The sequence below is a fragment of the Xenopus laevis genome, chromosome 5L (genome assembly GCF_017654675.1).
Source record: "Xenopus laevis strain J_2021 chromosome 5L, Xenopus_laevis_v10.1, whole genome shotgun sequence".
Lineage (NCBI taxonomy): Eukaryota > Metazoa > Chordata > Amphibia > Anura > Pipidae > Xenopus > Xenopus laevis.
Window position 1 is genome coordinate 104,673,235 of NC_054379.1, and position 72,089 is coordinate 104,745,323.

Here is a 72,089-nt window from a genome sequence, read left to right on the forward strand (position 1 = left end):
AGACAATCGGAATGGACTTGATTTTGTGTGGCTTAATATATTTAAGTAGATGAATATATTTAAATATAATGGTTTGTAGCCCAAAAGTAACAATAAGAGCACTGGACTCCAACCAGTAGCCCTTAAGCAACATGTTGCTCTCCAACCCCCTGGATGTTGCTCCCAGTGATCTCAAAGCAGGAGCTTATTTTTGTATTCCAGGCTTGGAGGCAATTTTTGGTTGCATAAAAAATATGTGCATTGCCAAACAGGTCCTCCTGTAGGCTGCAAGTCCATATAGGAGCTACCAAATAGCCAATCACAGCCCTTATTTGGCACCTCAGAGACTTTTCCATGCTTCTGTTGCTCCCCAACTCTTTTTACATCTAAATGTTACTCACGGGTAAAAAGGTTTGGGATCCCTGAATAAGATGGTCAACATCTCTACACCACTTCCCTGCTCATTGGCCTTACCTTGGAGACTTTGAATTACATGATGGTTCAAGGTCTTTATCTGGCTGAAGATTTAGTAGTAGTCTTTGCTGCTGCCTCAGTGTTGGAATAAGAAGCAGATGTGTATACATGCAGAAGTAGTTCTTCCCCCAAACAGTGAAGAGTTATTGCCATTTATTATTATATTACTTTCCCTACATTAATGCTTCAATGTTTTCTTATTTTAGGTGGCCTTTTCTGGTTGTTCTATAGCTTAATTGTTCCAACATTAATAATACAATTTAGGTAATTCAATAATCTAGTATGCTATACTGTACTATATAATGCAACAGTTTCATTTTCCCAAATGAATAGTGAGAATTTACAGCAAGGTTGTCCAGACCTATCCTATGTGGGAGTCTTCTTTTAGTGAAGACCCTGGCATAGAAAATGAATTACATTACACAAAGAGAAACCAGATTTTCTGGTGATCTGATCTAATGAAGCTGTTTGTAGACAATTGTAGTCTGTTGGAGACAGCAATTTAGCTTTGGGCCACCTGTGACCTACAATACTTAATTTTTAATACTCCTCATGTCCAGTGTTTAGGTTGAACATACAGAGCAGGCATAAGACAGGCAAGAGTCTGAGCACATCACCCCAAAGTAAGGATGCACTGGGATGAGGGTCTAATAAGGTCTTTGTTCATTAACCACAACCATTCAAGTGTTTCAGTAGAGTTCATGCAAGTATCTGGTGTGAAGATATTGCTTTACATTTTTTCTATTTCCATAGATTTTGTTTGCAGACTAGCACAGATTATCTCATTTGTTTCAACATATGCTTCCAAGTTTAGAAATGTAGTATGCGGTGACTAGATCACAATTCTTTGCCACATCTAATGGAGACTTCCATTTTATGAACATTCTTTGTTGGAGAAAACTGCACATAAGCATCTAATGGCTCACCAATGTGAAGTAGACCAACATTAAACAAGGTAAAGCACATACTGTAGGTCAAAATGATTTGGTACAATTAAAGCAGCACTATCACTTCTATATTTTTTTTATAGATTTCTCATTCTTTTTAGAGTTACATTTACTATTTTATATATTTTTAACCCAACCCATAAATTATACATATATTTGTCAACAGACTCTGCAGAGAACAGTGCTAGAAATCATTAGAAAATGCCCTTCCTGTAAAGTCTCTTATCTACTCTCAGCATTCTATTCATTCAACAATAACTTGGAGCAGAATGTCTGCATAGTCTTATTAGGGTTGCAGCGCCTGTGGCAAGAGATGGGGGATAAGAGACATAGAGGCAAATTTACTTACCTGCGAAAATCTGCCAGCGCTGGCTTCGTAAATTCACCTGGACAATGCTAATTCACGAAAATTCAAAGTTGCGCACAGGGTACCGAACGCTTGCGAAGTTGCGTTACCAAAAATATGATTAGCAGTTCGAAGTTAAGATAGTGTTGGCTAATTAGCATTTAAAGTGCAGCTAAAGTACAATGGATTTATATGCTGCAGCAAATACATTACACTACACAAGGCCAGGGAACCTTAATAAAATTATATAGAGGTGTTATAATGCCCAACACATGAGCCCAGTGTATAGTTTAGGTGCCATATGTTATCAAATGTAGGGGGGGAGGAGGATACCCCAAAAAAAATTTCCATCTTTTTCAGCCTATCACCCTGTAAAAAGTAAAAGACACCAGCGTTTTTTTGGGATGCAAGAGGTAAAGTTCAGTACAATCAAAAACGTAGTCAATTTGCGTAGTACCACTCATTCGCGAGAGCGAAAATTCGCCTGGCGTTAGAAAGCAAAGTTGTGCCAGAGTCTATCTCCTTCGCTAGCGAATTTTCACCAGCATTAGCCACTTCGCCCTTTAGTAAATTTGCCCCTTTCAGGCAAGAAAAATGCAACATTTTTATCAGAATGAACACTTATTTTGGGATGTGTTAAATGCAACATAACACTTACAACACTTCATTAAGATGTGATAGTACCCCTTTGATACTTTAAATCAGTGCTGTTCAACTGGTGGCCCCTGACATGAAAGTCTGGCTGCTGTGACTGCTTACCTTAATACTAAGATTAACTGGCCCCTGCGTTGTTTACACCTCAAATTCAGACTATTCTATTGTCCACGCTTGTAAAACCCTGTACTGTTCACACCTCAGACCCAGACTGAAACTGCCCACATTGTGCACATGTTCACACCTCATACAAAATGCTGGAGGGGCCTCAGCATTGTTTCACTGTATGTAGCACAGTATGAACTGTTCATCTTAGAGTGGTTTCCCTGTCTCCTGCTCTATTCTGCCTGCCTCTATGCTCCCTGTGTGTGCCATACTCTGCCTGTTCTATGCTCCTTGTGTGTCATACTCTGCCTGCCCTATGTTGTTATGTGGGTGTGGTTTAAAATATGGAGCGGTCAACACTGGCTTCCATTATTGGCCCTTCACCATGTAGGCAAGAAAAATTCCAGCCCTCAGTACCACAGAAGAGCTTTAAACCAATAGACATGTGTTTGATGGGTATAATGAATATGGACAAGTGTTCAGTAAAATGCAAACCCACAGTTATTTCAAGTCTGGCATCCAAACACTACAAAGTTGCTGCCTGACATTTATCTTTATCTGCCTATGGCCATCAAGAACTTCTTAAGACTGGCACCTGCAGCTAGTGCCTTGGTTAATTAAGGATAGTTTTATGATGCAATACTTATTTGCAGTTAATGTACCATGGTATTCATTGGATAGGTCTTAAGGTTTTGACTTGATTTCAAGGTATACTTTGTGGATGGACAACTGCAAAATGTAAAATAAAAGTGCTAGTGCAGGGCTGTCAAACTGAAGACCTATTGGCTGGATGTGGAACGTCAAGAGACCTCTATTGATGTTGTCATGATTTTCTTCTGTCCAGAGAACTTGTAGGATAGTAAGTAATTAGCCTACTATATGGACATATTATAAGGTGTTATAAGGGCTGTATCGCTGTCCATATCACGGTTAAAAATAACCTGAGAGCTGTGATTTTGGGTGATAATTTGGTGGTAGCGTTTAGAAGCGAAAGTACATTGTTATATGTTCTTCTTATGTATATGGGTAACCGCCTAACATTATAGAAAAGTGTACCTACTGTGTAAAGCCTTTATGAAAGATGTTAATTATCATGGTATATATGTATTTTAGTAATTCATTGTGTTCAGTGAGTTGTCCCCAAAAGACAATCTGAAATTTTGAAATCCTAAATTGCTTTCATAGTGTTCAAATTGACTTGTTGTAGTAACCTAAGTAAGAGAAAATCTAAGTAAGAGAAAGTATTCTTAGTTTTACGTGTGTTTAGGTTGATTATAGTTTCTACATTTTCAATTATAGTTATGGTTTCTCAGTTTTTACCCATACATATTTATGGCAGCCATATGTATAAAAGTAGAATGTTTTCAGTCCATACCTAAACTTCAGAAGGAAAATGGACTTCACACTGCGTTGTCCTTAATTTCCTCCTTTTTCTTTGCTGAATTCCTTGGGGGGGGGGGGGAATCAGAAGCCTAAATTCAGAATTATTTTGTTTTCCTATTTTTAACTTACCAATATAGAAAAGTAATATTCTCATTGCATTTGGATTTGGCCATTGTGGCTGTTAAAATGTGTTTTCAATACGAATTCAGGATGAATATGGAATTAGCTGATTATCACCTGAAACTTCAGATAACGTAGCTTTTTTTTTAAAAAAAAAATGTACATTTCTTGAATGGCTAATTTAATGCCTTATAGCAGTCATGTCCAAAGTCAGGCCCGGGGGCCAATTGCGGCCCTTTTTCAGATTTACACCGGTCCTCAGCCTCCATCATGATATTAATAATAATGAGGCCCCGCAGCACAGTGCAATCAGGAATCCCATAGCAGTAATATTTGGGCACATTAGTGAAATGATCTGCCACTTGGTCTATACTGCTGCCTGTGTGCTGAAGGTGTTAGCAATAGACACGTAATGGAACGTAGTGAGGCGCCGCTCTCACATACTTCTATAGGGCTGAAGGTGCAATAGACATACTAATGTGCCTGTACAGTAAACTAGAAGTATGCAAGAGAGGTGCGTCACTACGTGCCATTACATGTCTATTTCTAACACCTTCAGCACACAGGCAGCAGTATAGACCAAGTGGCAGATCATTTCACTAATGTGCCCAAATATTACTGCTACGGCTACGCGATTTCTTGTTAAAATGAGGCGCGGAGAATCCAAACAAACTCCACTTCTCCACTTCCTAAATGCTGTGTACACATCCATTTCCAGGAGTGAATAATCCTGATCACTAGTTAGCTACCTTGGAATGGATGTCAGGCTGAATGGTCGGCCCTCGCACATTTTCACCTCACTAAATCTGGCCCTCGTTGCAAAAAGTTTGGACACCCCTGCCTTATAGGAAGCAATAGTACTTTGATTCAATGCTTTCTGAAAAATGCAGAGATGTATTTTCCATCACCAATGTTTCTAGTGTGAGCTGGGTTTGTTGCCCAGACTGAACCTAACAGCAAACTGTATAAAAGAAAATACCAAATAGTAGACCAGGAGGGAACTTTGAAGAATAAGCTAGAAATCAGGACCACAGAGACACAAGAAGTTGAATTACAAACGGTTGATGTTACCGCACGAGACCTTTCAAGAGCAGCAAATAGACACGTACAAAACGATAGAAAAGAAGGGATTCCACACACCGCATGCGACCCCACAGCTTGTGGGGAGTAGGGTCTCCACAGTGTCACTGAAACTTCACAGTGGCAATCCAGTGACAATCCTGAGGCTGCAGAATCCACAAAAAAACCCTGTGTCTCCTGTTTTTTCGCAGCTGGAATTTGTTGTGGTGCAGATGAGGGAACTGAAGAGTCATATATAGAACCAAGGGGGTGACAGGAACAAGCCATGCTGCCACTGACCCCAGCCAGGATCCTGGACACTGGCGCATAAGTCAGGGACTTGGAGAAGAATCATGTGCGGTGCAAGACATGCACAGAACAACTGAGAGGCCCCACCCACCCCACCACCTAGGCAGTTACGTGACACATGGCAAAATCATGCAAACAGACCAAAGGCTTGCAAAATTGAAAACAATCAAATATAGGGTTGATGGGAAAAGAAATGAGAAGAGCATAGTAAAGGTAGAAAGGGAGGAACGGAACAAGAGGACAGCTCTCAAGTGAAGAGAAAAATAGTGTAAGATATAGGTTAGATCAAAGCAGGCAGAGGTAAAGAAGAGAAAGTGGCATATTTGAAATGATAAAAACTGGAATGAAAAAGAAAAGCTAAGAAGTGGGTCTGTTATTCAAGATAATTCCCTATAATTTGTTGAAAAATGTAAGAGTCAAGGAACATATATGAAAAATATTAATGGATGGAAAAAAGGCAAAAAGAGGAAGAAAAATTGGGAGGAGTTACAGTGGCAATTTGAGTACTGATCAAGGTTGGTCATCTTCCTCTTCTTCCAGGGAAACAACCCCCGAAGACATTACGTCTGACCCCTTTCTGCGCAAGTTGAGTACCCCGGATCCATGGCTCATTGCTGGGAAGGAAATCAGCTCATCCTCACTGGGACTTAAACAAGACTCAGAGAATGACATAGAATATGAAGAGTCTTCACACTCCACATCTTGGAGACAAGTGTAAGGGCCTATAACTGACTGAGGCTTGGTCAGCAAAGGCTCCTCCACTAACTGAGCTGGAGATCCCAAGAGAAGCTGCTCCTCATCCAGGCTGCACAGACTGGAACACAAAGTCTCAGGGGACAGAGTGCGGGAGGAGTCACTGTCACAACAGCAGACATGTGAGGGCAGCAGATCCTTCTGTACAGGGGTCAGGAAATCTGCAAAGTGGATAATAGAGAATCAGTAATATTATGTAATAACTGGATGCTATAACCATTCCATTTGATAGTGCTGAGCTGGTGAACTCAAGCAACCGATACATCAACACATACAAACATCAACGTTCTTTAATAGAAGAACTGCTGCAATACTGTGCCTTCTTCACAGATAATTTTCTTATATAGATACAAAAGCCCATACATTTAATTTGACTTTTGTACATGGAAAAATGGATGCTGGAGATTTTCTAGATCTAAACCCCAAAAAATTAATTAATGTTGCCTTACACAAGGTGCTTCTTGCTTTTATAATTTACATATTTTTTTTATTTTTAGCAGTTCCTGGAATATTTGCATTTTTGTTTAATACCAGTTTTTAGGCTCAACTGCTAATATTTCAGAAACCACTTAAAATAATGTAAAAGAAAAATATGTAAATTGCAAAAAAACTCAGAGGACCAGTTTATTTTTTTGGGTTAAGATCCACTTTAAATTTTTATTCATTTTCCTGTAATGTCTTAGTGTTGCGTTTATATGTTTTAAAAACTACATATTAAAACGCATAATTCTGTTCCTACTCTATCACTCATGTTTACAATAAACGCATTTTCTTTACCATCAATGAACAGTTTTAGATCATTAAGGGGCAGATTTATCAAGGGTCGAATTTCGATTTTGAAAAACCTCGAAATTCGAATTCAAAAAGACCAAACGAAAATGAATCAAAGTTTAGATTTTTTTTGCCAAATAGGTCCGTTTTCAATCAAATAGGTACTTTTTCAATTGAATTCAAACATGTGACTTTGATTATTCAAAGTCCACCAATTGACTCCAAATAGGTTTATAGGAGATCCCCCATATACTAAAACAGAAATTTGGCAGGTTTTAGATGGCAACTGGTCAAAGTATAATTTTTAAAGAGACATGATAAATTTCGAAATTTTTTAATAGTTTTCAAATTCGAATCGAATTTGGACAATCCCCCTAGTCGAAGTACACAAAAAGCTTGAAATTTGAATTTTTTGTAAATTCGAATTTTCACTTTGACCTTTAATAAATCTGCCCCTAAATTTTAAGTTTATGCAACAGTCCCATCACCAGAATGATAAATAGGAGGTGGCACAATGGTTAGTGCTGCTGCCTTGCAAAGTTGGGGTCCAGGTTTGATTCCAGCCAGACACTGAAATGAGTTTGTCTGCACCTTCATGGGCTTCCCGTGAGTTTCCACCCACAAGCCATAAACACAAAGGAAACTTAATTGGCTCTTCATAAAAACTGGCCATAACAGGAACCTTACATTGTAAACTGTGCTCAGGGCAGGAGCAGTGAATAACCTCTGTAAAGCACTATGGAATATGTTGATGCTATTTAAATAATAATAATTAGGCCACTTTAGCATACAGTTTATTCAACTTTTCTGCATTTCTGAGTTTTGCCCAGCAACTTTAATCCTGCTTATTTTCCTATAAAACAGTAATACTTTATGAATACTTCTCATTGTTTTAGGGCCAGTGGCACATAATCTTGCTTGGCTCTGGATTGTCCCCCACTAAGACAAACATTTTAACTCCTATATTTGTTAAACTTTATGTTCTGACAGAAAACCTTACATATCCATCAAGCTGACTTCAAACATGCAAAAAGGCTTTTAAAAAGTTAAAAAAATATTGAGCATGGGGGTAACCGAAGACAATAGGTGAATCTGGCAAATATAAACTGGGCAATGAGATGGAATAGTCTCAGATCCCTGCATTCTCCCCACCCTTGGCAAGGTGTTATAAAGATTTGGTTAGAAAGAAAACTATTACCCCAAGTAAAAAAACCATGTGGTGTAAGCCATAAGTGCATTCATGCCAGGAAATAATGGATGTTAAAGGACAAGGAAAGTCTAAAATAGAATAAGGCTAGAAATGCTGTATTTTGTATACTAAACATAAGCATGAACTTACTGCACCACAAAGACTAATCAAACAAATGATTTATGCTTTCAAAGTTGGCCACAGGGGGCTGTCATTTTGTAACTTTGTTTAACATCTTTGCCTGACCCTGACCCTGCACATGCTCAGTGTGGCCTGGGCTGCTTAGGGATCGTCATAAACAAAGCTGCTTAAATTCTGCATTTCTGGTAAGTAAGGCGGGGGCTCCCCCTGCTGTTCATAAGTATAATTGTTTCCCTGCTCAGCAGTTAGGGACCGTCTGACAATTCCTATCCACAGCAGTAAATGAAGGTAGAATTTCACTGCATACAGTCAGGTTTCTTATAAAAACAGTACACATTTTTTAATTAAAGTAAATTGGAGATAGGTTTCTTTTTCATTAAAGAAAGTAAAAATGGGATTTTATTTTTTTGCCTTTCCTTCTCCTTTAATATGATGTTTTAACATGCAAAATATTTTCCATACCCCTTGTATGGTCTCAATAATGAGAACCTCAAAAAGGCAGACTTTTTGTTTGGTATGTGTGTCTTTGCGTATAATTTAACACATTTTGGATACTGATAGATCATATTAACACTGTCCAGATTAAAGGGTATATTAAATGTGGCTCTGTGGATTTATGGGTTACTGTGCTTGACTACACTATATTGGGAATGTGATTGGAGCAGACAGAGCTCCACTACACACTTTACAGTATATAATGCATTTATATTTGGTATGCTGGTGCCATACGCATAGGAGTTTGGCTTGCTTTTTATGCTCAATAATGCATAGTTTCATTGTATTTCTTTTAATTACCCTTAATTCCATTGTAATTCACTTCCTTAGGATCCACAGTTGTGCTATTTTACTAACTAAATATGCAACCAGTTTCCAGTTTGTGCACCTGCAGTAGATCATAAACAAAATAAGGCTGGTTGCTATAGGCTATATTTTCAAAGACCCAAAGACGCTCAAAGAGCAGATTTATAGTAAAGTATACTTAAATCTAAATACATACATTTAGTGCTGATAAAGTTCACGGAAAACATAGCAAAATCAAAAAGTTTTAATCATGCAAGTGATTTAGTTGCAGTTACTTTTCGAGTTTGCACCGACAGGTAATATTTCATAATTTTAGAGATTATTTCCATCCTGTTGATAACAGCAACTATTTCACGAGTTTTTACCAGAAAGTATTACTGTATATGCACTTTCCCCTATTTCAGTTTAACTTTTTCTTTTACAAGTTTTCCTTTTGGCACAGTGTACAAAGGGTTCACTAGTCAGTATGCTTTATCTCTTTCTTAATCCACAAGCCCAGGGGCTTCTCAGCCTCAGACCTTTGCACATAAGCAGGCGTTTACTATGTTACTTGAACATTAGACGGTAAGACTGATATTCTTATTTATGGCTGCAGTAGCACAGGAAAAGCTTTGTCTGTTCCATGACTATTGGTTATACAGATTAACAAGGAGAAACTATACAGGTGGATAACAACACAGTAAACCTTTGATGGCGCCTTAGGCTCATGAAAATATGGCCTTTGAACCTGTCACTGCCTTCTCAATTATATGAGTGCTAATTAAAAACCTTCACTTAAATGTATAACAAGCTGTGTTTTGCTGGGGTTTTACAGGAGCCCTGATGCCATCTTAGATGGCATAAAGAAAAACAGTAAAATATGTAATTATTTGGAATGCTTACATTGTATTCATACAAGGCTTTAAAAAAAAAAAAAAAAAAAAGACTATAAGGACATCCAGCTTCCTTGCATCCCGAGTTGTGAATACTTTTTTTGTGCAATGAGAATATAAGCAGGGCTGTGGGCTTTTAAAGTAAAGCGGGAAGATGTTTATCAACTATTTGGGGAATTTTGGACTGTATTTGCACTGTTGGATTGTTAGAGCTCTCATTTGACAATTTTATGTGGCTATCATCTCATCTCATCAGAATCAGCCACTCAGGCGTAATTAAAAATGTTTCATCCAATGAACCTTATCAGACTGTGTAAAGTAGTTTATCAGCTGACAGGAAATAGCATGGGCAACAATTACCTTCGCTGCTCCCATGTGATCCAATTCCTCAGTCTAGTGGATCTGGATTCATTCTCAGCATCATTCTACTGTATGTAGCATTTTTTCTGCTATGTGTATGTGCACAGAGACACATATACATGGATTCACTTCCATATATGTCTGTGTATATATTTCCCCTGCACTGACCTGATGGCTGGGAATGGTCACAAGGAGGAGGAAGGTCTTCATCATAGGAATCATCTGTTGAATCGTCCCCATCAATTGATGACCAGGCACGGAGCTTCGCCTCTGCTATTGCAAACTGCTCAGCTACACCTGGAAAAGACAGATGGACGTCCAGAGCAGCACTGAGAAACCGAGTAAAGGAATAGAAGTCAGCAGGAGAGCGGTTACACTCTTAGGGGGGAAGAATAAAAGAGAAGGCCAACGCCACAGGGAGAGTGTGTGCAGATGAATCATAGAGGGGAAAGAATTCATGATGAGGAAAGATGAAAGAAGTGGAATTGTAAAAAATAAACAGGAAAGGCAGGAAGAGTAAGCTTTATTAACTCTGTAAAGATAGAGAAGTGCACCAGAACAAGATGGAGGAGAGAGAACAGTTATATAATGTAGTTATGAAAAACATTTTAAAGGGGAACGAAAGCCTTGGCATCTCGTACTCACAACTTACTTGGTATAAAAGGCCATGAAACCCCAAACTGAGATTTTTGTCAGCTTGTAGAAAAGCTGAATTCTGTTCAGCATTTTCGAGCTGTTTTCCCAGCAGCCATGTTTTCCATTGATTCAGTTACAATCTGAACATGCACAGTCAGATACCATGCATGCTCAGATCGCTGACCAGACGTTCCAAAGGGTGGGGGATAAAGAAACGATATATGTCAAGGCTTTGGTTCATTTTTTTTTTAACATTATAGAGAATTTCATTCTGTGTCAATATAGTCTGCAGGGGGATGGGTGTCTAAGGAGGCTTTCCCTTTAAAATCACATAAAAAACATTGTATTTCAAACACTACTTAGATTTAAAGGAGAACTAAAGCTTAAATAAAGAAGTAGGCTAGAAAACTTGTACATTATGTTTTGGGCTTCTGTACCAGCCCAAGGCAACCACAGCCCTTTAGCAGTAAAGATCTGCCCCTCGAAAACTGCACATGCTCTGTGCTGCTGTCACTTACTGAGCTTAGAGACCCACTCACTATATACAGTACACATAGAAATGTCACAATATAAGGCTGATTAGTCATTAATATAGATAATTATTACATGGCAGCACAGAAACCAGTGCAACTAACATCAGAATTTAATAATAAGCCCTGTAGCATCAGTTATATATACCAAGCCAAACTCATTTTCTGTTTGTGATAATTTGTGACGACCCCTAAGCTTCTCAACAGCTGCTCACAGACACTTTCCAAGATGGTGACCCCCTTTGAAGAGCTTGGAATCCTGGATCATTGCTGCCACTGAGAAGCTAAAACTTTAGACTGGTGCAATACGTTCAGTATATAAAATATTGCATTTTTAGCCATATTAATTTAATTAATTAATTTTCATTTGATTAATTTAGTTTAGTTTACTTTAAACGTATAACATAGTTGATCAAATCTAGCACAAAGTGTTTAAAGTCTAGTCATGTCAGTGGGGTGAATAAAGAATAGATGGCCCAGGCAGAGCAGGGCCAGACTGAGCCTGCGCCCCAAGCAACCTGCCCGTCCATGGCGCCAGTTGAGTTGTGCGCATGCGCAAGTTCAAACTCGCGCACATCAGCATGCATGGAAGCACTCATCGGCGTGCATGGAAGCACATATCAGCACAAAAGTGCGATTCTATCTGCACGCATGCGCGGCAGCGCAAGAAGATGCTGAAATGTCGGGGAGAGAGGGGACCGGACATGGGGTAGGCGACAGAGCAGGTACGTGCCTGGCACGCCCCCCAGCTTTGTGCCCTAGGCATATGCCTACTCTGCCTACCCCTAGTTCCGGCCCTGGGCACAGGAATGCAGAGAGGCTCAGAAATTCTGGAGAAGGAGGATACAGGTCATGTCAGACAAATTTGATTGCTTTTTATGATGAGGTAAGTAAGATGCTGGACAGTTGGGGGGGGCAGTAGATGTGTTCTATTTGGATTTTGCCAAAGTGTTTGATACTGGGCCCCACAAACGACTCTTTCTGAACTAAGGTCTGTTGGGCTTAATGAAGTTGTTTGCACTTGGATAGGAAAATGGCTACAGGATCGGGTACAGAGGGTGGTTGTTAATGGTACATTCTCTACTTGGAGTAAGGTTCTTAGTGGGGTCCCTCAGGGCTCGGTATTGGGTCCACTTTTATTTAACTTGTTCATTAATGACTATTGGGAGGGTGTTGTAAATAATGTATCAGTGTTTGCAGATGACACAACACTATCCAGCCCAATTAATTCCATCCAGGATGTGGCATCCTTGCAACAGGATCTTGACAAACTGGCAAACTGGTCAGCTAAGTGGCAGATTAGATTAAATGTGATAAATGTAAAGTTATGCACCTGGGGTGTAAAAATATCCAAGCCACTTATACCCTTAATGGGACTGCACTAGGCAAATCCATTATGGAAAAGGACCTTGGAGATGATAAACTTGGCTGTAGCAAGCAATTTGGCTCTTAAGGGTGCAGGAGCGGCTTTTTGCCGCCCCTGGTATGCTTTCAGCTCGCCTCATTGGCGGAGCGCCCCTGCAAATAAGGTCTTGAGCTGTATTAAAAGGGGCATAGAGCACTTGTAAGGCCCCATCTAGAATATGCCGAACAGTTTTGGTCTCCATCACTCAAACAGGACATTATTGTATTAGAGAGGGTCCAGAGAAGGGCAACTAAGCTGGTAAAAGGTATAGAAAATCTTAGCTATGAGGAAAGACTGGCCAAATTGGGGATGTTCACGCTGGTGAAGAGGCGTTTAAGGGGAGGTATGATAACTATGTATAAATATATAAGGGGATCATATAATAATCTCTCCAATGCTTTATTTACCAATGGGTCTTTCCAGCTGACACAAGGTCACCCATTCCGATTAGAAGAAAAGAGGTTCTGCCTAAATATTCGGAAGGGTTTTCTTTACAGTGAGAGCTGTGAAGATGTGGAATTGTCTCCCTGAATCAGTGGTACAGGCTGATACATTAGATAGCTTTAAGAAGGGGGTGGATAGCTTTTTAGCAAGTGAGGGAATACAGGGTTATGGAAGATAGTACAAGTTGATCCAGGGACTAGTCCGATTGCCATTTTGGAGTCAGGAAGGAATTTTTTCCCCCTCTGAGGCAAATTGGAGAAGCTTCAGATGGGTTGTTTTTTTTTTTTGCCTTCCTCTGGATCAACTAGCAGTTAGGCAGGTAAAAAAAAAAAAAAAAGGATGAACTTGATGGACCTATGTCTTTTTTCAACCTTACTTACTATGTTACTTACTATGTTACAGTATGGAAAGGCCAGTCTGTTGTAGTAGTTCGAAACCAGCTAGAGTGTCATATATTTTACCAGTAAAGTAACAACATGGAAGTGTGTGAATTTTACTACTTACCTGCAGCAAATCTGGCTTCCTGCTCTCCCTCACTTAGATGGGAATAGGAGTTGAAATGAGTCTCCAGAGCAGCTGGAGAGTCGCTGGGTTTGCTCCAACCCTTCCACTCAATCAGGTGTGCGACACGTCCCTGAGCCATAGCAGTGGGCTTAGTCACATGATCCTTCACCACCTGTGAGATTCCTGGGAGATAAGCAAAGGACAAAATTTTTTTTGCCAGATTACATGAGGGTTCATTTACCAACAATGGGTAAACTAGCCCCAGCAGTAACCTATAGCAACCAGTAACTGAATTGCTATTATTATTCTATCTGCAGAGTGATTATAGCTAATTGCTTATTGGTTGCTATAGGTTACTGAACAGGGGCCTGGCAATATTTACAGTACAAGTCCTGTTTTATGTGTTTGCATATTTCACATCACTGCTTAGTTTGAAGACCATTAAGTATTACTTTTTCCTTGTATATACAGGGCCTAATTTACATAGCGGGCACCCCTAGGCCCGTTGTCGTTCCTTGCCCCCATCCCCTCCCTTTTATTTGCTCGATTTTCATCATCGCGACCCAGTGTCGGACTGGGACACCAGGGGCCCACCAAAAAACCTCAGACCAGGGCCCACCAAAAGTTTTTAGACCAGGGACCCACCATCAGTACTATTTTCTTCCTCTCCTCACTCAACCTCTATTCTCTTCGTCTCTTCTCTTTAGATACTATTACTATTATTTCATCTATTTACCCACTTTGTTCTCATAGAAATGGGGAATGTCCATGAAATAGGCCAAAAGTTTAGCAGCATGAGGGCCCACTGACACCTGGGCCCACCGGGAGTTTTCCTGGTATCCCTGTGGGCCAGTCCGACACTGTCGTGACCGAAGCAATAGGGATTGGAGCATGGGAGATTAAAAAATGATTGTAGCTCCTGCTCATCCCCAGTGTTTATGAACCAGTGTGGGTGTGGTTGGGCAGCATGCAGCCCCCCTAAAATCCTGCCGCTGTAGGCCCGGGCCTTGGTGGCCTCTCCACAAATCCGGGCCTGTGTATATATGTGTCATTGTAGATAATGTTTAATGGGGCAGGCATACAGTATGTTAACAGGAGCAGCAACAAAACATTTCTGGTAACTTCAAGAGCAAAGATTTCATTTTTAAAAGCAGCCTTTTTACTCTTTTAGAGGAGAGAGCATAATTGCACTCTCTGTACCAGTGATATGCCCTCCTCACCCCTGAAGGAGCACAAAGAGGTAAGTGCAGGGGCAAAGGCAGAAAAAGGGTTTGCAATCTCCAGTAAGGACAGAATAGCCCCTGGTGTTTATTACTTGTCCTGTAATGTAGCAGGCTCATAGCTGTAGTAAAAAAGAGAAGTGAATTTGTTTTAATATTTAAATATATATATATATATATATATATATATATATATATATATATATATATATATATATATATATATATATATATATATATATATATATATATTGACAGTGAGGGAGAAATGTAGCAATAAAACTGGAGATGCATGAGGCCATGGACTTTTTAATAAATATCTGTAATAAAGGTCACAAAATTATCATCAATTACCAAAAGAATAGATTCCGGTTAGCAGTTTCTTGATTCAGAGTTATTAAGCCTCCTAACTTGCCCAGTGTAAATGTGTCTTTCCTACTTCCAAATGATAATAATAATAATAATAAGGCCACGGGCCGATGCGCTCACCGTGCAGAGAGGACCGTGCCAAGGCTGTAATCTCATGAATGGTGAGTGCTCTTCGAGACTTGGGTAACATCTCACCTGTATCTTCAACATGTAACTGTCATGTAAGGGAAGAGAAACAAGCAGATGAGACTGGGTAGCATAGTGACTGATAAAAAAAATGATTATTTATTCAGGTGGCAAAACAGCAAGGACGCTGCAATTCCACAGTTTTTTTTTCACTGGTACCTTTTCTATTACACTACCAGCTACTTATAAAACCTTAATGCACAAGAAATTATGGGGATTGTAAATTCCTTCAAAGCACCTGTCTTTGGCCAAACAAATAACAGAGATGGCTTTTTCTTCCTTCTCTGCTCAAAGTTATTACCTCTTCCCCCTTCGGATAGCTTGATGGAGGCCCACTTTGCCAAAAGCAGGGGCAAATTAATTAATAGCCAAGAAGCCCAATGTGATCCAAGGCCCATGTAACTTCTTTTTCAATTATTTCTATTTTATTTTATTTATTTTTATTTGCGCTGCTGGGTCCAGTTGAGCCCATGTGATGTGAGAAGAAAGCAGGCAAGGCATGTGTGTGCACCCAGATGGGTTCAAATCCAGTGATCTCATTGGTGAGTGTAGAACCTGACCAGGCATAGAGAGCTTGGATACAAACGTGCCTGGGATCTGCAAGCATCCAGACAAGCAGTAGCCTAGAAGGGGCCCCACATGTTATTATACCGTCACTGGCCAAAAGACTCTCCAACGTTCCACAGAAGGATTCACTGGATATAAAGCACTAACTTCCAATACTTTAAGTGTTGAAAACGGATAAACACCTGTAGAATAGGACAGAATGTAATAGCCTAACATAAATATAATATAGAAAGTATAGACATCCTTCATAACTCGTTGATGCACAGTAATGTTCTCCCCAGGCACTTTTAGCTAGATGTTCAACCCACTATTTTTTATAAGCCATCTGACTGTGAGCTTTGGGCTTCAGGAAGTGATGATCTTATATGACTACCAAAACATTTTTGTTCCGACCTGTACTTTGTTCATTCATTCTCATATAATACCCTTTGCCCCTATGCAATTCTCACGGCTAGCAGAAAGAACAGGATGTACTGAGTGGGATGAATATAAGTGGATAATACTAGTATTTTTATCTGAGCAAATTAATAATTGTGCCTTTCACAAGCAATTTGGAGATTTCAGGATCTACACCAGAATTTACAAATTGCTTTCATAATATTCTGTGATTCTGCAACAAGAAAAAATAATAAAGACACTATAAATAAACCTATGCAGAAAAGATAGTGAATCATTTTAACACCATTTATAGCTCTTGTGATAAGATTCGAGCCGAATAGATATCCATACAATGAAGCCTTTGCATACTAATATGAACAAATTGACGCAGAATTCATTTTCTTATTGCTTTTTGTCATGGAAATGTAAACCCACACATGTCATAATACTCAGCTACTGTACATGCTAATAAGCTTTACTATCCTAGCAAAATGCAGGACACAATGATAGATGTCACCGTGTTCTAGGGATGCACCAAATGCAGACCAAACCAAATCCCAATTTGCATATTCAAATCAGGGACATCATTTTGTGAAGAAAAGTCACTGGTTATAAGTATTTGGTTTGGCCAGGCACAAGGATTTGGCCAAATCTTTGCCAATTACCGAACCGAATCCTGGATTTGGTACATCCTACTAACCCCTGGCTTAAGGTGGCCATACACGGGCCGATAAAAGCTGCCGACAGACCAAGTCGGCAGCTTATTGGCCCGTGTATGGGGGCCCCCGACGGGCTTCCCCGATCGAGATCTGGCCGAAAGTCGGCCAGATCTCGATCGGATGGGGTTAAAAATCCCGTCGGATCGCGGCCGCATCTGTTCGTTGATGCGGTCCCGCGATCCGACCGCCCGTTTGGCGAACGCTAGGATCCGATCGTTGGGCCCTAGGGCCCACGATCGGATCAGCCCGATATTGCCCACCTCAAGGTGGGCATATCGGAGGGAGATCCGCTCGTTTGGCGACATCGCCAAACGAGCGGATCTATCCGTGTATGGCCACCATTAGAATTGAATTATGTGACATTACCAAGGGCTATACATAAGAAGTTCCATCCAGTGTCCCTACTTAAACAGGAAGTTTTAGTTTGTATTTAAATCTTCGCCATGATCATTCCTTATTGAGGAAATGAACATAACATTTGTAGCCTCTCTGCTAAAAAGGGGTCCCCAATTTCTGACCCAAGTTTTGATTTCTTAACTAAATCCAACCAACTCCTCCATAAAGACATTTTTTAGAGCCATGGTATTGTTATTTCCTCATATTGATTGTTGTAATTCTGCAGAAATGGCTTTATATAATCTAGGAAAGGCCAACAACAATATACACAAGTACTGCACAGTCATTTCCATTACTATACAAATAAAACCACTGCATTGTTTCCTGCTTTATCCTCTAAAAATGGATAAATTTTAGAGCTATGAAACTTCAGACAGGTGAAAAGACACCTAGATTTTACCAGGGACTGTGTTTATATTTTTTTTTGCGGGGTGGGTGGGAGCCTGCTTAGCTCAACATGTAATATATTCTCTGCTTGCCCAGTGCTGCTTGTGTGTGCCATAATTCTCTACTTGCCCAGTGCTGCCTTTGTGTGTGCCATTCTCTGCTTGCCCAGTGCTGCTTGTGTGTGCCATTCTCTACTTGCCCAGTGCTGCCTTTGTGTGCCATTCTCTGCTTGCCCAGTGCTGCCTGTGTGTTCCATTCTCTGCTTGCCCAGTGCTGCCTGTGTGTGCCATTCTCTACTTGCCCAGTGCTGCCTGGGTGTGCCATTCTCTGCTTGCCCAGTGCTGCTTGGGTGTGCCATTCTCTGCTAGCCCAGTGCTGCTTGTGTGTGCCATTCTCTACTTGCCCAGTGCTGCCTTTGTGTGCCATTCTCTGCTTGCCCAGTGCTGCCGGTGTGTGCCATTGTCTGCTTGCCCAGTACTGCTTGTGTGTGCCATTCTCTGCTTGCCCAGTGCTGCCTGTGTGTGCCATTCTCTACTTGCCCAGTACTGCTTGTGTGTGCCATTCTCTACTTGCCCAGTGCTGCCTTTGTGTGCCATTCTCTGCTTGCCCAGTGCTGCTTGTGTGTGCCATTCTCTGTTTGCCCAGTGCTGCTTGTGTGTGCCATTCTCTACTTGCCCAGTGCTGCCTGTGGAATGTAAGCCTGTTAGGGGTTTGCTCTTGGGGTTTGTTAGCATTTGGTAATTGTATTATCCACAGGGGAGGATGAGGCATATGGATTTAAGGGTATGTTTTAACAAGACTTCAGTTTTTCACATATGAGTGATGAGGGATTTCCCTGCAGTGAGCACCAACCATTTGGTTATTTGGTATGCTACCACCGTTAATGTGGATATGATCTTAAAAGTTCTTGTGGTAACATGGGTGTGGTTTACAGCGGGTGTGGTTTAAAAAGGGGAGTGGCCAACACTTACTTCCATTAACGGCCCTCTACCACATAGGCCAGTAACATTTTGGCTCTCGGTACCACAGAAGTTGGACAGCACTGCCTTAGAGTATTTCCTAGTCTTGGACTAGTTACCTAAAACCAAGTAATAATTTTTTTTTGTACAGGTCTGTGAACTGTTATCCGGAATGCTTGGGACCTGAGGTTTTCTGGATAACTGATCTTATCGTAATTTGGATCTTCATACCTTTCGTCTACTAGAAAATCAGAAAATCATGTAAACATATAATAAACCCAATAGGCTGGTTTTGCCTCCAGTAAGGATTAATTATATCTTAGTTGGGATCAAGTACAGGGTACTGTTTTATTATTACAGAGAAAAAGGTAATCAATTACAAAATTTGGATTATTTGGATAAAATAGAGTCTATGGGAGACGGCCTTTCAGTAATTCGAAGCTTTCTGGATAATAGGTTTCCGGATAACGGATACCATATCTGTACCTGAGAACCACGATTCTAAGGTCCTGTTCTAAGGTTCCAATTTTGAAGGTAACTTGGACCAGTAGTTTATCCTAAAATAATAATTTCTTCATTTTAAACAAAACTAAAAATGTATCATTTCATGCACTGCAACACACAATAGACAATAGAAATTGATCACAGACTCATCTTTTCTCACTTATTCAACAATTCTGGTAGCAAAGTACACAAAACACTGCCAGGAAGAGGAATCGGATGTTATGGGCAGGAATATTTTACTGCAATAAACTCCCAATCAACATAATATGCTACAAAGGATACAGAAGTAATTATACTCCTCTCACAACCAGTCAAAAGACCCACCTTCCACCATTGGCATCCCTATAAAAATAAAGAAATAATTTTCACTGAGCATAAGGTGCTATCATTCTAAATGAATCATGAATAGATCAACATAAATCTGTATTAATAGCACCAAATATATGGAGACAGAGCTTCTGTTTTTAGGATAGGATTTTGCCTGATTAATGCACAATGTTGCTGTTTTCTTTTAAATGACATCAAGGGGCCTATTTATTAAGCCTCAAATTTCTTTGCTCTAGTTTGTAAGGGATTTTTTTTTTTTTTTCGAGATTTATTATTCTCCAAAGTTTCTTACAATCCAAATCTGAAAATACTCCAGCTAAAACCTTTCAAAGTCCTGTAGAAGTCAATGGCAAATGTGCCTTTCACAACTGGAAGATGTTTCTTGCCTTCATGATCTTCTAAAGTTTTGGGCTGTTTGACACTGGTTTTTGTTTGAAAATCCGAAAAATGTGTGGTTTTCGGACAACAATTCAAAAAAGTTGCACTATTTGAATTGTCGCACAATTTCGTTGCAACTTTTCCGGCACATACAATTTTCGTTCAGATTTTAAGTCATGGTTCGGAGTTAGGTCGAATTTTTTAAATAATAAGAACAATTATGGGGGAATGTAATAAAAGTCGGTAACTGACAAAATATTCGCAATGTGAAAAGTTATGCCTCTGTGTGAATAAATGTGCCTTTGTGCAAATTTTATATAGCTTTTGTGAACCCGGAAACTGTTTAGGACCACTTCCGACAGTGGAAAAGGAGGTTTGCAAATTTTATAGTTAGCGCCAGGGCACAGTGAATGTAATAAAACTTCTTACTAAAAATGTTGTTATGTTTGCTCCAAAAGATTACGACACCTTCAAGCACTTCTTAAAAGTGGGAAATGTGCAATTTAAATTTTGCAATGCGCAATTAAAGTTCTCAATGTAATAACAGTTTAAGGAAGAGTATTACATTGCGAAATTAGACTTTTTATTCTTATTTGTGCTAATTGTTTTGCTATTTGTGACTTTTATTACATTAACCCATTAGAGTTTTTTTAAACCCTCCCCCCCCCAATGTAACTACAGCATACTATACTGGATTTATTGGCCAATAAAAAGCATCATATTTCAGGCTACATTTATGAAGTATATAACTATAGATGGAACATAGATTTACATAAAGCAGGGAATAATCTTGCAATATGAAAGACATTACACATATGTATGACACAGGATATTGAAAAAAATAGCCTCAACTCGCCTTTTTGTAAACAACAGTGATATTTCAATGTTTGCCATACATTTTAAACTAACCTCAAGGTATTTTCTTAAGCACTACTTTACTGGGTACCCTCTAAGGAATTCATGCGACTTTAGAAGGAGTAGGTGAAGGGATTGGATATAAAATGAAATCAAGGACTCTCCTCATAGAAACATTCCCAAAAATACAACAAAAATGTAGCATGGGGCACTGACCTGATATTTTTTAAAATGCACTCAACGAGGAGACAGTAGAAAAAGTATTCTGAATACAGAACTTCATTAAAAGCAGACAGCATGGGGCACATGCCTAATGTTTTAAGAAGAGCTCAGAGCACTGAGTTCACCTCTGTTGCAGAACACCCACACAGACGTTGCCATTCAATGCTCTGCCAGGGAGAGAGCAAAAAACCCCACATAGCTCTGCAGCGCATTATATAAGGAAACCAGAAAGGATCACAGCATGCTGCCAAATGTTCTGTCAGAGAGAAAGTGGGAAACATAATGCACTCGGAGTGTCTTTATCAGGCATAAGTTTTTTCGTAACAGGTGGCATCTATATTCTCCACCCACCTCATTATCCACCTCCTCTCAGAGAGCCTACATCAACAAGGTAAATTTCTATGGTAACCTCATCATAAAGACAATCTCCCAGGATACAGAGAGAGAACATGTCAGGTGGGAAGAGAAATAAAAATAAATATGAGAGTGGGGGAGGGAGGAAACAGCAGTGCAATATGAAAGGGAATAGATTTAGCAGCTAGGTTAAATCTATTCCCTTTCATCTAGACCATTTAAATCAATGCCATATAAATTAGTCTTTCCCTGCAGCACAGTACAGTATCCTGTAGCTCCCATACTTACCAATGCTAGATAATGGCATTCTAACACATGCTTTTCCTACTACTTTGGGGTCATCTGTAAACATGACTGTGGCCCTGGAGGTCCATCTGTGCTCAAGAGAGGTCAGGACTAGCCAGAGAATGAAAGTCTTGTTAAAGGAGAATTAAAGCTTAACTAAAGAAGTAGGCTAGGAATGTTGTACATTATGTTCTGGGCTTCTGTCCCAGCCCAAGGCAACCACAGTCCTTTAGCAGAGAAGATCTGTGTCTCTAAAGATGCCCCAGTAGCTCCCCATCTTCTTTTCTGCTGATTCACTGCACATGCTCTGTACTGCTGTCACTTACTGAACTTAGAGACTAACTCACAATATACAGTACACATAGAATATGAATGCCACAATATAAGGCTGATTAGTAATTAATACAGATAATTACTACATGGCAGCACAGAAACCAGTGCAATTAGCATCAATTGAATAGTCAGCCCTGTAGCATCAGCTTATTTTACAGACAAACCTCATTTTGTCTGCTTGATAATTTGTGACGATCCCTAAGCTTAGCGCCCACTGAGCATGTGAGTGTCGCAGACACTTTCCAAGATGGTGACCCCCCTGTGACAAGTTTGAGGTCCTGGATCATTGCTGCTATTGACAAGCTGAAACTTTAGGCTGGGGCAATAAGTTCAGTATATAAAATATGGCATTTTTAACCACATTCATTTTTAGGGTTTAATTCTCCTTTAAAACCCTGAACCACACCACAGGGGACCCATAATACTGCCCTTGTTTCTGTACCTGTTAATGCAAATCAGCGTAGTGCAACAGGGTAAATTGGCTCAATCTCACACCATCTGACTCTTTTTTCCAAGCACTCTAGTCCCAGAACCATTGGCAGCTGAAGCTGATCTGGACCTGACTATACAACTATACAAGCTCCAGGTCAGCAATCCCTGGCAAATTATACCTCAAACAGATGTTGTTTTGGTTCAGGAGGCCTCTGGAGGAGACCTGGGCTTTTAAAAAGGCTTTTTTGCTTTAAGATAAACTGTCTCTTTAATTCCTTCCAAACTCATGATAAATATCACCGTTATAATGAACCATTAATCATTTTTATTTACATGCACAGAGCAATTATATTGCTTAATTGGAACACCATATGTTCACCCCCAAATATGTAACTAATGCAGTTTAGGAGAGTACAGTCATTTTGCAGTGGAAACAAATATATTTTCTAAAGTAGACTATGAATGAAAACCTATTATTTTTAATACTTCATGGGTCTTTTGTTTTACTATTCACAATGTTAAGTTTTATATTGCATTTTGTATTTTTTTGTAATGTTTAGTATAACAAAAAGGTGACTTCCCTAGTAAAGGTATTGGTTTACATGGGTTTACCTACAACTTTTCTCATACATTGGCTTTTCCCTTATTGACTGAATACTGTAGTGTAAATCTTTGCAGATTATTCCTAATATATCTATATGTTACTATCCTTGCCCATTCATTTAAACTAACTGAATCCTTATATGTAGATGTTTGTTGTTTTAACATCTCCAGGGTCTTGCCTGTGCAAGTTTGCAGAGTCTAAGGCTTGTCCCCAATGAGCCAGGAACAGCAGATGTACAGAGGACTCAGCCTGAAGGCCAGTAAGAATGTGATTTGGGGTGAATGTTTAATTTGCATTTCTAAATATTCCCACTGGGAATGCCAGATGTGGTAAGCTTTGGGTGAAAATGTATTTGCTGCCCTGGATGTTCCATGAATATTTGCATGTATTATCATTATATGAGGTTAGGGTCAAGTATTCAATATAAAATTTAAACCACTTTAAAAGGCAGTTGAACCCTGAGATTGAGTTTGAGTACTCTTTGATCCAGCTCCATGGAATACAGTATTGTGCTTTTATTCACTACACTAGATCTCCAAGACTATAGATTATGTTTTTTCAAAGGTTACTTTAATCACCAGCAGAAAAGCCAATGGAGAATATGCCCATAAACAATAAGCCTTGGCCATGTCTAAGGACAAATGACAAAGATATGCACAGTTCAGTGGCTGTGGGCAGGGCTGGAACTAGGGGTAGGCAGAAGAGGCATGTGCCTAGGGTGCAAAACTTGGGTGGCGCCAGGCAAGTACCTCACATGCAGCCTACCCCTAGTCCGGCAATTGTTACCTAAGTGAAAAGTGGGTGCGTTCTCTGAAGGCAAAATGCTTTGTGCGCGGTTACGCACGTGCGTCCTCGGTTGAGCACGGTTACGCACGCACGTTCCCGGTTGCATGCAGTTACGCACGCACTTGGTTCGCACTGCTTCTTTTGCCAATGGAAAAAAAAATCCTGAAGACACAGGGAGAGGAAAACCCTCCGGAAAGTACAAGAAAACCTTGAGTAGTCATTCAATAAGTAAGGTTTAGTAAGTCAAGCCTGTATGTAATCTTGTGTTATGCTTACTAGAATAAAATTTGTCAATTAGGTCCTTTAATAGGGTTGCGTTCTTGCTAGGTTATGATTCATGTCCAGCATTATGACAGAGCTTTAGTTTAGCTAACCATTATAAAGTAGCAGCCATTTTGTCACAGTAGTCGGATACTATTTGAAACCAACTACTAATAAAACTGTAGCTTTCTGAGGTGACTAATGGGAGCCCAGGAGGATAAGGGGGTAGAGGGGACCCGGAAAACATTTAATTACTTTTGCTCATCATTTTTCGGGGGACTCCTAGAGCTGTTTGATCAGATCAATGAAAGAGGTGAGGGCAGGTGGAATTGGAAGAAGCTGCTTCTCCTTATCCTGCAGTATATATCCTATGATTATTCAGAATGCCCCCTGAAGTATTGGTTTTAATTTTAAGGTCATAGTAACTTATACTTCAAGAAAAAAAATCGTGTGTGCTATATAGGGCATATTTGTTCTGAAAAATTATGAAAATGGCAACAATGGCCCAGTTAGACCTACTTATTAAAGTTGTCTCCAGGGTTGCCTTCAGACAAACTAATGAGGCCACTTATACTCTCTTGGCTATGTCCCTTTATTCTAAGCTACCCTCTGAACCCACCCAAACCTTGTCCATTTCGTTAACTAATGCTTGTTTTTCACACTTTGCACCCTGCCCTTTACATGCAAACATAACCTTTTCATTTTAGTGTTACTGGTCCTACATAGCCACAGCCTTCTACACTTTGGATTGGCTGATAAAAATATAATTCTACTTCAGTGCTGAACACAATTCAGAAAGGCAATTAATTGATTGGTGTCCCTAAAATGGCAGTTTCAGATCCCACATAACTTGAATGCCTGTAATGTAAAAGTGCCAATATCTGCATGCTCAGTATCAGAGACCATGCTAGTATTCAATTGTAGCCTTTACAGGAAAATTTATCTCTTCATCTTTACATCCTAAAGTGAACAGCATTTTTGAACAGACAATAATGTGTAGGTCACATTGTATTATGTTGTGATGAAGGCTGGTTTGCTGAGAAATCCCAAGATGATATAACTGGTCGATCACATTTGACATTAATTATGTTTTTTTTTACCTTGTTTTAACTTGTCCCAAGTCCCTTGCAAGCAGCCCATTCAAAACGTGGCAGAGCAAATATGCACAAAATAAGTCATGGCAGTGATGCAATAAAGTTGCAAACTTTGCCTCAGGTCTATTAACCCATAGTAATCAGATATAGACCTGGTGCTACCTTTGCATCTTTTTATTACATTACCATTTCATAGTGAGGGAAGGTATGTGTCACCTCCAGGAACTCCTGGCTGTCCGTGGGGACCCGCAGATTAAACCTTCGAACAAAGGATGAACTTTTCTGATGGAAAAGTGCAGCAGTACACCTTCCCTCATTCCACTCCACATGTAGAGCTTCCACTGTGGGGAGACGCAGGAATTACTGAGAACATGTGGAGATAACAATCCCAAGTTAGGCAGCAAGAACGACTCCAAAAACATGATGGAAAAGGGTAAATCCCTGCATAGGTTGAGATAGTTCATGGATTTGCAGTGACACAAGCAACAAAGAATCTTATGTGTGGACCAATGGTAAGGTGGTGTAAGTCTGTATGTAACAATAAACAATAAATAAGCACCCTAAATGTATTCTCAAATGTTTTTCTTAAAGGGGGTTGTTCACCTTCTAATTACATTTCAGTATGGTATGGAGAGTGATATTCTGAGACAATTTATTATTTGTGTTTTTCGAGTTATTTAGCTTTTTAAACAGCAGCTCTCCAGTTTGCAATTTCAGCAATCCGGTTTCTAGAGTCCAAATCTTTCTAGCAACCATGCATTGATTTGAATAAGAGACTGGAATAAGAGAGGGCCTGAATATAAAGATGGGTAATAAAAAGTAGCAATAACAAGCCTTACAGAGCATTTGCTTTAGATGGGATCAGTGACCCCATTTGAAAGAGTCAGAAGAAAAAGGCAAATAGTTAAAAAAAATTATGAAAAAGAAAAAAAATTAAGTCAGAATTAGAATTAGCCATTCTATAACATACTAAAAGGTGAACCACCCCTTTAAGAGGCTGAAGTTCAAACAATGCTTGATATTGTGCAGCACAGCATGTTTTCCCCATATTTCCATGTTTTATTAGCATTTCCCAGAACAGCTGTGGAAACTGACAATATGATGCACGGGGCAGAGCTCACGTATATGGCACTTTCTGCTTGTCATACATGTGAGCTCGGCCCCTTGAAGCTGTAATTATTCTCACCCCTTTCAGCAAAAACGAAAGGCACACACCTCTGTGCCTCCTCTGTCTTCTGACAATAACCCATGATAGCAACCAGCTATCCAGGGAATACCTCCTTGACCCTGGGACCCCACAGAAAAACAAGTTACAGGACCCCTCCACTGCAATTCTAATTCCCTGCTTGTGTAACCCACAATCCACCCACCGATAATCCACAATAGTCATTCTCTTCCCCCATCTCCACAGATGGTAATGGAACTGCAACAATATTTTTCCTTTAAACTATTTTTCCTTTAAACTCAAGGGGCCCATTTACTTAGTTCGAGTGAAGGAATAGAGGAAAAATAGTTTGAATTTCGAATGGTCGAATATGGCTACTTCAACCATCGACTACAACCTTCGACTTCGAATTGAACGATTCGAACAAAAAATCATTCGACTATTCAACCATTCGATAGTCGAAGTACTGTCTCTATAAAAATTTCTTCGACCCCCGAGTTCACCACCAAAAAACCGAGGCCAATGTTAGCCTATGGGGAAGGTCCCCATAGGCTTCCTAACAATTTCCTGATCGAAGGAATATCCTTCGAATCGTTGCACAATATTTGGGAAAGGCTGCTTAATACATGAATTATTAGGACTGCTTTTAATCCACAAGTGCGACCATCACCTCTGTACTTGACATTACTGCTTGATAACAGGCCGACAGCTCTGTGGGGAATTTCAGTGCTCTGAGCTACACTGCACTCTACTAGGGAACATAAGTCATCTATTTTCCTCAGGGATCCATACATTATTTAAGCACAGTTCAAAATTTAATAATTTATGTAAAAGGAGTTAAAAGTAATATGGAAGCAGGACATTTACATTTCTTTCCCCATTTTCATCATATAACCTGACTAATGTAAAAAAAAAATCTCTGTGAATGACATAAGCCATTTTGTGATGTACAAGCCCAAATTGTTAACATACAGTATATGATACAATACATGACAATGACTTGCCAAAATATATTTATATATATATATATATATATATATATATATATATATATATATATATATATATATATATATATATATATATATATATATATATAGTGTTTTATGCAATACTCTGTATGTTTGTTCTGTTACTAAAAACTGCTTTGCTCTGACCAATCCACTTATATACTATATCTGTATGTAGCACTATCCTTCTAAAATAACATTTCATAAATCACAGTTTATAAATTCTATGCAGTTTTGCAAATGGGCTTTTCTTGTGTGTTTTGCTGATTATTTGCCTTTCTACAAACTGAAATGCAATTTGGTCCCTAGGGTCAGTGACCCAGCAACCACAAAATAGATTGTTTCAAGGGCCAGAATTATTATTATATTTTTTTCTATTAATTTACAAAGGTTTTTTTCTGAATTCTGACATTCCAGTGCAACCCTGGGTGCAAGGGTCAGTTAGTCGGTCAGTCAGTCCAAGTGATTCAAAAACAAGTGCAAATTGTCCTAAATGTCTACAATACAAGTTAATGATACCGTTTATTTCTCATTTAAAGGGTGGTTAACCATAAAATTAGCTTGGGGGCCTTATTTATCAAAATTTGAATTTCATTTAATTTAAAAAATCCGACCAAAACTAGAATCCACGATTTTCACAAAAAGACAGAATTTTTTTATTTTTTTGCAGTAAAGTCCAAAATAGTTAGATTTTTGGGCTAATTCCAGTGCAGAGCACAGAAAATTCCAAATAGGATAGGGACCTCTCCCATTGACTTATACACAACCTCAGTAGGTCTGAGATGCAGGATTTTTGGATTCTGACTTTTTCCATCCTCTGGGTATCATAAATCTCAAAAAAAATTGAGTTGTTTTTTTTTTTGCGCTAACAATTTGGATTCTATAGTAAAAAAAACCTCATATTTTTGGCATTCGGACTTTAATAAATAACCGCCTTAGTATGTCATAGAATGTCCACTTCTAAGCAACTTTTCATTTGGTCTTCATAATTATTATTTTTTAAATTTTATGCCTTTTTCTTCTGACTCTTGCCAGCTTTCAAATGGGTGTCACTGACAAAAGCTACAAATTTATTGTTATTGCTCATCTTTCTATTCAGGTCCTCTCCTATTCATATTCCAGTCTCTTATTCAAATCATTGCATGGTTGCTAGGGTAATTTGGACCCTAGCAACCAGATTGCTGAAATTGCAACCTGGAGAACTGCTAAATAGAAAGAAATAACTCAAAACCCACAAATAATAAAAATAAAAAACAACTGCACATTTTCTAAAATTATCACTCTTTACATCACACTAAGGGGCACATTTACTAAGCTCGAGTGAAGAATTTGAAGTAAAAAAACTTTGAATTCTGAAGTATTTTTTTTGGGTACTTCGACCATCGAATAGGCTACTACGACCTTCGACTTCGACTCGAACGATTCGAACTAAAAATCGTTCGACTATTCGATAATCGAAGTACTGTCTCTTTATAAAAAACTTCGACTACATACTTCGGTAGTTTAAACCTACTGAGGTACAATGTTAGCCTATGGGGACCTTCCCCATTACTTTTCTAAAGTTTTTTTGATCGAAGGAAAATCCTTCGGTCGATGGATTAAAATCCTTCGAATCATTTGATCGTTCAATCGTAGGATTTGCGGTAAACCCTACGAATTCGATAATTCCAATTCGTAGGATTTTTACCTCGAGGGTCGAATTTGAGGGTTTATTAACCCTAGATATTTGACCCTTAGCAAATGTGCCCCTAAAAGTTAACTCAAAGGTGGATGACCCCTTTAAGGCAATTATATTAAAGACAGGCTTATCAGAATAGTTCTGATTAAGAAGGGTACATGCCAGCATGTTACCTTGTGGAAACCCTAAATTTGTTGTGAAAAGTAACTATTAGTTTGATATAGCCAGCATTATTCTATAATAATATGTAATTAGTTTGTCTTTTTCTGGTTTTGGAAATATTTACCTTTTGTTCTGAAACTCTGAGGCTTGGAGTTTTAACGATTTTATTTTACCTCAATTACCCTACAAACAGGCAGCAGCTTGGTGGGAATTACAATGAAAAAGAAGATAAGCACTCTGATATTTCTGATTAATAATTATTTATTCCACTGTGCATACCAACTGAAACGTTGGTATGCACAGTGGAATAAATAATTATTAATCAGAAATATCAGAGTGCTTATCTTCTTCATCGCTCTTCATCACATTAAGATATAGCACCCATTTGTTCGAGTCAGAGTGCAGATACACACCTGGACTGTGTGTGTGTGTGTATATATATATATATATATATATATATATATATATATATATATATATATATATATATATATATATATATATATATATATATATATATATATATATATATATATATATATAAATAAATGTTCATAAAGTACCTGCACTCCTTCCTTTCGGTATGGGTGGGTGCCTGGTCAGTCAGGGTATGTAGATTCAAGATGGACCAGCACTCCAAGTTTTTCAATCAAACAAGTGTTTATTTTAACATCACTCAAGTGTCCAACGTTTCGGCCCACATTAGGGCCTTTATCAAGGATAAAGGCCCTAATGTGGGCCGAAACGTTGGACACTTGAGTGATGTTAAAATAAACACTTGTTTGATTGAAAAACTTGGAGTGCTGGTCCATCTTGAATCTATATATATATATATATATAGTGGATAATGTACCCCCTACTGTAATTTATAAAGATATTATGTTACCGAGGAGTTATGTGACCATATAAAAGCACGAGGCCGCAGGCCGAGTGCTTTTATACAGGTCACATAACTCCGAGGTGACTTTTAATATCTTTATAAATTTCAAGTAGGGGGTACATTATTCATTATAATCTAAAGTTTCAGAGAGAGAAGGGAAGTTGTGGAGGGGTATGCCTGTGTGAGTGCTGAGGGAGAGAAGACTCCTACACAGACTGACTGAGGCTTACCATGTGGTCATGGTAGGTGGTGGCACACTGCAGTAGGCAGTCTCTCTGTTCAAGTCTCGTGAGCCGAGACCTCCACACTCTGTCTCCCCAGACTCCACACAGGGCAGTCACACAGTCTGACTCCAGCCAGCGAAGCAGAGGGGAGGGGGGCGTGCCGGTGCAGCACAGCTGTGACGTCCACACTCTGTCTCCCCACCCACCCAGTCTCCAAGACTGAAGAGTGACAGGGTGTGGGAGGGGCAGAAGAGGGAGAGAGGCGCTGATCATTCCCCATTGATTTGTGTTTCTGGAGCACAAGTTTTTCTGCTGCTGCTGCTCTTAAAGAGCCTCCCTGCAGCAGGGCTATTTGGCAGCCCGAACTCTGCATGAGGCTGCAGCAGTCACTAAACAGCGGCGCTGCTCCTAACAGGAGAGGGAGGGAATTAGGTCAAAGGTTAAAACCCGCCTCCTTAGACGGCACTCACTGCCTGACATCTCCGCTCCCTGGGGCTTAGAGTTTTGGCTCTGGGGAGAGGAGCGTTCCATGCCCTATGCGCTGCGTGAGTTAGTACAATTTAATCCCAGCAGTCAGAAGGGAGAGGGCAAGAGCGGAGGTACAGTAAAGCTGCAGGGAGACGGAAGTGGTGAGCAGCAGAGGAAGTGCTGACCCAATAAACGGCGCGTTCCGACGTCAGAACGCGCCGTTTATAAGGATATAATTTACAGTCTGGTCCCATAGGGAAATGACCAGACTGTAGATTATATAGTGAATAAAGTACCCCCTTTTGTAAAATATAAGGATATTATAAGTTACCGAGGAGTTTCATGACCATATAAAAACACGAGGCCGAAGGCCGAGTGTTTTTATACAGGTCATGGAACTCCGAGGTAACTTCTAATATCCTCATATTTTGCAACTGGGGGTACTTTATTTATTATAATACACAAGTTTTAGGGAGTCATGTGACAGAAATGACATCAGAACTCACCGTTTATAACTGATGACATCAGAACTCACCGTTTATAAGGATATAATTTACAGGATATTCATGGCTCTTGTGTATTATATATATATATATATATATATATATATATAAAATAAAGGCCAATAGAAAAGTCAGTTATATATTTTGTAACATCATTTAATATAAAGGTGAACATCTAGATTAAAACCATTTTCCAATTAGCTAATGATAAACACTTAGCATATAGCTTATTGTCATGAAGTCACTGAAAAAAAAAGAAAATATAATGGTAATTTGATGGTGATGCTTCTGCAAGGATCTAGATAATGTCAGTAAGTCATGTGGTATGTTATTAAAGTCCCAGAAGACACCATCTCAAAGATGCTGAAGAAATACAGAAATGAAAGGCCATTACATGGTACCAATGATGGTGTAGTAATAATAGTGTAATGTAACAACAATAAAAAGAATCAATAGCCTTAAAACAAAAGAAACCTGCTGTTTGTTCTATGGCCAGGCTATTTTACTAAACATAAACCTCTGCTTTATGGCAGAGCTATACTGTATTGGCTTCTATCCAGCAGCTATTAAATTCTGGTGGAAATCCAGTACCAGAGCCAGGCATACAGCTGCTATTGGCCTCAACACTTGCAACTGAATCTTGTGAGGGACACTCGCTGCTCACCTACAGCATCTAACTGCAATGAAAGTTTTGGATAATCAACTGAGCATATGAAGTTTGCCTCTCAGTAATCATCTTGCATATTTATTAGTACCAAGAAGTGCTAATAAATTATGAACTGACTTGCCCCTATATAAGTGCAACGAGAAAATAAGTCAGTAGGAATATTAAACGATGAGTGTATAACCTGTTTTTTACAGTTTTCGTGTTTTCTGGGATGTGAACACACAAGCAGTCTGCTTGGAGGCTTAGTTTTTGTTAAACATTAGTAAGTAAGGGATAGAATGAATTTAGCCTTCTTACTTAATATAAATAATAAATACACATCTTTAATCAATCTGTCAGCAATGAGTTTTAGAAATGTACATCCCTGTCATTAAAAATTCAGATTATAAAATGTAAAACTGCTACATACATGATCACGGTTTTCCACTTTGATATTCCTGTTATTACCAGTTCTGAGAAAATACCTCAAGCTCAAATAAGACAATAAAAATGACTGCTATATAGCTCAGTGTCTCTTGAAAAATACAAAATATTAACCCAAGGGATAAAATGCAGAGGGAATGAATAGCCTTCACTGTGACATGGGAGAGTATGACATTGACAGAGTGATGGCTACAACATGGACCGCTGTAGCTCCAGGCAGTTTACAACCACAAGGGCTGAATGAATAACTTAAATGTACATTGAATACAAATGTTGACTTTTTTCCTTTTCATGTTAGATTTTATGCCGTTTTGTTTCCCACCAGTCCAAAAGGATTAGATTATCTTTTAAATCACGTATTGGGAGCTCAGTGGTGTGGATGAAATATTGCTATATTTTGTTTGAGGATAAAGTACAAAGACAGTAATTTGTAATTATACTGTATGATTATTGTCAGGCATGTCAGGACACTGACTTCACTAGTACATGTATGGAATCCCTTATCCAGACACCCGTTATCCCAAATGAGATATAATTAATCCTTATTGGAGGCAAAACAATCCTACTCAGTTAAATTCATGTTTAAACTGATTTTTAGCAGGCTTAAGGTATGCTGATCCAAATTAAGTAAAGATCCCTTATCTGGAAAACCCCAGGTCCCATACACATGTTTCTATAGCCCTGAAGAATGTCCTTGTTTAGGCAGACATGGTCTATAGGGATTCTCTATTTGGCCAGAATAAAATGTTGTTTTTTACTATTTTTTTCCCTTACTTTCCTGCACTGTTTTTATGTTCTCATGCAATATTATTATTACAAAGGTGAGTATTGTCCATTGACAAGAACCAGCTACATCTGTCTACAATCTCCACCTCTATCCAGTAAGATCTTGCAGTGGTTTAGTCATAGAAAAAATTGTAGATTATACATGGGTTGTGTGTATCAAAATAACAGCCAAATAAAAACAAGAAATGATGCCATAGGCAGAAAAAGTCGAAGGGTGGGAGGCAGAGCACATCACAAAAAGCAGTCTACAACCCTAACCCTGACATCTAGGACCCCAAGTTTACCAGTGACAATTTGAAACAGTGAACCAAACCACAGTCCTAACCAATCAAGTCTACCAGGACCTCATACTGTAAAACATAAAATATAGAAAAGTAGGGTTTACTACAGAGTTGTCAAATTCTGTTTTTTTATTCTTGGTAGAGAGCTTGTTCCTGAAGTGACCCTCAAACTAATGGATCCTGGTATGTGCCGCCTCATAATTGATTTTTCAAACCAGCAACAACATTGTTGAGATTCATAAGCCACTAGTCCAGTGTTCCACATGTTGTAGCCCTAGGGTCCTGAAGCATGGAGTGCTTTTTTGTAATCAAATGTATTAATAAAATGTATACCTTTTTACTAAAACACTAAAGTTGGCAATTTCTGTGAAGACCCAGAGTGCGCTGCTACAACTGGTGGTTTGCGGGAAAGGAAAAAGTAGGAAAAAAATTTTACTTCCTTGTTTTGTGACAAAAAGTCCCTAATTTGTATATGCTTATGCAAATTAGGATTCGGTTCGGCCAGGCACAAGGATTCGGCCAAATCCTGAACCAAATCCTGGATTTGGTACATCCCTAAGTACTAACCTAACCATGACATGATCATTATTTGCACTAATCTATAGAACTGTCTGATTAAGCCGTTTCTATTAGCAGATTCACATGACTGCATTTGTACATTCACACAGCATGTAACGATTCCATGACAAAGCCACAGGATTCACCTATTTAGATCCTGTATGTTCACCCAAAGCACTATGTGAACTGCAAAAAGGAATTGACGTCTGACTGATCTGTTATCACGACTGGAGAAGCATGACTGTAGTTTTGTCTTCTATTCTTCTGGATATTTGTATAAACTGATTTAAGCTGGTTTTCTTTCCCCAGACAGGGCTGCAGGCTTTTGTGGATTCTAGTTGCATTAAACATTGATATACTGCAGTAACTGCAGTATTTTTGTCACAAGAGTAAAGTTCTACTCTCAGAGTGATCATTACATGTTTCGTTAAAAGCTCTTAATGGAACTAATGCCAGAATCATTAGTTACCCACAATTAATGCACACTTACTTACATACCATACCAACTACGGCACTTTCTAATAACATTACACACAAAACATTACACAACCTCCAATACTGCCTGATGTCCCCTAAAGTTCTGTCTCACGGTGTTGAAGACTCACACTGCTGCACACTCATTGTAAGAGTTAAAGGGGTGTTAGCCTTTAAATTAACTTTTAGTGATTTTGGTACTGGTTTTAATTGTTTATTATTTTTCGTTTTTGAGCAGCTCTTCAGTATGCAATTTCAGCATTTCATCTGTTTGCTAGGGTCCAAATAACCCTAGCAACCATGCACTTAAAAAGAGACTGGCATATGAATAGGAGATGCCTGAATAAAAAGATCAGTAATAAAAATTAGCAATAACAATACATGTTGTATTGTAGCCTTACAGAGCATTTGTTTTTAGATGGGGGTCATGGACCCCCATTTTGAGAATTAGAAGAAAAAAGGCAAATAATTAAAAAAATAAAAAAAATAAAAATAATGAAAACCAATTGAAAAGTTGCTTAGAATAGTCATTCTATGACATACTACAAGTTAACTTAAAGGTGAATCACCCCTTTATGGTTTCATTTACTTAGAGCACAGATAGAGGTGCATGAGCACTAGGGGGTACAAAAACACCAATGCTTGTTAACTTTAGCACAGCCAGATTATATTGAACACTCACTTAATTACTGTAAGATAGAGTTGGACTATCTATAGCTGTGTCTGATAATACTGAACACTCACCTACAACACTGTCTGAAAATACTGCATACCCACCCACAGCACTGCAGCAATCTTTATGCCTAGTGATGTCACCAAATAGGTGCTGGGCACATTAGGTTCTATTTAAAGTGATACTGCAACATTCCAGGTTTAAACAGGAATGTGTCATTATGTCTAAACCCTAGTGTATGTCATGCTTTCTAATTGAGGTGTTCTCCTGCTTCCCACTAGATCACCACTTACTAAACTGTCACTCTACAACACGGCTTAAAGGAGAGCAGCTTTGTGAGTGACAGTGCACATGGGGGCGGGCAATGTTCTTATAGGCTGGAAGACAAATATAAAATTGCCTCACTCCCCTAGCATGACATAACTACGGAAGCTACTCAATTTCTAGGAGTATCAGAGAGTAAAGCAGATTAGTGAGTGGTGAACTGGTGTAAGGCAAACGGGCACATCCAGTAGAAAAGATTAGTAGTGCTAGGGTTTACATAGGTATAGTGACATGTTCCTGGTAAAACTAGAATCCCTTTAATAAGAGAGGTAAAGTATGTTTCATGTCTCCTAGCCTGTATCAGCTGACCAACATGCACCATTCACTTGTCCATTTTCAACTAAAACAACTCATTGGTTGCTCTGGGTTCCTTTCTCTGAATGTGTTATTACAATACCCTTACAGAAAATAACAACTGGCTCCAAATGTATCTCATATTGCTAGCACCCTACAAGTAGCCATCTCAACCTCTTTTATCATAGCTCCGACTAAAGATTTCCCAGATGAAAATGTCAAAGAACTGGTAAAAGTATGAGTAGCAGCAGTATGAAATGACAACAAGTATATCTTCTTAATATATACAGTGATTATGAGCCAAGCTTTGATTCGTTCATACAGTGAAGTAAATTATATACTCTATGGGGCAAATTCACCAACCTCCGAAAATAAGCCAGCGACGGCTTCGCTCACAGAACAACACTTCAGCAGGCGTAGATTCGCCAGGACAGCGCCAATTCACTAAAATCCAAAGATGCGTCCAGGGTGCTGAACGTTGGCAAAGTTGCACTATCGTTACTGCGCCAAGCAAAGCGAAGTTGCGCTAGCTTTGCTTAATTTGCATATGGCGGGAAGTTAAAGTTCAATGGACGTATATGTTGCAACAAATACACTACACAAGCCCTGTAAACCTTAATAAAAGAGAATAGAGTTGTTATATTGCCCTACACCTGAGCCCAGTGCATAGTTTATGTGCCATATGTTAGGAAATGTAGGAAGGAAGTGGGTTACCCCAAAAAAATTTACGCTCTTTTGCAGCCTATCACCCTGAAAAAAGGAAAAGACGCCAGCGTTTTTTGGGACTTAGAGAATTTTTCAACTAAATTTTGAGGAAGTCCTATCTACTCTATTGCACTTCACCTGGTCTGAGGTGGTAAAGGCAAGTCTGGTGCAAGAGGTAACGTTCGGTAAAATCCGCATCTTAGTGAATTTGCGTAGTTACGTCCATTCGCCAGAGCGAATGTGGGCAGCACTCCGCTCTTTTTGTTTCAACTAGGGTGCAAGGTAAGGAAATCAGATATAGGAAAGAATGACCAGCAGCACAGAGATATTTCTTGAGGTCCCTGTGTGGACAGAAAAGTCACGTCGTCGTCGGCTTTACATGTGATTATTCTAATACACTTTGATTATTCACTAAATATCTCGGTGCTGCTGGTCATTCTTTCCTATATATATATTTGTATCCTGTCTTCTTCTAAAAGATAACAAATGTATGCATAATGTATATGTGATAAAAATGAGGTACAACAGTGTGCATAGGAAAAGCCTACAACTCTATAGATTTCACTAAGCTGCAGTGGAAAGTCCACTAGGTCACCCAGCACAGGTATGGGCTGATTGTTAGCAGAACACTGATCAGTAGTCAATGTGTGGTATAGAGGGTCTCCATGTCTCTGATGTAATCAGTCTTGCAACATCAAAAAGGTATTACCAAAAAAGATTAGCCCTGCTGATGTCAGGATCAGTCAGGCATAACCCCCAGATGAGGATCAGTCCATGCTTTTAAGTGACTTTCCAGACTTAGGCAAGTACTGTACCATTGTTACAGGGAAACAAGCAGAACTGAACAACGTAGGGACACATAAAAGCTGTTAAATGGCTAGAAAAAGCAAATCAGTCAGTGTCTTTTGAGGGATAGCTGCCAGAACACCAGTCGTACCAGGAATATATGCTCAGTCTGACTCTCTATGTTCTTAAGTGGTTTTAGTTTTCTTTTAGTAAGGGAATTTGCTACATAATAACCAGCACTTCTTATAATTGTCATGTATGCATATATGTATTGATTTATAATGCACTACTTGTGCATGCAGGGCTGTACAGGGATGAAGTGAATGACAAGTACTGTATGCTGAGCAGGCTAATTTCACTAATGTGCGGAGCCTTCGCAGCAATGCCATTTTTTGAAGAGGTTGCACCAAGCATCAAAATGCAAAACATATTTATAAATATTTAGAAACTTATTAATAACCATAAATATTATAAAAAAAAGGTTTCTCTTTAATGTAATTGCTATCTGAACTGAAATTCTCTACTCACATAGCCTCATCACTCTATAGCTCCTTACTTTTCATAATTGACTTATAGTTCATTTAAATAATAAAAGCAAAGGTTAGGTTTATTTCACTGGATATCAGTAGTCAATTTAGCTGCCCAGAGTATTTTAACTACATTATTTTATACATGCTCTGTTATAGAAAGCACAGACTATAATAAAAAAAAAATTGTTTATAAGGAAAGAATAGAATACCTAGTGCACTGCATCAGGACTGCTATTGAGGTGTGGTGGTGGGGGGGGGACTAGCAGGAGTTTTGTCAGGTTCCCAGACTGCTGCAAAGGGGCATTTGAATGAATCAGGAGGATTTGGGCGAGTTTGATGGATCAGGAATGTGGGCAGATGGGCTTATGTGGGCCCCACGAGTCCTTATGGTAACCCTGCACTGTATAAATGGAACATAGAGGCATACGTGGCACAATTGTATTGTAATATTAATGATTTCTACTGGAACAATAGTAACTGAATGTCTCAGCAATGTCTTTGCATCAGAGAAAATGTGCAGGTGGATAAATCTTCCACCAGTTCCAATTACTATGCCGCAGACCATTATGACAACTAAATCCAACTATTCATTGCACAACAATAAGCAAAGAGTAAAAAATCACTTATATTAGATACATTTGATACACAGACTGGATTTCCTTTACTGTAAAACAGAACATTTCAATCCTAACTGCTACTCTGCATTTCTGTGAGCTCTGGATTTCCCAGCAGGTTTTGTTGTGGGAACTCTGTAGAACTGGAAGCCGTTGAGGCTACCTTTCCCCATACCTGCATTGCAATGCAGTAAAATCTTAAAAAAAAACAAAAAAACCTGTAGTGATATTTCACAAACTGGTACACAATTTGTATTAGCTTGTCAATTTATGTTTGTTTTTTGCATTAGTATATCTATTAAAGTTGACTTCTATGATCCTTAGTGTGAAAAATCAACAGCATAATTGAATACAATTATCATTCTTATCAACACTTTATCAAAACAAAATATAGTTTAATATTTAGAAAAATGTTAAAACCCATTGTGTCTGACTGTATGTTATTAATAATTAAAGGTACGGAATGTTGTTATTCATATAGCCCAGAATATAATTGGCTCCTTATACAACTGGTCCGAGTGTTTGTTGTTGATGACATATAACATCTGTAAAACACTATGAAACTTCTAAGCCTATATAAATAAAGGATAATAACTGTTCCAAGTCTAAACATAAAACTCACTCAATAAAAGTTTATATTTTAAAGGGCTGCAAGCTTTGCGCCAATGTTTTACATGTTCACAATCTCGTTTTCTATTTTTACAAACTGCTAATTATATGCATTTTCCCATTCTGAGTCCCTGTCCTATACAGCTTGCATTGCATTTTTTTTAGTGCCTATTTCATTGCCAGAGACTGGGAGATTGATAAAAAACACAGATTAGAGAAACAAGTGACTATGTAAAAGAAAAAAAAATTATCTGATAAATGTATTCATATTTAAATGCCATGCTGTTACTGTTTTTAAAACAGGCATTAACATTGTGCATAGTGTATTGTCTTTTTTGTACACTGCTCTAAATGTGAATCACTCTTTCTAACAAACAGAATACTCACTACAAGCAAGGTGGAATAACAGCAACCCTTCCACCTTTCACCTCGGAAAGAAAGGGCCCATCACAATGAGGCCCCAGGGCTGTAATAGAAAAGATCAGTACAGAAAAGCGAGCGACAAAAGATGTAGAGTCCCTGTTACCACTGCAAATGCTGCTGTGACTCCAATGACAGATTTTTTTGTCCAATGACAGAAGACAGGAGAGAGGTGTGTGTGTGTGAGTGTGTGGGTGACTGTGTTTATGTGTGTGTGTGTGTGTGTGTGCCTCTGGCAGTGTGTCACTGAGTATGTGCTTATGTCACTTTCAGTGTTATTTGTTGTATGTGTCACTGCATGTTAAAATCAAACTGATCTCAACCTTTCCCCCTACAGAATAATGCAGAGCATTCATTCCACCACTATCAGAGCAGGGCATTAACCCCACTGTGTTAGAGGCCACATAGCAATAACATTATTCTATGAAGACCAGCATCCCATTAGCCCAACCACTGCAATAGCTTGCACAGCATTAACCCACGCATGCCAAAAATTGCATCACTGCTATAGTTTGCAGAGCATCAGTCCAGCCACAGCCAACAGCATCCTATCATGTCTATGAGGATTACACCTAACCCTACAACATTCAAACAGCATTTTAAAAGCATTATTATGTGCAAAAGCCTGCTTATTCGTGTTCACAATGCATTCAGATAACTTGTTTCTCTATTATCAATGTCTGTTGCACATTTGCCCCATACTGTTAGGAGATTTTTTTTTCTATGTGTCAAAATATGCAGTGGACTAACCCTTATTAACATCTGCAGAACACATGATGTACAACTGCAGAACACAGGCTCTACAAACAGAGACTGCGACCTGGCAGACTGATAGAGACATGCATGCAGCATTCATCTGGAATGCTAGAGTTCACACAGTGTAAAACCAGCCTTGCAGAACAAGTAGAACTTAAAACACCTAAAAACTGGAATTTTGATATGGTTGTTTATGTAAGCAAATAACTTTACTGGCTTTTATAACCTCCTTTAACCCAAAATTACCTAAATTTAGGTAACAAAAACCAAAATTTGTCAGAACCGCAAACAGTGCATAAAACCAGTAAAGCCATTGTCCTGTACAGCATAAAAGAAATAAAAACCTAAAGTTCCAGGAACAGAAGAGAATAAAATCAGTTGTAGCAGAGCCAATACAGTATTGTTCTAGCTCTGCCATAGAAGGGTTGTACCAGTACTGCCAAATCCTGCAAAACCCTAGTACTGTACAAACAGACCATTATACCAGGTAGGTAATCACCGACCACAGCATCATCGCAGCCCTATCAATGTCCCCGTCCCATCAGAACAAGGAGCTGTCCCAATCCAAAGAAAAACAACGAAGACCTATCCATTCCCAGATAATAATAATGTAAGCTACATTTACATGTTTCAAGCAGACTCTTCCTCATATGAAAAAGAGCCTGTATATGAAACACTATTTACCTAGTTCTGGTTGATCCTTTCTTCCCAGATATAATTTTATTGATTTGGCATTTACACCTATGGCAGGGTGTGAGTTGGTGATGTGCGGGTCAGGAAAAAATCAGCCCATACCCACTCCTAACCTGTAAAATCTTAATCCACACCCAACCCTAACCTGAAAAATGTTACCATTGTACAACCCACACCCAACCCTTACCAGTATCTTCCAACTCCATACTTCGGGAACAGAGAAGGAGTGTACTTCCCCAGTATGACCCACTCCCAACTCCAACCCGCAATGGTCAACTCAAACCCAGCCGACCTGCAAGTCCTGTTGGTTTTGTGTCAACCCACACATCACTAGTGTGAGAAAAGAGACAATAAACCTTTACTTCTAAATGTAATTAACTTTCCAGTTTTTAGAAGGAGATCCTCTTTTGGGCAATGACACTTGGGCTGTGATTCCTAGTGTTTTGGTTAATGCCATGAGTGCTCCCACTGGGTCCAGGCAAATACAATTCATGAAAATGGAGGGGCATTTCTAAGAGTTATGGCACCAGCCTACAAAGGCAAAGCTGAACATCAAATGGGTGGCATAACAGTGGGATTGCCCCCTGTGCAATTGCCCTTAATATGAGAAAGAGAAATCATTGGCATATTGATTACTCATATAATTGTCATTTGCATAGTATAAATGTGTGAACACCTTCATCTTTGATTTCAGAGGGCACCCCCCAAACACAGAGTATTACCCTACTTGTACCAGAGGCAGCAGAGTATTGCCTATCATAGTCAGCAGAGTACTACTTACTTTTTCTAGATCCTGCAGAATATTGCTTTAGTCTAACTCATAAGTATTTGAACCCCTATTGGTATCAAAGTTGGAAGCATGTTACCCCAGTCTAGCAAAGACAGTGCAGAAATAAAGTGTATAAAGCGAGTTAGAGCTAGAAGCACAATGTTATCCCCCCTGTTGTACAGCAGCCAGCAGAGCTAGAGGCCAATCAGCAGAGAATTAGCCCAGGTCCCCCCACAGCCAACAGAGCCACCCCAAGCTCAGGAGACAGAGCAAAAGGACATAGTAGCAAAGCAACCGTCATTGATCACTAGCCAGCACAACATCAGCCACAACTGCCAAAGCCATAAACAAACGGAGAAGCAGTAGAGCCCAGGGAGCATTCCATGCACAGCGCCGACACACTGGTACCTGACAACTGGAGCTGGTACCAGTGCCGATACACACACATATATCTATTTATACACAAACATATATACACACACACGTACATAAAGGAGTACTCTGCACAAATCTCCTCCTCTCAGCGGTCCCGCTGCTCCCGATACAGCCCATATTAACGGTGCCCAGTCCGGACGCACATGATCTCGATTGGCGCAGGTGAGAGTCCACAGAGGCGCTGGCGGGCCCGGGGTCGGGGAGAAGGAGGTCGGCAGGCGGAGTGTTGTATGAGGTGCTGCTCAGTTGCTTCCCGAGTGTAAGTCGGCTCTATTCCTGCAGGCGGTGAGGGGCTGAGGAAAGCGGCTGCAGCTCTTCGGGGTTCGAATGAGTAGGAAGGGGCTGCTGCAGAGTATTAGGGGGCTTCTCTGTGCATGAGGCAAAGCAATGCTAAATAATGACTATGGCGTAAATGTTAGCGGAGGAGCTAAGTGTTGCGGCTCCGCTCCCTTATCCCTCCTCGCGTTTCTTCCCCAGAGCTGCAGCTGCTGTTGAGCGGAGAGACCGTGACGTCACCCCCTCCTTCCTGACTACAGCAGCTTCAGCAACACCCTGCCGACACTGCCACCGCTGCTGCTGCTACTGCTACTGCTACTGCTGCTGCTACTGCTACTGCTACTGCTGCTGCTACTTCTGCCTTATTGTACCGGAGGAGGGGCAGGAAAGCGAGAGAGAAGGAGATAGAGAGCGAGAGAAGGAGCGATAAGTGAGAGGAGAAGTGGGCGGGGCAGCCAAGGAGAAGCGTAGAACAGCTGCAAATGGTGGGGGGTAGAGAGGGCGATGGTGAAGGAGTAAGCAAGGTAACGCATCCAGCGGGAGGGGTCCCCGCACTCACAAACCGCGGTTTGCCGCCACTGAATCGTTTCACACACAACAGCCTGGTCATTATCAGTTTCAGGGGGAGCATCAGCCGCACAGTCACAAGTCGCAGCCGCTCAGTCCTGCGTATGTCTGATTTCCCTACGAGTCTTTATAGGGGTCGGCTGAAGGAATCTGTATGTATGTTTACTAAAGATCTCTGGTGAAGCTTTCCAGGGAAAACTTGTTCATTGCAATATGTTACAGATGGAAGCCTTGTGAGGTGTGGTGGGTGCTGTATCCTACAGAGGAGCACATAGCAACAGTTGCAGGGACAAGGCAACACTCAATGAGATGCTCTCACACAGACATACAGACACACAGAGTGTGGCACAGCAACAGGCCATGCCCCAAACCTCAAGCTCACACACATAAATATTATATTCCAGCAGCTCTGGCCATTTCCATCACTGTGTCTCATGCAGGGAGTGCTGGTCTAGGGTTGCCACCTGGCTGGTATTTTACAGGCCTGGCCGGTAAAAATATTACTTGATGCCAATGTTATTTATAGGGAAAAACCATAAAAATATAGGGAAGTTGGTATTTTTTTTCCAGAAAAGGTGGCAACCCTAGCTGTGTAAGGCCTGGGTGCTAGAAGATCTATGTGCAAGAAGCACTACCCACACTGACAATCAGACCAAGGAACCCCTTCAGTGCAATGCTTAGTACAGTCTCTTTCTCCTCTTTAACCCCCAAACTGACATTCTTTTATCAATTAGCTGTGGAAAGGTGAGCAAATGCTAAGGCCTCACATACACTGGCGTTTTTATAAATCACCTATTGACATGAATGGAGTACATTGTAACTGGACTGGAGGGGCATCTGTAACATTGTGCTGGCGTCTGATGCACTCCGTAGCATGGCATAGATTTGCTTGCATGTTATAAATTCCACTATGAGCATCATCTCTTTACCTAAAAAAAACCCCCAAAAAACAGCCTGTTCCTTCTCTGTGCAGATCTCATGTATACTCTTCTAGCATCACATCAAGCAGCAGATTAAATTCAAAGCCCTTAAAGGGATCCTGTCATCAGAAAAAAAAGTTTTTTCAAAACGCATCAGTTAATAGTGCTACTTCAGCAAAATTCTGCACTGAAATCCATTTCTCAAAAGAGCAAACAGATTTTTTTATATTCAATTTTGAAATCTGACATGGGGCTAGACATTTTGTCAATTTCCCAGCTGCCCCATGTCATGTGACTTGTGCCTGTACTTCAGGAGAGAAATGCTTTCTGGCAGGCTGCTGTTTTTCCTTTTCAATGTAACTGAATGTGTCTCAGTGAGACATGGGTTTTTACTATTGAGTGTTGTTCTTAGATCTACCAGGCGGCTGTTATCTTGTGTTAGGGAGCTGCTATCTGGTTACCTTCCCATTGTTCTTTTGTTTGGCTGCTGGGGGGGGGGGGAAAGGGAGGGGGTGATATCACTCCAACTTGCAGTACAGCAGTAAAGAGTGATTGAAGTTTATCAGAGCACAAGTCACATGACTTGGGGCAGCTGGGAAATTGACAAAATGTCTAGCCCCATGTCAGATTTCAAAATTGAATATAAAAAAATCTGTTTGCTCTTTTGAGAAATAGATTTCAGTGCAGAATTCTGCTGGAGCAGCACTATTAACTGATTCATTTTGAAAAAAACATGTTTTCACATGACAGTATCCCTTTAAACTGTGAAATCCCTGCACTCAAACACTCCAACATATATTTATCCTATCTCTTTCCATATGTTCCAACCTTAATCCATTATTTAGCTAACTCTTCCCTCAAATTAACAAAATAACCTGATTTACAAGTACAGGATTTTTCATGCATAAGGAAAAAGTGGGGTATTTCTTATTGTCACTTGCTAATAATAACCATTTCATAGCCCCTGCCTCTGAGATAATGCACCAATATATCTCCATCTATATAAACAACCATATCACCCCCTTTTATGCTATTTTTTTTCCAGGACAAGATATTTTAGAAAATCCAACCTTCCACTTGTATTTAAATTAAAGGTATTGTTTGCTTTTAAATTAAGATTTGCCGTGGGAGAGTTATACTCTGAGACAATTTGCAATTGGTTGGCTTTTGAGTTATTTCGCTTTTGATTCAGCAGCTCTCAGAATATCAGTCGCTATCTGGTTGCTATTACCATAGCAACCAGACACTGATTTGAATAAAAGACTGGAATATAATTAGGAGACACCTAAATAGAAAACTGAGTAATAAAAAGTTTATTAATACAAAGGAATTCAACTCCTTCAAGAGATATATGCCCAGACTCAACAGAAATTTAAGGAGCATCACTAAGAATTTAATACAAAGACGAAAAAGAAAAGAAACCTTGTTTGTGACTGTATAAAACTTCTTACTCTCTATGCCTTATATAGGATTTCCCAGATATATGCTTCTCACAGTTATAGTTACCACTTGATGTATCCACGTAGAATGTAACCTTATCCACTGTGTAAACTAAATTGAAACACTGTTAATAATCTCAAGGATACCAGGGTTCTTTAGATGTCAAGGTTAGTGAACCCTGGTTTAAAGCTGGCAAGAGAGAGAAGTAGAAGGCAAATTATTAAAAAAAAATGTAACAAAGAAAAAATTAAGGCCAACTGAAAAGTATCTTAGAATTAGCCATTTTATAACATACTCTAAGTGAACTTAAAGGTGGAACTTTAAGACTGTAGAATAAATGTATAGTTTATTGGATGTACCCTTTTCTATTTACATATATGACTGAGTGTTGTCATGCTAGGTTCTTAGCCTAAGCAATATATGAAAACCATAGGGCCTTCTTTATGACCTGGGAGTTCCTGTTATTGTAGTCTGTCTGATCATTTGCAACAGTGTGGAAGACCCCACTCTGATATACAGATATAAAGGTCCGCATGCAAGGAATGTTCTGTGCACATATGCAAGAGAAAGTCATAAATTAGCAATACCGAAAATAGTCAGCTTTTAGAGTCCTCACATAGCACCCAAATCAATAGCCTGAAGCCTACTTAATGCAAATGTATAGATTGTGAACCATACTATTGTAGTACCTGCCGTTTACCACAATCAATAAGAGCAATCTCTTGGGAGGTCAGACCTACAAAAAGTATTTTTACATCAGACTAACCATATTTCTGCCGTGCATACTCTAGTAATCTGTTAGAGGTCAATTTGTGTGTTTTTTTCTAATTGCAGTATGCTTTTGTAGATGTTGAGGAAAGCCCTTTTTCATTTTGAGCCCATGGTAACACTGAACTTGGGGAATACCTTGAAGTAATTAAAAGTTTTGTATCAGGATTGGTTTGGTTAAAAAAAACCTTAGGGTAAGGTCACACCTGGAGATTCGGGGAGATTTAGCTGTCAAGCTACTAATCGCCTCTTCTTTGGGGCGACTAATCTCCCCGAACGGCTTAATGAAAAAATGCCTGTGGCATGGCACTTCATTTTCCGAAGTCGCCCGAAGTTGCCTCACAAGGAAACTTCGGGCGACTTCAGAAAATGAAGGGTTGCGAGTGCCATGCCGCAGGCATTATAGCAAGCGTAAGACAGGGGGAAGCCATTCGGGGAGATTAGTCACCCCAAAGAAGAGGCGATTAGTCGCCGGGCGACTAAATCACCCCGAATCTCCAGGTATGACCTTACCCTTAGGGGAGAAATGTAAATTAAAGACATTTGGCAGGTAGTGGTCAAGGCCTTAGACATTTATTATTCATATTTTAACTAGGCTTAACCACTTGCATATTATTTTGTGTACTTTATATACACATTCCAATTGATTTTTCCATATTTTCTTGTGATTTACAGCTGTAGAATGCTTTCACTGTATTATTCACAAGGAATGCACAGAATCCAAGTTTTGGCTGGACTTCAACCAAATACCAAAGTTGTTTTTTTTTTGTTTTTGCAAGATTCAGTCAGCAGGCTGCTGAACATTCGGCCCCAAACAAATCCAAATCCTTAATGGCATGTGAATGGAAAACACTGGAGAGCTGAAGTCAATACACTTTTGTGTGTGGGGTCTGCTTCCTCTATAGTTGCGCCACTGGGTCCCACCAATAAATGCAGCATAATACTATTATACATTCGCCCTTGTTTTATATTTTCCTGGATCATATGCCATTTTTTATGTCCCCTGAAAAACATAAAATGGGGGTCATATTGTAAACAGATTAGTGATTAGATTAAGATCAGCAGTCCAAAAATCATGGATAGGATGTATGCATATTATTTATATCTGTGTATTGTCAGAATTGCACATTTGACCAATATTGATATGCATACCTTTGTCTTCTTTCTGTGGTTCCACCATCTTTATTTTAAAAAGTACAATGGTTTTAGTAATGACATTATCACATCTGGTTAGTGTTAACCCATTTGTTCCAGTCAGGCACATACACACAGCATTCCTGTGATTATGGATCTAGGGCAGGTAGTGGTAAGGAAGTTATTGCATGGGTGGTCATGATTGGGATAATGTTACAAAAACAGCACTCTCAGCCCCACATGACTCTGGGTATAGCGACAAGGGGTTAAATGTTCAGTCCCTCATCCACTCTACACACGGTTTATGTCAGATGCCTGAAAATATACCAACACCCAGAAAGATCACTTGTTTCCACCATCTATCCTCAAAGGGGAACTCCACTATAACATAACTTAAGCTTTTTGAAAAGTAAACATAATTTCAAGCAACTTTGCAATATACATCATTTAAAAAATAGGCAGACTTTTCATGATTTTTAATGATTTCTGACAGTTCACTAAGCCTATCCCCCCCTTCTTTTCTGCCGATCTGTCTGACTACTTTGCTGAGCTGGCTGACTTCTGTTACTTTGTATCAACAGGCAGCTGTCCTTAGCCTGCATCCTCCAAACCCCACAATTCCATGTACACATAATTTCAATAAGGGAAGGAACATCATAGTGCAATGCATTGTGGGCTATGTAGTTCCTGCATGCTGATTGTAAGCTGTGGAGTAGTTGTTACAATTTGTAACATCAGTGTTTAGTCCCTCCTTCCCTGCCAGGATTTCATGATGCAGAAAGAGAAGAACTGTTAACAGCTGGATTTCAGCATAGAAAATGGCAAGTATTCATACTTTTTGAATAAACAGGTAACTGTGTTGGACATCATAGGGGTTTCTGTGTTATGTGGGCCTCTATCAAATTTTGGTCTGGAAGCCTAAATTCCCCTTTAATTAATAGGTGGATAGAGACCTAATTGGTTATTTTCCTGCCCTCTACATGTCATATTTTACTTTCACGCCAAAGGGTTAACTTGCATCAATCACTCTCTGCTAGCAGTGGACCAGTTAATTAGCATGTCAATATATAACTTTCCTTTTCCACTAATGCAAGGACAAGATAACGAATACAATGTTTATATTTAAAATTACAAAATAGAGAGTGCATCTATATACACAAATATATTACAAGGAGACATACAAGAATAAATATGGAATTGCAAACAGTAAGTAAAATTAAAGGGAATAAAAACTGAGAAACCCCAAACATACCGATTTAGATTTTTTTGTTGTGTCCTCTTGAGGCAAGAGTTGGAAAACTAGGCACATACTCCCAAAGGAAATGAGAACCTCAAAGTATGAGCTGCAATGGTTAGGTTTTTCCCTCACTCCCATTACTGTATGCATGCGGTAGGTATTCCCAGAAACACAATTTATGACCTCCTGTAGATGGTTGTCCGTTCCAGGCCTGTTTCTGCAATATAATATTGGTAATTACGAGTACCCAATATTATTATGAAAATATGACCCTGCTGTTTTCTCTCTCCTCATAAGCAATGTGATTTATGAGGGGTGAACCCTTTATCAGAGAGGATATGGATCCTTTCCTATACTCCATCTATTTTCATAACTGCCCCCTCCACCACCACCACTAGCTTCACAGCTCTTTTCATTTGTTCAACTGTTCCAAAGAAACACACTGCTATACCTTCCCTGCCCAAATGGTGTGACTAAGCTAGATAAGAGGTGTCACCTTTACACAGCCCCCCTGCTGGAGAGTCTAATCAAAGGTCACAAACTAGCAGATCTTTCCCTGATATGCCCACCTTGATGGGCGATATCACACTGATCTGAGGACCAAATGATCAGATCATAACAAAGGTATACAGGTCATATATAACCCAAAAGAGGTGCCTTTATTCAAACGCAAAAAAGATCTTTCACAACTATTAGTTGAGGTCTGACAAAGTCAGAGCAACAAACAAATTTTTTTTACAGGAAAGGAAAAAGTATGCACATCAATATTGGTCAAATGTGCAATTCTGACAATACACAGATATAAATAATATGGATACATCCTATCCACGATTTTTGGACTGCTGATCTTAATCTAATCACTAATCTGTTTACAATATGACCCCCATTTTATGTTTTTCAGGGGACTATAAAAAATGGCATAAGATCCAGGAAAATATAAAACAAGAGGGGAATGTATTATAGTATTATGCTGCATTTATTGAACGCCGACGTACGTTTCGCTAAACAGCTTTGTCAAGGCGAAAGCTGTTTAGCGAAACGTACGTCGGCGTTCTCAGTAATCCTCTTTTGCTCAAATTGAATCCTTTTGTAAATTCGGTCTATAACTAATAGTCTGGTTGGGTTTTTTTCAACGGAAGTGGGGGCAAGATTTTTTTGGGTCAAACCCTCTACTACTCTATACAACCTCTTATAATCTTCTTTCCATTCTAAGGGGCCGACGGTTTGTGGCTTTTTAGGGTTACTTAGCCTCTTTTAAAACATCTAGGGCAAGTTAAATACCAAGGCCACAGCCCCGGTTACCCTGTCCTGCCTTATCTTTGTGGTGTCCCAGGCTCTAGAAAAAAATCAGGTAGCTAGTTTACGGGACAACTCCACCATCTATTGTTTCTAATTTCTACTATCTAATTTTTTGGATTGTGACTACATTTTTTAACCCACTACCATGTTTGGTCATTTTTAACTACTTTTTAATTCAACTAATTAATTTTTTGGGCCTAATACTCTAAATTATTGCACTGCACTTTACTTAAATAATGAATTTTTCTATTTATGGATGAATTTAAGGAGTAATATTATCTCACAAATGAATTTAATTAGTTAGATTTTTCAATCTTAAAGTATTCAGGAAAAGTTAATGTGGTTATAATGGCACTGGCACTTTAAAATCTCTTTTTTTAGTATAATTTCTTATGAATTATTGGTGTTAAATAAGTAGGGTGCATCACCTATTAGAATTTTCCTGTCAACCTTAGAATCATAACTATTGGTGGGGTTTCTTTTTCCTTTCCTGTAAAAAAAGGTATACAGGTCAACACGGGCAAAGACCACATCAAAGAGCTGATGTGGTCATTGCCCTGATGAGAGTTTTAAACCTGTCTGAACAATATCTGGCTGATTTTCTCTTTATCTTATCAAGGGCCAGGATCAGGACTATTAGAAATCAGAACTCTTTAACAGACTGTCTGTACATGGCATAAGCAGTGAAACCTTGGATTGCTTCAGTGCAGTTGAGTAGCGGCTGGTAAAGGATAAAAGTGATTTTAGAAGGATCTATATCAAAGCTCTTTCGGGAAATAATGTAGCCCAGATGAGATGACATTTCTCAAGCTGTGCATACAAATAGTTAAAGGGACACAAACAAGGAAAGTGTTTTAAAGTAATTAAAATGTAATGTACCGTTTCCCTGCACTAGTACAACTGATGTGTTTGTTTTAGAAAGACTACAATAGTTTATATAATCAAGTTGCTGTGCAGCCATGGGGCAGTCATTCAAAGCACAGGTTACATAGCAGATAACAGATAGATGCACTCTGTGGAATCCCATTGTGCTCTATTACACATCTTATCTGTTATCTGCTAAGTAACCTGTGCCTTTTCTCTTTTTGAGCTTGAATGCCTGTCCCCATGGCTACACAGCAGCCTTTTTATATAAACTACTGTATAGTAGTCTTTCTAAAGCAAACACATAATTTTTACCAATGCAGGGCAACAGTACAAGATATTTTAATTACTTTAAAAAGCTTTTATTTTTGGTGGTATTGTTCCTTTAAGCACGAGAGATCTTCCCATACATGGAGATGGTGAATAGCCAAGTCTTTGGAGAAGATCACAGTATTATACAAATATAGAACAACCCAGAATGCACCTATAGATGTTACTGTAAACCTCCAGAAAAAACAAGGCATTTCATAAGCTAAAAGGCAAGCGCGACAATTCATAATATCCATCCCTGATGTTAAATGTATGTTTATGGTCATCTTCTATTTATCACCCTCTCGGGTTCTTATGAAACAGCTTGAATGTCAAGACCAGATTTTTGAAAATTCTCACCCCTTTTAATTCATCCAGGGCTCAGATATAAGGGGAAAAATATAACAATTCTTCAATGTCATCTTCTCAGTGCATCTCAAAACATGGCTGTAGAACACCAAATAAGGGCCAAATAAAACCACAAACAAGTTTCAAGAAATAAGAATGTATCGGTATGGCATTGGATCAGGTGAGATTCACATACACAGGAGCATTGAAAATCTTCTGAAACATATCATGGAAGGAGATGACATTATTAATAAGATGAACATACTTTTCCCAGAAGGCCCAGATTAAGGACCCATTATGCAGAATTAAGGAAACTTACCTTAACACGGCACTAGTTGATGAACCCCCTGCAAGCTTGATGATATTGACTGTAGTATAGAAAATGTGTAGAACTGAATATACAAGTAGAACTATGTCAATAGATAGATTTACATGCATATCTTCCTGAAACTCCATATTGCCAGCTGCACACATACAGTATATCCGAGCCCCTGCCCACAGTACCCCTAGGTAGTTACATGCTTACATCTTTATATCTAGTCTACTATATACAGTGTATCTCTTTATTGCCACAAAGTACAGACAATGGCTTCAGTTTACTGAAATTCATAAATATTTGTAGTTACATGTTACTGTAAGCTTTGACAGTTCCATTTATAGTTGAATTGAATAAACACTTCTATTCTTTATCCCAAAGTGCATAACCATACATGTATCTATGTTACCGCTTACAACTTTAGTTCAGTGTGAAAATAACCCATTTATTCTTTATTTAGTCCTTTTGCCAGTTTTCTGTTTGGAGTCATATGTTTCCTCCTAAGACTTGTTTCTGCTTTATTTGCAGTAATCTGCTATGGGGAACTGCATCAAAGGTCTTTGAAATGCCGAAATATATTGCATCAACTACATTTAAATGGACAATTCCCTGCTTACTTCATCACTGTAATGTATTAGATTAGTTTGACATGGCCTGTCCTGAAAAAAAAACCCTGATGGCTGTTTGTCATCACTGTATTGTCCATGATGAACTCTTGCCTAGAGGGGAAAATGTGGTATTATGGTTTATATTCTAAAATATTGTATTATTAACATATGTACTATGTGCAAGGAGTCTGTATAAGTTTTCTTTGGATACTAAATTTTCCTCCCACACTCCTAAAACATACATAATTGTCTCCAAATATATGTAATAAGAACCTTAGATTGTAAGCTCTACTGGGGTATGGAATGAGTGGTTTGTGGGTCACAAAATTCCCGACTCTAACCTGCCCCTCCCAATCCGCACCCGGCTTGGCCCGCGATTCCTCCTCTATTTATAGATCCGCCCCCCCACAGTGATGTCATGAAAGGGATGGGGCAAGTCTATACATTTAGAGGCCAGTATATTGGCTTGCATGCAGAAACATAGGGCATTGCGGTATCAATACGTTATCATACGGAACTGCATTACCACCACAATGCTGCAACATGACCAATGATGGATCTTTAAGAAGATTACCCACTCCAATGTTAGCAAATTATCATCTCATTTGAAACCACCATTTCTGACTTAAAAAGTTGAGAAATTACTTGTAACCATATGAGTGAATGTTGGACTGGCATCAGTAAAGGATATGTTTTTGTAAGTTAAGGTATGATATACATGTTTATAAAGGAGAGAAATTGGGTCAGTCACATATGTATTAAAAAAAATGGTAGAACGTTAAATTGGGTTTTCTGTAGAAATGGTGTAAACAACGAAAAAAACCTTCAAATGTGGGAACACACATTTACAGGGGAGAACAGGTTTTTAAGGAAAATGAGGCAAAATTATTATGTAACATACTCAAAAACATAGGCAAACAGGTTGGTTGTGGTCTGTTAACATGTTAACCACAACCTAGAATACAAGTTTTTGCAGTGATCTGCTGGAGTTCTCGGGAACTAGGGGTAGGCAGAGTAGGCACATGTCTAGGGCGCAAAGCTGGGGGAGGGGCATTAGGTACATGCCTACCCTACCTGCTACCCCTAGTCCACTCCCCTCTCTGCTCTGTACTAATACATAGTTCTGTCAACGGAATCGATCCGCGCAGGCATTCAAGCATCTACTCGAGTTTATTCGCGCATGTGCACGAGCGTCCAATGGATGCATGAAACATCATAACCCTGCCCACAATTTTACACAACCCCACCCCTCTCTGGCCCTGCCCCCAACCCTCTACATCACCAGTCGGTAGGAACTAAAAGGTGGTAACTTTAGCTGTATAGGTTTCTATGGCAAAAATTTATGACAATCTATAAGCCTTCCAACTGAAGCCCAGATCACACTGAGCATGTGTCAAGGTCATGCAAAAATGTTTAACAAGTTACAAGATGATGACCCCCTGCGCCCAACTTTGCCGCTAATTTGTTTAATTAGGCTTCTGGTGCAGTAAATTCATGTTTATGTTTAGTATGCAAAATTCAGCATTTCTAGCATTATTCTATTTTAGACTTTAGTTCTCTTTTAACACTGACCCATGTGCCATTTCTCTTACATAGAATATGTGGCAAAACATTGCATTCCAATTATTCTGCTATTCCAATTATTCTGCTAATCCTTAGTTAACAATGCATCCATTTTCTTTTAGTTCTATCAGGTAATAAATATTCACTGAAATAATATAGCAGGAAATCACAACACCTTGTGGATAATCCCAGAATTGCACACCATAACATCAACAGGGAAAAAGCAGAAGTTTTCATGTTAGTCTGTTGTGTGGGTATTTGCTTTAGCTTGCAACAAGGTTTCAGATAGTAGAACATTGCCATCACTGTCAAAATTCTGTAGTCTCTGGCCTACCCAGAAAAAAAGCAGCATTTGGGTTTGTTTTTTTTAACAATTTGCTGCTTAGAGCCATGCATAGTAGAAAGTGGCTCAAAGGAGGTTAAGCACCAGTAAAAGAAGGATCTATTCATGATAAGGCTAGTAAAATTATAAAAATCCTTGCTTAAGCTGGACATGAGGCAAGACTCTGATGAGAGCTGTCCATTTGTAGGACGGTTTGACCATTATTGCTCCCAGCTGATTTTCATTTAATTTCATTTGTAAAAGAACAGATAACTGACCCATGGTAAAAATGCAATGCATTGCATTCACGTCTGGTGTGAAATAGCCTGGCTTGTATTTTCTATACAGAGAGGGGGGGGGGTGTGTGTGTGTGTGTGGCCCACCCAAAAAACCTTGAGACCGGGAGCCCACTCAAAGTATTATTTTCTTCCTTTCCTTGCTCAACCTCTATTTTCCTAGTCTCTTTTCTTTACATACTATAACCTATTATTGCATCTATTTAGCCTCTTTATTCTCATAGAAATAGCTAATGGTCATGAAATAGGCCAAATGTTTAGAAGCAGGAGGGCCCACTGACACCTTGGCCCACCGGGAGTTTTCCTGGTATCCGGTGGGCCAGTCCGACACCAAAAATGGTGTAAAATCCAGCAAAATGTAAAATCAGGGAAATGTATTGTGCAGCAGCATAATATATAGATGGAGCCACAAATCAACAATGTAAAAGTAGGGAAAACTTAAAATCAGGGGCTGTAAAATTGAGGTTCCACTGTATAGCTTTTAGGGGACGACCCTTGGTGCTAAATTAAATGGCAGTGTTGCGGGAGAGGTTCCTCTCTAATCATAATCAGTGCATACGCATTCTGTACTTTCCATGTACTGATCGCCAATGACTATGGGGTTAGGCCCAGTGCAGAGGGCTGTACCAGACCTAAATACAGCAGAATAAGCCATTACCCTAACTGCAGTGTATATTTTTATCTTTGCACTCAGCATTTATAAATCTACTCAATCTATAGAAAACAATGTGCATTTTTTGGAATTCCGATGGTGACCGTGCAGAAACATTTTTTGTAAATGGTTTTTAACTATTATCAATCCAGGGTTTACTATTTAGGGTGATAGAATTCTCCCCTTAGTAACATTGACTAAAGCTATTCTTTTACAAAGAAAAAAAACCAAAACAAAAACCAATGCAACATAGGATAATAGTTAATACAAGTGTGTATATGATCTGCTATGAAATCACAGGCAGAACTTACAGAGTGGGTTCAGGATCGCTTTTATACACCCACAATCCGAGGTATAGGTTTTGCACCCAGGGGGTTTCCTTCTCCTTTAAAGCTATTAACTTTTTTAATTCTAGGGATGCACCGAATCCACTATTTTGGATCCGGCAGAACCCCCTAATCCTTTGCGAAAGATTCGGCCAAATACCGAACCCGAATACTAATTTGCATATGCATTTGCATATGCAAATTAGGAATAGGAAGGGGAAAACATTTTTCACTTCCTTGTTTTGAGACATATAGTCATGCGTTTTCCCTCCCCACCCTAATTTGCATATGCAAATTAGGATTCGGTACGGGCAGGAAGAAGGATTTGGCCGAATCCTGCTGAAAAAGGCAGAATCCTGGATTGCGTGCATCCCTATTTAATTCTATAAATTATGACAAGACACACACGGAGTATTAACAGCAAACCCATTTGCACTCATATTTACACTGGGTACTTCGCAAATGGGTGCAATTCCTCAAAAACTCCTTTCGATTTGTAACGCTGCTAAACACTTAATTCACATACAACTTATTGAGGTATCAAACCAAAGATCACCAAGCCTGGTGAGCATTTACCTGATTAACTCCTCCCCTGAATTAGCAGGCAGAAGGAAAGAGGAAAAAATTCTGTTTGCTACTAGCAGTAAAAGAAAAAACCCCTTGTTAAAAAGTGCCCCTTATAAATTATATCCCAGACAAAATAAATGCACTAGGTGTGTATCCACCAGCTTACCCCACACACAGAGAAAAGAAAAAAGTTGTTTACAGTTGTAACACATTTGCATGTATTCTGTCCTTGCACCCAGCACCCCAGCAAATACCAACAATTTTAGATTTTTAATGCTGCACAACACTAAATTCACATGCAACACTCGCTGACGCTGTGCAAACAGTACTTGCCTCGTGTGATTATTTCAATAAGCAGGAGCAAATACAGGGGTGGTGCCCATCCAGTTCATAGCAATGTTCTTTATTGCATACAAATAGAAGTGTTCTTGAAATAAGTCTTATGTCTAGCAGAGATGAGAAAGCTATAACTACTTTATGTAGCTTTTTCCCCAGTCCTTCTGTATATGGTTACTTTTTGTGAACACTAATATTCCTTCCAAAAGTTGTTTTGGCATATATCACAGCTTCTAAAAATAAAACATTTGATGATCATCATAATACTGGGATCCTGTTCTCAGCCTCAAAACAATAGGCCCGTTAATCTGATGTCAGTGATAGGAAAGCTTTTACTCACCTGGAGTATGCAGTGCAGTTTTGGGCTCCAGTCCTTAAAGAGCATATTAATTAGCTGGAGAGAGTGCAGAGACTTGCAACTAAACTGGTTAAGGGAAGATTTTAATTATGAGGATAGATGGTCAGGGTTGGCATCATTTTCTGTGGAAAAAAGATGCTTGTGAGGGGACATGATTACACTTTACAAGTACATTAGAGGGCATTATAGACAGATAGCACTGGACTTTTTTTCCCATAAAAAAGATCAATGAACCAGAGGCCACCCCTTTAGATTAAAACAGTGATCCCCAACCAGTGGCCCGCGAGCAACATAATGCTCACCAAGCCCTTGGATGTTGCTCCCAGTGGCCTCAAAGCAGGTGCTTAATTTTTAATTCCTCCAGAACTTTCATTTGAAGTAATGTAGGTTTTTCTTCATGGTAAGGTCAGTGAGGTTGTGGAATGCCCTGTTGGATGATGTTGATGGCAGATTCAATTAAAGGAAAGCTATACACCCAAAATTAATATTTAAGCAACAGATACTTTATATCATATTAAGTGGCATATGAAAGAATCTTACCAAACTGGAATATATATTTAAGTAAAAACTGCCCTTTTACATCTCTTGCCTTGAGCCACCATTTCATGATATCGTCTGTGTGCTGCCTCAGAGATCACCTGACCAGAAATACTACAACTCTAACAGGAAGAAGTGTGGAAGCAAAAGACACAACTCTGTCTGTTAATTGGCTCATGTGATCTAACATGTATGGTTTATGTGGTATGTTTGTGTGCACAGTGAATCCTATGATCCCAGGGGGCGGCCCTTATTTTTTAAAAAGCCAATTTTCTATTTATGATTACCCAATGGCACATATTACTGAAAAACTACATTATTATGAAAATGGTTTATTTACATGAAGCAGGGTTTTACATATGAGCCGTTTTATGCAATATATTTTTAGAGAGACCTACATTGTTTGGGGGGTATAGTTTCCTTTAATGCCTTTAAACAGGGACCTGGATGATTTCTTGGACAAGCTTAACATGGTGATACTAAAATCTACAATTAGCAATACAGTTAGGTCCATAAATATTTGGACAGAGACGACCTTTTTCTATAATGAAAAATCGGCAGCAGTATGGCACTCGTGGCGCTTCTCTTTCCGAAGTCGCCCAAAGTTGCCTCACGAGGAAACTTTGGGTCGACTTCGGAGAACGAAGCCATACCACTGCCGATTTTTCATTATAGCTGTCGGGAAGGTAGTTCGGGGAGATTTATGCCACGAAATAGAGGCGATTTGACGCCGGGGTGACTAACTCCCCATGTGCCCTTAGCCTAATAGCATGTTGTATCTCCTTTTACACATTATGGGGGTTATTTATTATTCAGATTTTTGTATGGTACTTTTAAAGCGGAAAAACTATTTTTTAGAGGAAAAAAACCTTAACTTTTTTGTAATTTACTAAACCCCAATGGTGTTAAGTCAGAATAAAAAAGTACTCCCACTCAGTCGTAGGTTTCAGCAACAGATCCGGAAAAGTCACAGTTACAGTGACAAATACAAAAGAAGTTGCGGTATTTGGGCATCAAATCAAAAAAGTCATGGTATTCGGATTCTTTCAAGTTTTTTTTTTTTTACGTTTTTTTCCCCCGCACATGAAATTTTCAGGAAAATTTATTGATGGGGGGTGGTGGGAATCCATGCAGATTTGGTCAGAATAGTTTTCAAAAAATTGTGAGAACTTTTCGGATTTTGATAAATAACCCCCTGAATGTGTATAGCTTGCAGGGTATATTGGCAGGGATAATTTTGTAGAAATAAAATGGAACAACAGATATCCCAGTGCACTAACTGCCGCTTGCAGGCAAAGGGTTAATAGTGATGTTTTAGAAATCCATCTGTAACGTTGCTGGACTACATTTCCCACAATGCTCTAACCCTTAATATGTGTGTGTGTGTGCTTGACATTGTCATTGACTATTAAATTGGCCAATAAAAACACTGCCTATATCATCTGTGTCAAGGGACAGGCCAAGCTGACCAACCACCCTAGGCAAACTGGCAGTCACCTCGCGGGGGGCCGTGTTGACAGGGGGGAGGGGAATAGACAATGGCAATGTGGAGTGAACATGGACTGGGGTAGGCAACAGACTGGCAACGGGGAGTGAATATGGACCAAGAGTAGGCAAAGGACCCTATTGCTGCATCCTAAGCAGGTACCTTTTCTGCTTACCCCTAGTTCTGGCCTTGTCTACTAATGCAGATATGTGAAAATTTTGTGAGATCTATTATACCCTGAGGCTGCTAAAAGTCAGAATCCAAAATACTCAAACCTGTGGAGGTCAGGTAGATGCACTTTTTAAAATTGGAAGATATTGTGATCTACTCTGGGTTTCATACAGTAATCTGAATAATTTATGATTTTCGGGTGATCATCCAAAAAAATTCAGGATTTCAAGAGTCAAATTTTGAAAATTTTGTAGGATTTAAATTTTTCCCAAGAGTCTTTTTCCACATTTTATTTCTAGCTATTTTATTGATAAATAAGGTAGAATCATGGATGGGAGTTTGGTCAAATTAGTTTTAATTAAAAATGAGAAAATATTGAGTTTTAGCAAACCCCCATTGCCTAGCAAATCATGAGGACAAGTCAGGAAGTTTTCAACTGTATTTCCTACTTTGATTTGGGAACAGTATTCTCTGCTTGATTGTAAGAAGATAAAAGCCCCATTGCCTTCTACTGCAAATTGGCAGGTTTTATGTGGCTTATTTTCTATTTTACACCTTTTATTTGTGAATCGCATAACTTTCAAATAGCATCTTGCCATGGTTATCCTTAAAGTTCCAATGCACAACTAATTAGCCCCACCAGAGTTTACACTGCAGAATTAGATTTAGTTGTACGGGAGGCTTGACTGTGACAGGCTGCAATAGTTCGCTTTACAGGACCCTCGATAGGGTTACACTCTAGTACCAGTTCCGCTCTTTGTTTTGATCTATACCCGATATTTAAAGGTTAAGTAAACCTTTACTACTACGTGGTAGTGAGACTGGTCAGAAACTGACCCAGCAGGTGACGCTGTTGTAACAAAATTCACTCATATTAACAGAACATGTATCCCTTTAATATCTTGGAATAAAAAGAAAATAAATTGCAAAAGTTCTTAGAATGCCACTCTAATCAATTTTATATTCACTTATATTAAAGGTTTACTTATCCTTTAAGCGGACTTAGATTTTTACTATTGAGTGCTTTTGTTCTCATAACTACCACCATGGGGCATAGGAGAATTTTTAGCAATGCAGGTTACAGGGAGCTGTAATTTTGTTAAAGGAACAATAACACCAAAAAAATTTAAAGGTAGTTAGACAATAGAAAGTATTGTAGCCCTGAAAGTAAAACTGGCAGGATACACAGTAGATATCGGATAAGGTCTGAAGAATCCCATTGTATACTACAGAATGTATCCGCATCCTGTGCCTTTTCCCCTTTTCAGCTTTGCATGGCTGCCCCTCATGGCTACACAGCAGCTTGTTTATATAAACTGTAGTTGTCTTTCTGAAACACACAAGTTGTACTAGTGCAGAATAACCATAAATTAGATTAATTTACTGTCCCTTTAAAGAAACTGTAACATCAAAAAATTCAAGTGTTTTATGTAATAATAATCAAATGCAGTGTTGCCCTGCACTTGTAAAACGGATGTGTTTGCTTCAGGAACACTACTATTGTTTATATAAATAAGCGGTTGTGTAGCAATGGGGCAGCCATATCGGTTATCCACTATTTAACCTGTGCCCATCTACACAGCAGATTGTTTATATGAGCTATAGCAGTGTTTATAAAGCAAACAAAACAGTTTTTCCAGTGCAGGGCAACATTACATGATATTTTCATAACTTTAAACACTTATTTTTTGGTGTTACTGTTCCTTTAACTTCCCATTGTTCTGCTGCTGGGGGGAAATGGATGGGGTTGATATCACTACAACTTGCATTGCGCAGTAATTCTGCAGCAGCAGCACTATTAGCCGATGCATGTTGGAAAATGCTGTCCCTAATTATTATATAATTTCTTCTATTACAAAAAGCACCCTATATTCCTGTTGTCCACATTTGGGAACGAGCAGGGAGCTTGAAATTATATTATGTCTCTATGGTAACTAGACTTAATGTCATTCCAAATTCCCTGCTCTGTTCTGAAGGCTGCATATCTATAAGTATTGCATTTATCCATAAATTTAAAACAACAATTTAGCAATAAACAGTTTGGTTTATTGTTAAAATTAAGGTTTGTGCTCTAATGTTTCCTATTGGATGAGCGGCCAGGCTAGACACAAAAAGTTTGACAACTCTTGGGGAGGTCACATTCTCTAAAGAATGAAAAATATTTATTAGCACATGTGCAGGGTGTATGAAAAATTAAATGTGCAAATTGGTTTGTTTTCTTACTTTGGGTTAGGACATCTAATATGACATGCCCAGTAAGTTTGTGATTGCATTTTTATCAGAAATTTGGTGCAAATATATTTTATCTAATTGAGAAAGCACACTGTTCTGCCCCTTAAAGAATGAACCCTATCAGTTCCCCTTGAGTAATGCAACTATAGCGCTAAGGGAATGGTCACCGCCAATAATATTTTAAGATTCTGCCACAGGTATATATGCCATGTGGGCATGAAATATGTTAAGCTTTTCTGTGACTTATTTAAATAAATACACTTTGCTTATTTACTTGTGGCCTGTTGGTTCTGAGTTTTTGACAATGCAAGTCCTGCTTTGTTTTTTTTTTAACTGGAGTATAACAAGGGATATAGGCAGCAAAAACATAAAAATGTTTCAATTGCTACAGATTTGTAATGGGCATCAAAAATGATCAAAACTATTATAGGTATGGGATTTTTTTTTATCCAGAATATGGAGGACTTGGGATTTTCCAGATAAGGACTCTTTCAGTCATTTGGATGCTCATTCCTTAAAGCGATCCTGTCATCGGAAAACATGTTTTTTTTCAAAACGCACCAGTTAATAGTGCTACTCCAGCAGACTTCTGCACTGAAATCCATTTCTCAAAAGAGCAAACAGATTTTTTTATATTCAATTTTGAAATCTGACATGGGGCTAGACATTTTGTCAATTTCCCAGCTGCCCCCAGTCATGTGACTTGTGCCTGCACTTTAGGAGAGAAATGCTTTCTGGCAGGCTGCTGTTTTTCCTTCTCAATGTAACTGAATGTGTCTCAGTGGGACATGGGTTTTTACTATTGAGTGTTGTTCTTAGATCTACCGGGCAGCTGTTATCTTGTGTTAGGGAGCTGTTATCTGGTTACCTTCCCATTGTTCTTTTGTTTGGCTGCTGGGGGGGGGGTGATATCACTCCAACTTGCAGTACAGCAGTAAAGAGTGATTGAAGTTTATCAGAGTACAAGTCACATGACATGAGGCAGCTGGGAAATTGACAATATGTCTAGCCCCATGTCAGATTTCAAAATTTAATATAAAATAATCTGTTTGCTCTTTTGAGAAATGGATTTCAGCGCAGAATTCTACTGGAGCAGCACTATTAACTGATTCATTTTGGAAAAAAATGTTTTTTCCCATGACAGTATCTCTTTAAGTCTACTAAAATAGAATTTAAACATTAAATAAACCCAATTGGATAGTTTTGCCACCGGTAAGTAATAATGATCATTTTGTTTGAATCAAGTACAAGGTACTGTTTTAATTATTAAAGAAATCTTTTAAATTTAATAAATTGATTGTATGGGAGATGGTCTTCCCATAATTCAAAACGTTCTGCCTAATGAATCCCTGTACCTTATTTCTAATGAACTGGATAATCATCCCTTTGGTATGCATTTCATGAGACAGATGCAGGGACTGTACAGGTAAAGCAAAGTGACATTGCAGTTTATACAGCAAAAATAAAGATCGCACAATTTATGTAATGTTCTCATTTATTTCCAGTTTCTGTGAAAAGAGGTTTTTGCAGGAAATCTGTAGGTCAGAATCATTAAATACTTAATAAAGAAAGCAAAATGTATTTACAAATTGAATTCAATCCTTAAGTTTGTTTCATAATTACAAGAACCTCCAGAACATATAGGGAGGGAAAATAACCGAAAGGTTTTGCTTTCTCTATAAATACAGAATTTGCATGGGTTTCGGGGGTGCATCTCCAACACTTGGTGATCTTAACATAATAAAATTAAGTCCTTTTCATTCCCCCTGGAACAGGGGATATATATAAAAAAAGAAAAAGAAAAAAAAAAAGAAAAAAAACAAACAAAAATCAGCAGTTGGTAGAGTACGCACCAATGTGGATTGTTTCAGATCTGTTAGGAATTCATTAGATTACTAATTTGCATATAAAAAGCAAACAATGAATTTAAGCCATCTTCCTGAACTCCGTGTGGGCAGGAGATCAGAAACGCAAGGTTCAAAAATGGCACCTGTTGCCATCTTTCAACCTAAAACAATTTGCAATAATTATATATATTTATATATAATATATATATATTTATATCTATATTTCAGACATCAAGAGCAGAAGGGAAGAACAGATGCACCATCCCACTGAAGCATGTGGTCTACAATCTGCTCTTGGAAAAAAAAAAAAAATCACATCAGCAAGCGTAAGAGAAGTCTGCCAGAGCCCTGTTGTGTGACAACACAGAGGGAAGAAGGGCACAGGAACAGTTTTCCATCCCTCTATCAGCAGTCCCAAATGTACTCCTTTATTAAAGTGAACCCCAAAGAAACTGTTTCCAAAAAAAAAAAAAAAAATTCCAAAAATGCATGAAACTTTTACAGTGTGCACAGCTGTGTGCGCGTTAGGCTCCACCCAATCTCTGTACCGGGATTCCTACCATCTTTTGATTTTACTCCAGGCTCTCCTAGAAATATGGCCTTGGTCATCTTTAAAGCCAAATTCAATATTTCCTCCAATGCAAAATCATGGGTATTTGTGTTTTCTGGTGAAGTCAGTTAGCGCTTGGGTGGTATGAAAACCGCAAGAGAGAAAAAAAAAAAATGGAAGCCCAGAGGAAAACAGAGAAAGGATGGCTGGCATTACATCTAGCCTGCACTGTTAGTTATCAGACTCATCCTCTGCTTCTCGAAGCCACGTGAAGAAGGCAGTGACAGATTTTAGAGCAACACCTTTTCCTTGCTGTTCAGCTGGGTCTTTGCTGGACTCCCACTTGTAGAATGGTTCTTCTTTTATCACATCCTCATCATATAGAGCATCAAAAAACATTCGTAGGAGATCTGAGAGTAGAGACAGAAAGCTTGTTTATATGCGACAATTAACATTAAAACAATGATATAGTAAATACATTTTAACAGGCAAGAGGATAGATGGAATGGGCAGCAACAGCAGTGGCTGGCTTACTACTTACTTGGAGGCTGGTCAAGCTTCACAACAAGTGCCTGCAAAGCATAGAGAGCCTGTAGTTCCTTGGCCTCGTCACTTAAATATTTTTGGAGAAGTTTGGCTCTAGCATGGATAATATTAACATCCACCCTACAAGGATTCTCAACTGAAAAGAAAAAGACAAGACAACCTTCACAAAACAAACAAAAAAAAAAAACAAGAAATGGTTGGGCATTTTAATAGAGCTATAATACTTACAAATAATAGCAGAGTGGCACACAGTGCTCATTAGAGTTCGAACAAAAGTATTGGATGAAGATTCCTGGTCATTGAAGTTGGCCTGAAATGAGCAAAGCGGTAAGGTACAGACATCTAACAGTCAAGCCACATATGTAGCTCTGCAACATTCCCCACTACTTACTTCAATCCAGTCAAATATCTTCTGATTGCTGCTGTTCTCCTTCAAAAGCTTTGTCAAAATGTTATCAAGTTCAGCAGGGGAAAGTTCCTTCTGACAAGGTGTTTCAGTCTCATCTCCTGTTGTGTACTCGAGTTTCTATTGGAAAAAAAAAAAAGCAGCAGTGAGAACTTTGAGCATTTAGAAGAGAAAAACAAATACAGAACGATAAGGGACAGGCCTTAAAAAAATAATACTATCATGCTTTTTATGTTTTTATTACTATATTACACGGTGAGCAGTGCAAATAGTTCATTCTACCAATTCAAATTTTATTTTCTAAAAGGTGCAGAGGCAGCCATCACAGTTTATTATGCAAGACCATGTCCTTGTAGAACAGTAGGTAGGTAATAACATTCCCCAGTCAACAAAGCACCCCAATTCACAGGGGGAAACAAAGTATCCCATCTGCCATTGCCCGTAAAGTGATTTGGAGTCAATATGGGCAGTTGTGTCCACTTCTCTGCTTGCCAAAACAAATTGCATTATTGGACTGCTCTTGACTGCTGTTGTAAAAAAAAAAAAAAAAAAAAAAAGTTTGGGAACCCCTCTTAATTCTTTGGAGTTTTATTTATCATTGGCTGAGCTTTCAAAGTAGTAACTTCCTTTTACTTCAATACATTTTTATCAACATCTGTGCACAGAAAGCAACTTCCTTTTAATATATAACATGCCTTATGGAAACAGTAGTATTTCAGCAGTGACAAAGTTTATTGAATTATCAGAAAATATGCAATATGTATCAAAATTAGACAGGTGCATAAATTTGGGAACCCCAACAGAGATATTACATCAATACTTAGTTGAGCCTCCTATTGCAAATGTAACAGCCTCTAGACGCCACCTTTGATGAGTGTCTGGATTCTGGATGGCGGTATTTCTGACCATTCGTCCATACAAAATCTCTCCAGTTCAGTTAAATTTGATGGCTGTCGAGCATGGCAGCCTGCTTCAAATCATCCCATAGATTTTCCATGATATTCAAGTCAGGGGACCGTGACAGCCATTCCAGAATATTGTACTTCTCCCTTTGCATAAATGCCTTTGTAGATTTCGAAGTGTGTTTAGGGTCATTGTCTTGTTGGAATATCCAACCCCTGCGAAACTTCAACTTTGTGACTGATGCTTGAATATTATCATGAAGAATTAGTTGATATTGGGTTGAATTCATTCAACCCTCGACTTTAGTTCAGGGACTGGGGCCCTTGTTAGCCACCCAGCATGATGGAACCTCCAAATTTGACAGTATATAGCAGGTGTTTTTCTTGGAATGCGGTGTTCTTCTTCCACCATGCAAAGCGCTTTTTGTTATGACCAAATAACTCATTTTGTGTCATAGTTCAAATCACTTTGTTCCAAAATTACTGGCTTGTCTAAATGAGCTTTTGCATACAAGTAATTCTGTTTGTGTGAGTGCAGAAAAGGCTTTTTTCTCATCACCTTGCCATACAGATGTTCTTTGTGCAAATTGGGCTGAATTGTAGAACGATGCACAGATACACTATCTGCAGCAAGATGTTCTTGCAGGTCTTTAGAGGTGATCCTTGGGTTGTCTGTAACCACTCATAATACTTTGCATATGCCACGCCTTTATTTTTCTTGGCCTGCCAGACCTGGGATTACAGCAACAGTGCCTGTGGCCTTCCATTTCCTGATTACATTCCTTACAGTTGAAACTGACAGTTTAAACCTCAGATAGCTTTTTGTAGCCTTCCCCTAAAATATGATACTGAACAATATCTGTTTTCAGATCTTTTGAGAGTTGCTTTGAGGATCCCATGCTGCCACTCTTCAGAGGAGAGTCAAACAGAAGCACAACTTGCAATTGGCCACCTTAAATACCTTTTCTCATGATTGGACACACTTGCCTATGAAGTTCAAGGCTTAACAAGCTAATACAAGCAATTTGGTGTTGCCAGTAATCAGTATTGAGCAGTTACATGCATTCAAATTAGCAAAATTACAAGGGTACCCAAATTTATGCACAGCCAGTTTTTCACATTTGATTTAATTTCATACAACTGAATACTAATTTACTAAACATCTTTGTTCAGAAAACATCCCAGTACTCAGATGTTCCCCTGTTGGAAATGAAAGACATACCATTTTTATCTTTTTTTGTTGAAAGTGGAGTAAATTATTATACAGGCTGAGAGGGGTTCCCAAACTTTTTCATAGGACTGTATACCCAGTTATTTGGTCTGTTATTCTAATGGAGCACCACTGATGTAACTACTTGAAGAACAGCTTTTACAAACGCAATTTCTACAGCTGTCATGAAATGCATTTCATATGGCTTAAAGATCTTAACAGAGTTAAAGGGGTTCTGCACCTTCCAAAAAAATTTAGTGAAAATTTGTTTTTTTTCTGCTTTTTTACCCGAAAACTCAGATTTCTTATGCTTTTTGCCTGAAAAATCTAGGGTATTGCACGAATTCCAGCACACATCAAAAAATCATTGGGACTTCTCTCATTGACTTATATGCAACCTTTCTGATTCAGACTTTTCCATCCTCAGGGGGTAATAGATTCCGAAAAATCCGTTATTTTTTAAAAGCCAGATTTTATTAAAAAAAAGTAAATAACCCCCTAAGATTGCTACCGTTAGTGGATACATTTCTCTGCAGCATCGATAATTTTAGCAGGGCAAAAGAACCCTGCTAAAATTATCCCCCCTCCCCCCCAAGAGCTGCTCCAAGGGAGCCATGAGAATGGCAATGGCTAAAACCAAACTATGCAGCATATTTGCATTGAGCAAAGCATCAGTTAAAAAGAAAGTACAAAAGAACGTTTCAGGGTACATATTTTATACCTTTTCAGTGATAAACGTATTAATATCCTGATCCTTGGATAAGAATTCCTTCCAGCTTAACCCAGATTCTTTCCATAGGGCTCCAGCCTTCTTATGACTCTGATTTGAGGAAAGCAACATACAGGATGTTTTCATGAATCAGTGTTATTAACAAACATTTAGGTAATAAATGAAAAACGGCATACCAACCAGAAATATACTCACCATGCCTTTGCATAATAATCCAAGGATTTCTGCCAGAAGGATACCAGCTTTGCCAATGAGTACTAATGGTTTGGTCAGCTCTCTAGGAGGGAAAGCACAAAGTGTCATTTAAAGGAACTGAAATTTCTAATTCACTTCTTTGTCCAAGGGATACTGGAACTACCTTAACCGCCTTTCCAGATTTCTAGATCTTAGTACTAAAGGCATCTCCATACAGACTTGTTACCTACCTCATTGGTCCACAGAGCCTACTAATAAAGTCTTTGCACAATACACCAATTACTCGAGACATATCTTACCTGAACAGCTCCCCCATCAGAATCCCTCCCTCTAGCAGCACAGGGCTGATGATCTCCGCTAGATACAGCCAGATGTGGGGAATGTCTATTTCCATGTCTTCACCTACTTCCAGTACTTCAAGCATCCTAAAAAAAATAAAAAAAAACTTACATAAGTGCAACAGAGGAAACCTGTAAAATCTCTGCAAGCTTTAATTACGGTGTTTAATTGCCGTGGTAGTGGCAGTATTTCCTACCAACCCTGCTTCGATCTGCCACTTCATCACTACCTTTTAGTGATATTTTATTCTCTGACTGCAGCCTCCGTACTTAAAGTCTTCTTTCTACTACAGAACATAAACCAAACCACCAGAAAAACTTTTCAATTAGTTTCCATTTTTTACGGTTTTTCCAAAATCTAGGTTTAAAGTTTAAAGGGATCCATCCTGTCATCAGAAAACATGTTTTTTTCAAAACGCATCAGTTAATAGTGCTACTCCAGCAGAATTCTGCACTGAAATCCATTTCTCAAAAGAGCAAACAGATTTTTTTTATATTCAATTTTAAAATCTGACATGGGGCTAGACATTTTGTCAATTTCCCAGCTGCCCCCAGTCATGTGACTTGTGCCTGCACTTTAGGAGAGAAATGCTTTCTGGCAGGCTGCTGTTTTTCCTTCTCAATGTAACTGAATGTGTCTCAGTGAGACATGGGTTTTTACTATTGAGTGTTGTTCTTAGATCTACCAGGCAGCTGTTATCTTGTGTTAGGGAGCTGCTATCTGGTTACCTTCCCATTGTTCTTTTGTTTGGCTTCTGGGGAGGGAAGGGAGGGGGTGATTTCACTCTAACTTGCAGTAAAGAGTGATTGAAGTTTATCAGAGCACAAGTCACATGAATTGGGGCAGCTGGGAAATTGACAATATGTCTAGCCCCATGTCAGATTTCAAAATTGAATACAAATTTTGAGAAATAGATTTCAGTACAGAATTCTGCTGGAGCACCACTATTAACGGATGCATTTTGAAAAAAACATGTTTTCCCATGACAGTATCCCTTTAATGTCCCTGTTAGTGATGTTTGGGCCAGCCAGATAGGCGCAAGTCGGGCGGGGTTCGGGCAGACCTCGCACCCCCCTTTCCGGGTCATGGACAGATCCAGTTTGAGCTCTTCTGACTGCTCTCCCTGGCCACGACCTTACCAAGGCTTGTTTCCGACTTCAAGGTTCAACTTTTATAGACATGCACCTGCTCGACCGCAGGCCCCTTTTGCGGTGTCATCGGCAGGGGCCTATAAAAGGAACCAGGAAGTGGTGCTCGGGCAGGTGCGGGTCGGGAAAACAGACCCGCACATCACTAGTCCCTGACCCAGGTGTTTCAATCTGGCAGCTCAGTAATTCAGGCAAAGACTCTAGACTGTTCCAATTTTGCAACATTTAGTGGATACATTTCTCATCAGCCTGTAATGAAACTCAGGGATTCTGCTTAGCAGGGACAAAGATAAATGAATCAACTAAATGTATCGAACAGTATACAGGGTCGGCGACACCCCCACCCCAGAGCTGCTTTGGAAGGTGAAAAATTAAACGTTACACTTCAATATTAGAAAATCAGTCACAAATTGAAAATAAAAAGTAATTGGAAAAAGTCTTTATTTCTGGTAAACTATCTGAAACCAACTGAACAAAAAAAGCGTTGGAAGGTGAACAACCCCTTTAAAGTAGGGATGCACCGAATCCAGGATTCGGCCTTTTTCAGCAGGATTCGGATTTGGCTGAATCCAAATCCTAATTTGCATATGTAAATTAGGGGCAGGGAGGGAAACCGTTTGACTTTTATCACAAAACAAGGAAGTAAAAAGGTTTCCCCCTTCCCACCCCTAATTTGCATATGTAAATTAGGATTCGGTTCAGTATTCGGCCGAATCTCTCTCAAAGGATTCGGGGGTTCGGCCGAATACAAAATAGTGGATTGGGTGCATCTCTACTTTAAAGCTGTAATTTTCAAGTTTCTCATCTACTCTACTGCATTCGAATTAGGTACAGACCTCTCAGGCAGCACAAAGTGCATAATGGATTCTACAGTGTGCCTTGTGAGGCCGCGTGTTCTGATCCAGAGTAGATTTCCAGAATCTCTGGCATAAAACCATCATTAGAAGCAGTAGTTTTCTTCTGTAGAAGCTTTACTAATTTACATACCCTTTAATTAAATACTGGATTCTTGCTATGCTACACACTAGTATATGAAAAACAATGAATTGTTCATAGGTGGTCTTTTTTTTGGTTTATTTCCTTACTTAACGGATTGTTTAGGCTCCAAGCATTTTGTGAAATGTTTCCATAGACTAGGAATGCACCAAATCCAGGATTCGGTTGGGGTTCGACAAGGTTTCAGCCGAATCCTTCTGCCCAGCACAACTCAAATCCTAATTTGCATATGCAAATTAGGGGTGGGGAGGGAAATCGCGTGACTTTTTTCAGAAACCAAGTAAAAAAATGTTTTCCCCTTCCAACCCCTAATTTGCATATGCAAATTAGGGTTTGGATTCGGTTCGGTATTCGGCCGAATCTCTCACGAAGGATTCGGATGAATCCAAAATAAATACTTGACACATTATACACAAAGACAATACTGGTATAATGAATGAATGAATGATCTTGCATATTCTCTTCCTAAATATTCTAGGTCTAGAGGGGAACTACATGACACATACCCTTTGTAATACTGCTCCCTGGACAGAGTTCCCGCCTTCACCAATTGGTACAGAAGTAGCCCCATATGCTCCCGGGCAATAGTGCTTCTCTCTAGTGTTGACTCGATCCCATTCCGAACAAAGATAAATAGCAGCGTTGGACTATTAAGCTCCACTACACACTGGAGAGCTTCCTGCAAAACAAATTGTTAAAAAATTATAGGAACAATTTTGACTAGGACAGGAATAAAAATATAGATTGCTTAGTTACCTTCATATCATTAATGTGCAAATATTCTTCTATGATGGCTTTGGATTTCTTCTCTAGCTCATCCTCAGACATAGAGGGTTTGGATGAGGCAACCGTTGCGGTTGGTGCTGGAATCTCTCTCTTCGCTGCAAGATAATCATAACATAATGAGAGGCAGAATAAATGTGAGCCAGACACAACTGCAGCCTTACTCCTTCTAGCACTACATAAAAGAAAGCTATGATAAGGTGTCTCTGTTATAAATGTCAGTGGCACACCATCGGCCTGTCAGCGCACACACGCACGCACACACATTGATTTCATGGTTATACTTATGTTTTTTTAATAGAATAGCAGCATCATCCCCAAAAAAAATTACTTTTCCAGCGGGTGATTTCCCATGATAAAGCAATGGTACAATTAACCCTTTAAGTGCCAGCAGAATTGACCATTTTGGTTACGTGAAATGCCAGACTTTTTTTTAGACATTTTGTGCTCTCTCACTTTAGGGGCATTTTCTGAGGGGAAACCCACCTAGGAAAACTATACATAGTTTTTTTCAGGAGAAACAGCTTTCTAAATCTGCCTGAGTTTTCATGTATTTCCACCTCTGCAAAAAGATTAATAGTGCTAAATACAAAAAAAAAATTGAAAAAATCCTATTTTTCAAGGGGACATTTCATATAACCTTCATATTCAGATATATTGCACATCCTTCCTCAAAACATGTAATGATGCAGAAAGAAAAACGTTTTGAAAGCATTTTACCCCCTAGAACTGTCATTATCAGAGCTGCAGAGAGAACCTCTCAGGTCAGAAGCTAGGCTGAAATGAAGAGTGGGAGTGTCTGTTCATTCTCTCACAGGAAGTGGTCACAGCACTCACTGACAGGCTGAACTCCTGAGCTGTAGCAGCCAAACTCCTCCCCTCCCACCCTCTGTCCTGTGTGTCCAGCCTGCACATACCTGTCTTATGCTGCTGCCTGATCATTCACTTATAACAACATCCCTGAAATGCTCAACATTAATCAATATATGTGAAGGTTAATACAAACTGTAATAGTAATGTAATAGTATTTTCTTTTATTTAAAGTACAACAGTATTGTCCTGTGTTCCACAGCAAATAGGCATCAGTCACACATGTCCCTGGACATAATCTATAGCCCATAATATATTGTTATACACTGTGCAACTCCCTGCCTCTATTACATTATATCACTTATACAAACAGTGCCATTAGTATTCACTGTTATGATATTGCAGAACAG

General features: G+C 39.1%; 2 protein-coding genes across 9 annotated transcripts in view; both read right to left on the minus strand.

The window, feature by feature from the left end:
* Positions 1 to 5,054: 5,054 nt before the first annotated feature.
* Positions 5,055 to 43,015, minus strand: fam131a.L (family with sequence similarity 131 member A L homeolog). 2 transcript variants are annotated; one of them, XM_041563207.1, is made up of 6 exons: positions 42,339 to 43,015; positions 25,615 to 25,739; positions 15,492 to 15,585; positions 13,783 to 13,965; positions 10,432 to 10,560; positions 5,055 to 6,290 (listed from the first exon to the last, which is right to left on the minus strand). In XM_041563207.1, the coding sequence occupies exons 1-6, from the start codon at positions 42,400 to 42,402 to the stop codon at positions 5,887 to 5,889; spliced, it is 999 nt and encodes a 332-aa protein (XP_041419141.1). In that variant the 5' UTR covers positions 42,403 to 43,015; the 3' UTR covers positions 5,055 to 5,886. The 2 variants fall into 2 exon arrangements, with proteins under 2 accessions (XP_041419141.1, XP_041419140.1); XM_041563206.1 differs by having other exon boundaries at positions 25,585 to 25,739.
* A 19,679-nt stretch (positions 43,016 to 62,694) lies between these two features.
* Positions 62,695 to 72,089, minus strand: part of eif4g1.L (eukaryotic translation initiation factor 4 gamma, 1 L homeolog) — a 57,489-nt gene continuing 48,094 nt past the window's right edge. For all 7 annotated transcript variants that reach the window (XM_018263546.2, XM_018263545.2, XM_018263541.2 and 4 more), the window contains 9 exons: positions 70,843 to 70,967; positions 70,593 to 70,765; positions 67,903 to 68,028; positions 67,604 to 67,685; positions 67,400 to 67,498; positions 64,552 to 64,686; positions 64,389 to 64,470; positions 64,156 to 64,296; positions 62,695 to 64,024 (listed from right to left, as the gene is read on the minus strand). In XM_018263546.2, the coding sequence (XP_018119035.1) occupies positions 63,846 to 64,024; positions 64,156 to 64,296; positions 64,389 to 64,470; positions 64,552 to 64,686; positions 67,400 to 67,498; positions 67,604 to 67,685; positions 67,903 to 68,028; positions 70,593 to 70,765; positions 70,843 to 70,967 (1,142 nt within the window). In that variant the 3' untranslated portion in view covers positions 62,695 to 63,845. The remainder of the gene's footprint in view (positions 64,025 to 64,155; positions 64,297 to 64,388; positions 64,471 to 64,551; positions 64,687 to 67,399; positions 67,499 to 67,603; positions 67,686 to 67,902; positions 68,029 to 70,592; positions 70,766 to 70,842; positions 70,968 to 72,089) is intronic.

Coding starts and splice junctions, on each gene's coding strand:
- fam131a.L (XM_041563206.1), bottom strand. CDS start 42,402: ATGGGCTGTATCGGGAGCAGCGGGACCGCTGAGAGGAGGAGATTTGTG. Junction 15,586..25,584: donor CCTTCCCTCACTATGAAATG/GTAATGTAATAA, acceptor CTTACATGACAG/TTACATGTTGAAGATACAGG. Junction 10,561..13,782: donor GGAAGCCAGATTTGCTGCAG/GTAAGTAGTAAA, acceptor TGTCTTTTCCAG/GTGTAGCTGAGCAGTTTGCA.